Raw genomic sequence first — 71360 nt, forward strand, 5'->3', positions numbered from 1 at the left:
AAATGCCCTGGAGCTCAATCACCAACACCACAAAAAAAAAAAAAAAAGAAAAAAGAAAAAGAGAGAGAGAAGGAAGAAAAAATACTGCCCACAGTCCACCATGAAGAGAAAACCATTTCATTTCATTTGGAAGCATCCTTTATTAAGAAATAAATAATGGACTGGGCTTAGTGGGATAGCACTTGCCCGGCATGCACAAGGCCCTTGGTTCCACCCCTAGCACACATTCTTTGCCTGGTCCCTACCCTACAAAGGATAGCTACTATACAACTTCGACCACTACATTCCCTCCCTCGAGCACCAGCAGGGGCCAGGCTGCCATCACCCCTCTAGGAGCCCTCTTCTCCCGAGGATGCCTCAGGACACCACACGTGGCACAGGCGCTTCTGGAGCAGGCTGCTAGAACAGGGCAGGGTGAGCGGGGTGACCCCAGGGAGCAAGCTTCACCCCACCACACCCACCGGGGTCCCACGTACACCCCCATGCAGCCCTCACACACACACCACAGAAACTGGGCAAAGTTCCACAGAAGAGCCGCTTAGCACCCCACAGGCAGAGCCTCGATGGCAACTCTTCAGCGGGGTCTCCAGAGAGCCGAAACTCAGGGCAACTCTGCTCACGGGCTGGTGCGCTCTCGCCCCCCACGCACACACATGCTCACGGAGCAGGCTGCATCGTGAAATTAAGAAAAGCACTCTGCTGAGTGTAAGACAGGTTTCTTTTATTAGTTTGTCCTAAAATCCTGTTTACTGAATGTTTTCTTAGCGTAGAGCGTGACCTGGAGCTTTAACAAGCCAGTGGGGACAGAAACGCAGCCTGGGTGATCGCCTGTTTCCCACAAGGCACCAGTCCCCACCCTCCGGCCTGCCTTCGTATACACCCGACTGGCCTCAAGGCCAGTCTACACAGAGCAGGCAGACCCGACCACCTTACTTCTAGTTTTAACTTTAAACTTCAAATTGCCCCCGTCTCAATGCTCAAACCCTTCCCCGCACACACAGAATGGCTGGGCCGGCTGCCTAAGAGCTGGCCTCATCCCACAGCCAGCACAGCCAATGGCTACCGGCCTCACGGCGCCCAGCTACGACTTGGGCAGGACGGGAGAGTGCAGCCTCCGGGCATGGAGGGGCCGGCCGCACAAGCTCGCCCGGCTCTTCTCCAAGCCCACTGTCGACAGCATTTCAGAACGGCAACACTAAACCTTTTCTGTGGAGAGCGGAACAAAAACTTAGTTCAACTAGGCAAGGTATAGTCTTTAGTTCCAACAACACAGGCCAAAACTAACGAGCACTCTTACACAGAATTTCAGTGATTACAAAGATCCAAAAGGTAACCAGCAAAGTGACTAGCAGTTTCTAAGGCAGGTAGGTAGCAGGCCTGGCCTCTAACCACGTTCTCTCGACGTTTCCAAGCTGCCTCCCTCCTGCCCAAAGGCCCGGCGGCGGCGTGCTGGGCACAGTGGCTGCGGCTGAGCGGTACAGAGGGGGTCCTGGGTGCGGGCACCACATTAACACTAATTTTAGACTCGCCCAGGCCAGGCCAGGCCAGTCCAGTGTATCTTTGTTTTTCTATCATCTGTCAGCTGTTTATCACAAAGAAACTGGCAGATTCATGACAGATATGAACAGTTAACATACAAGTGATTGCGGATGAGCTAAAAAGATCTTTGAATCTTATCCTAAGACTTGAACTATACCTCAGCTTACACAGAGCACCTCCCACCTGAATAAACAGGCCAGGGTGGAAATCTTTATGCCACATTATGAGCAAGGATCCGTTTGCCAGGCCTATAGCCCACAACAGTAAATCTACCCGGTTCTAACCTGCAAATTGTTCTTAGACATTGATGCTTGGGGTATCAGTGAACTTAATAGGAAATATCTTCAAGCCTAAATTCTTGCTTTTAACTTGCTCCGAGGGAGGGGAGGGCGTATTCCAAAGCAGCACAAGGCATTTGCAGTGGGAGCGGCTCTTTCCTTGGCGAGAGGGGGGACCAGGGCTGGGGAAGAGGGAGGACGCACCGCTGCGCGCCTGTGTTAATCCAGCCCAGGCCCTGCGCAGAGGGAGCCCGTCCAGGCTGCGGCAGAGCCCCCTCTGCAACTCCAGCACACGCTCCTGAAGCAGACACATCCCAGAGAGCCTCTGGGAAGCTCCCTACAGCTCTTGCCACCTCTCAGCTTTCCAGAACAAACTCATTCTTGCAAAAGCATGATTAGACATAAATGAGTGAAGCCTGCGCTCAGGGAGAATCACTGGGCTCCTAAACAGTACCATTATGAGAAGGACACAACGCACTTAGCCCTGCGTCTAAAAGTCAAAATGCTCCATACATTACCTATCCCCACCCCACACCCTAACAACTGACTAAGAAATCTCCAGGACTCACTTGCTCTGGTGGTATGTACAACAAAGGTGACAACTTAAAGCTTTATAATAGTCTGTTTTAATATAAACAAGTGTTGGAATTCAATCAATGTCCATCTCCGGCAGCTTCCTGTCGGCCTCGGGGGGCGCAGCTGTGTCTGCAGCGGGCTCTGGCTCGGCAGCCTGGGGGCCGGCGCCGTCACCTTGCCCGTCCACGGGTCCATTCTGCTCCACATTCTTCTGCTCCTCTTTTGGAGGTTCCACTTTGGGTTTGGGCTTTGAAATTATGGGGCTACAAATACTCGTCAGCTCCTAAAACCATAAGAGAGAACTGGAGTTGCTTACAAACGAACAAATTTGACATGGCACTCGAAGGCCAAGCTCCCTGCTCCCACTCAGTCCCCAACCCCAAAGCCAAAGAGCACAGAAAGGTCCCTCCCGAGTGAGGTGCGGTGGCACGCGCCTGTGATCCCAGTGACAGGGAGGCTGAGACACAGGCTCGCAGGCTTGCGGCCGGGCTCAGCAACCAAGCGAGGCCCTGTTTCAAGATAAGAAGGGCCGGGGACAGGGCTCGGAGGTAGGACGCTACTGGGTTCAAGCCGAGCTCATGCCCGCGTAGCCGGGGTCACCTTGATCCGGGCCTCGATCTCCCGGGTCCTGACCACCGGGTCGGCAGCCAGGCTCTGCTTGTTCTGCAGGTTCAGCTTGCTGTTCATCCACTCCATGGCCGCGCTGGTGCTCTTCTCCACCTTCGCCACCTCAGCCGCATCCAGGTGCTCGTACTGCTCCTCCTGCAAGGCAAGGGGCAAGGCCTGCCGGTGAGAGGGACGCCCACTGCCAGCACCGGCCCACGGAGGCTCGGGGTTGGAGCAGTATGAAATACTCAAGAACAAAGAGAGAACCCCACTTTTTCAAACTTTTAGAAAAAATATTCAAAGGCCAAAACTATCCATAAAGTAGCAATGGAAAGGCCTCAGAATTATAGATATACATTTTACACAAAATCTTATAAAAATAATTTCATAACATAAAAATCACTGCATTTAGAGCCGGGCGTGGTGGTGCATACTTGTAATCCCAGCATTTGGGAGGCTGAGACTGGAGGATCGTGGTTCACAGACAGCCTCAGCTACTTAGTGCGGCCTTTGACAACTCAGTGAGACCCGGTTTCAAAATAATGAATAAAAAATAGGGCAGGGGATGTGGCTCAGAGGTCAAATGCCTCTAGGTTCCATCCCCAAACAAAAAAAATCACTGCATTTTATTAGATATGAGAGCTGAGGTCTAGTTATCCTAGTCTGGAACAAAAGTAATATTGAAGCCAGGAAGATGTGGTGGTGCACGCTTTTAATCCCAGCATTTGGGAGGCTGAGATAAGAGGACCCAGGTTCACGGCCAGCCTCAGCTACTTAGTGAGGCCCTCCACAATTTAGTGAGACCCTGTAGCTCAGAGGTAGAATGCCCCTGGGTTCCATCCCCAGTACCACACAAACAAAAAGATTAATAATAATAATAATAATAATAATAATAATAATAATAATAATTTCAGTAATACTGAATACAATTTTTTCTATAGGCCTTTCACATACAAAATTTAAAAAAAAAAAGCAAGCTCATTTAAAAAGTTTTCTGATGCACCAATAAAAGCACATTTTCAAAAGGTTTTCTACAGCCGGGCGTGGTAGCACACGCTTGTAATCCCCGTGCTTGGGAGGCAGAGACAGGAGGATCGCGCAGGTTCAAAGCCAGCCACACGCACTGGCTTAGGAGACCCTGTTTCCAAATAAAAAGATGTAAAAATAGGTCTGGGATGTAGCCTGGAGGTAGAAGGGCTTCCAGGAACCCCAGTACCACAAAAAAAAAAAAAAAAAAAAGTTTTCTACAGCCAGGCGTGGTGGCGCACGCTTGTAATCCCAGCGCTTGGGGGGGCGGGGGGGGGGGGGGGCGCGAGACAGGAGGATTGCACAGGTTCTAAGCCAGCCTCAGCTACTTAGGCTCTCAATAACTTAGTGAGACCCTGTTTCCAATGTATAAAAATAAAAAGTTTTCTATAAGCCGGGCATGGTGGCTTACGCTTGTAATCCCACTACTTGGAAGGCAGCCTCAGCTATTTATTGAGACCTTGTTTCCAAATAAAATATAAAATTGGTCTGGGAGTATAGCCCAGAGGTAGACTGCCCCTGGGTTCCATGCCCATTACCACCAAAAAAAAAAAAAAAAGTTTTCTACAGCAGGGCATGGTAGTATATGCCTATAATCTCAGTTCTTGGGAGACTGAGACAGGAGGACTGTGGGTTCAGGCAGCCTCAGCAACTCAGTGAGACCCATTTTCAAAAAATAAAATAGGACTGAGGGTTTAGCTCACAGATAGAATTCCCCTGGGTTTCATTCCCAGCACCATCAAAAAAAATAAAATAAAATAATAAAAAAGAGGGAGAGAAGGAGAGAAGCAACAAACCCTGCAATTTTTAATAAGATTCTACGAAGATCACAAAATATGTTAAGACTCAAAATGAAGGCCGTATTGCTAGACAGCTGGAACTGCCATGGAGAAGCCTCAGTAAGAGCAGCGCCCGGGAAGAAAGAGAAGCAGATACCTTGTTTTTGAAGGAGCTGATTACTTTCATGTATTGCTGGATTTGTTTCCCTAGTTCTTCAAATAATTTTGGTCTTTCTTCAGATTCCTGGAACCGTGTCTTAATAGGCTGCCCTAAATTCTTAAGAGAGAAACAAACTCTTCAGAGAGCCACTGAACCCGGAGCGCCACTGTTCCTACGACCTCTAAGACCGAAGGCGGTTTGAGAGCGCCTCGTCGCGCGGCACGACGCGAGGCTTTTCTAGACCGTGGCCACGAGCCTACAGAACTGCACGCTCAACAGCCATCACGTCAATGCCACCTGAGCCCTAATCCTAAAAACAGGGCAGAAAGCTGGGCGTGGTGGCACACGCTTGTAATCCCCTCCCCGCGCTTGGGAGGAGGAGACAGGAGGATTGCGCAGGTTCGAAGCCAGACACGCTGGCTTAAGAGACCCCGTTTCCAAATAAAAATAAAAAAAATAGGTGTCTGGGAGTGTAGCCTGGAGTGTAGAAGGGTTTCCAGGAACCCAGTACCACAAAAAAACAACAAAAAAAAAACAACAAAAAAAAAAAACAGGGCCGGAAGGGACAGAAAAGCACTCACTTCCTAGCAGACCCACCACACTAAATATGTAGCATGCTCGGCAAAAATGGTTTGGTGGTTGTTGTTGTTTTAATTAAAACCAAGCAACACCCAGATCTGAAGGAGCGCCTAGACATCAATTCATCCAAAACGTTAAAGACCATTGTGGAGCTGGAGCCAGCAAACCCTGGGTGGGGCCAATCTCCAGGCAAGAGGGCAGGGAGGGGCCAGGGCAGACCCGTAGTAAGAGCTGCCAGTCCTGACACTCATCAAAACCAGAACTTGAGAACTAACGCCCTGGCCACATGGGGCTGTCTTATGTGTGATCCTGGTATGGCATGAGGTTTCCTTTAAAATATACATGGAAACATTTTTAGATTAAACATAATGTAAAACATGAGGGACTTGCTTCAAACAAGTGGGAAAGGAAAGAACAGAGCCGAAACAACCGTGCAGTCACTGAGCCATCAGTCTCTACTCTCCTGTGCTGACAGTCAAATGTGCAAAGCTCCCAACGGGACAGACCTCACACGCAAGTGAGAGTCCTTGCCACAGCGACACTGAGCTCAGACACCACCCTTGGGCAAGGTCGCCGCAGAGGGCAGTCACATCGCCCGCTTCCCAGGAAGCCGAGGGATCCAGGGCTAAGACCAGCGATGGGGGCGCCTTCTCCAGTACAAGAACCCTCACAAACACAAAGTGCTTCAAAGGCTAGATAATTTTTTTTTTTTTTTTTTTTTTTTTGGTGGTACTGGGGTTCCTGGAAGCCCTTCTACCTCCAGGCTGCACTCCCAGACCTATTTTTACATGTTTATTTGGAAACAGGGTCTCCTAAGCCAGCGTGCGGCTGGCTTCGAACCTGCGCGATCCTCCTGTCTCTGCCTCCCAAGCGCGGGGATTACAAGCGTGCGCCACCATGCCCGGCTAGATAATTCTTTTTAAGACTAAAGATTTAAAAGAATCAAAACAAGACAGACGTGGTGGGGCACGCTCGTAATCCCAGCATTTGGGAGGCTGAGATAGGAGGATTGCAATTCACAGCCTCAGCTACTTATAGTGAGCCCCTCTGCAACTTAGTGAGACCCTGTTTCAAAATAAAGAATAAAAATAGGACATAGCTCATAGGCAGAATGCCCCTGGGTTCCATCCCTAGTACCACCAAAAAAACAAACAAACAAATACCAGGATCACACATAAGACAGCCCCATGTGGCCAGGGCGTTAGTTCTCAAGTTCTGGTTTTGATGAGTGTCAGGACTGGCAACTCTTACTACGGGTCTGCCCTGGCCCCTCCGCTGCCCTCTTGCCTGGAGATTGGCCCCACCCAGGATTTGCCACAGGCAGTGCAGGACCTTTGCAGGATCACATCTCACTGGCCTTTGTGTCTCCTGATGCCAAAAATGTACCCAGACATTATTCGTAAGACAACGGGAGGCAAAGCTCATTCTCAGAGGAGCTCTGTTACCATGAGGCTCTAACAGCGAGAATGAGCGGACCAAGCAGGTGTTCTCCAACTCCGAGCTACTCCCCTCGAGGCGCTAAGGGCTCAGGACACCTCTGCTCCAGAGAACTTACTTTCAATTCAGCCAATTTATCTACATAAACTTGTTTTGGCTGGTCTTCTCCATCTTCATACAACCAATTTTCAGTATCTTCTAGTTTCAAAGTAAAACTATTACGATCCTAAAGATAAAGAAGACAGTGTAATAAGGTCAATTGAAAACGAGCTGAATCACCAGGACAGTTGCAGACGCTTGCTTTAAAAGAAACTCATAAAAAGACAGGGAAGATAAAAACAAATGTTTTTACTTCACAGGTTCAGAGGGTTTTACTGTTACTCTCTCTGCTGTAAGGTATATTGGGTATGTTTTGAGAATATCAGGGGAAAAAGCCTTCATTTAAAAGTTATGTGAGAGCCGGACGTGGTGGTGCACACTTGTAATTCCCTCGCTTGGGAGGCTGAGACAGGAGGATCGCACGGGTTCGAAGCCAGCCTCAGCTGCTTAGTGAGGCTTTCAGCAACTTAGTGAGACCCTGTTTCCAAATAAAATAGAAAAAAGGTCTGGGATATAGCCCGGAGGTAGAAAGCCTCTAGGTTCCACCCCCAGTACCACCAAAAATTAAAATTAAAAATAAATAAATAAATAAATAAAAGTTATGTGAGAGCCAGGTGTGGTGATGCACATTTGTAATCCCAGTACTTGGGAGGCTGAGACAGGAGGATCGCATAGGTTCAAAGCCAGCCCCAGTTACTTAGTGAGGCTCTCAGCAACTTAGTGAGACCCTGTTTCCAAATAAAATAGGTCTGAGAGTGTAGCCCAGAGGTAGAAAGGCCTGGGTTCCGTTCCCAATACATCATCATCATCATGACAGAGCTAGCAGTGTAGTCAGAGGTGAAATGTCTGAGATCAATCCCCAATATCAAAAAGATAGAGAAATAAAAAATAAAGGTTATGTGAGAGCCAGGCATAGTGGTGCATACCTATAACTTCAGTACTTGGGAGGCTGAGACAGGAGGATCGCATAGGTTCAAAGCCAGCCCCAGTTACTTAGTGAGGCTCTCAGCAACTTAGTGAGACCTTGTTTCCAAATAAAATAGGTCTGAGAGTGTAGCCCAGAGGTAGAAAGGCCTGGGTTCCGTTCCCAATACATCATCATCATCATGACAGAGCTAGCAGTGTAGTCAGAGGTGAAATGTCTGAGATCAATCCCCAATATCAAAAAGATAGAGAAATAAAAAATAAAGGTTATGTGAGAGCCAGGCATAGTGGTGCATACCTATAACTTCAGTACTTGGGAGGCAGAGACAGGAGGATCACAGGTTTGAGGACAGCCTCAGCAAGTAGTTAGAGTCTGAGCAACCTACCAAGACCTTGTTTCAAAAACAAAAAGAAAAAACAAAAAAACAGAGAAGGGGCTGAGGGTGTAGCTCAGAGGTAGAATTTCAGTCCAGTGGCCAGTACCACAAAAACAAACAAACAAACAAGAAGACCTGATGCTTTGACTTGGAGGTAGAACACCCACGGGTTCAATCTCTAGTACCACCACCACCCCAAAGTCATGTGAATGCAACACAAGAGGCTAACCTGCGGGAGAGTTATGATAAGCACAAAATAAACAGCTGTGCCACAGGCCGGCAAAAGGTGCCGTTTAAGACTCTGCTGCACGCACGGAAGCAGAACAGCCTTCTCACAGGCTGGCGGCGGTGCACTTACGTCCTCGCTCACAAACTTCTCGTACTCCCCGCTGAGCTTGTCTCTCATCTCATACACGTACTCTTCCACGGCGTTCTTGGCGTCGTTCCGCTCCTTCTCCAGCTTGTCCTGCATGATCATCTTGCCCTGAGAGCGAAACGAGCGAATGAGAACCAGGGCGCGCTAAGACAGCTCCCTCCTCATAGGACCAGGCCATTTAAATGGTAGAGGGCCGCTGACCCCCAAGCTCCTTCTAGTTCTGCTAAGCATCCCAACAAAGAGAGTCAGAGACTGGGTAAATACCAAAAAATCAAGAAAGGATTTTGAAGCCAGGCATGGCAATTCATGCCTGTAATCCTAGTACTTGGGAGGCTGAGACAGGAAGATCACGGGTCCACAGCCAGTGTTAGCTACTTAGGGAAGCCCTCCACAGCTTAGTGAGATCCTGTTTGAAAAATAAAGGGGGAAAAAAAATGGCTTGGAGGCATGGGTCGGAGGTAGAATATCTCTGAATTCCCCAATACTGCAAAAAAATAAGGTAAAAAGGGCTAAAGCACATGAATTTAATCTCCAGTAACACCAAGAAGAAAAAAAAAACTATTCTGAGACCCAGTGAATACATAAGAGACTTGATAGTCAACAATCAACTCAATAAATGTGCTCTAGAATCCCAACAAGAGCTGTCTACACATGAACTGGTTCAAAGACAGAACTGGTGAGCAAAACAGCGCTACCATAACCAGGTGCCATAGCGTACACCTATAGTCCCGGTACTTGGGAGGCTGAGACAAGAGGACCACAGGTTTGTGGCCAGCCTCAGCTACCCAGTGAGGCCCTCCACAACTTAGTGAGATTTCAAAATAAAAAAATAAAATCAGGCTGGAGGTGTAGCTCAGAGGTGGAATGTCCCTGAGCTCAATCCCCAACACCAAAACACACCCATCACACCACGGGATCTAAGGCTTCCTTCCGCCTGCCTATCCCCGGAGCGCGGCCCCCACCCCCGGGCTGAGGAGGGCGCAGCAACCTCGTTCTCGATGTACAGGTCGAGCATGTCGCGGTCCAGCTGCCATAGCAGCTGGTTCTCGACGGGCAGGTCCACCGTGCTCGTCTTCACCTTCGCCTTCTTGGCCTGCGGGGGCTGGTCCACCTTTTTGTCTTTCGACCCAGCTTGAGAAGTCTAAGTAAAAACACAGAGACTAACTTAGGTTTCAAAATAAGAGGACCACAGGCTTGAGGACAGCTGTGACAACAAAGCAAGACTCAGCAACCTTGTGGAGCCCTATTTCAAAATTTAAGAAAAACAGGCTGAGAGTGTAGCTCAGGTCAAATATCTCTGGGTTTAATCCCCAGTACCTCACACACAAATACCAGGCATGGTGGTACACTCTTATAATCCCAGTACTTGGGATCCAAGAAGCCAGCCTTGGCAATTTAGTGAGACCCTATTTCAAAATAAAAAATATAATATATATAATACATAATATAATAAACATATATATCAGAATGTCACTTCAATTCCCAGAACCACAAAAAATTATATACAGAGGGAGAGGGAGCGCACGCCTGAGAGCTGGGCGTGGTGGCACACACTGATAACCCCAGTACTTAGGAAGCTGAGACAGGAGGATTGCAGATTTGAAGCCAGTTCAATCCCCAGTACAGCAAAAAATAAAATAAATAAAAATAAGAGTCTGGCTCAGTTGCTGAGGACGGCCCTGAACCCATGTCTCATCGCCCCAAGTACTGGGACTGGGGCATGCGTGCTGTGCCTGGAGAGGGATGGAATGTTAGCAGGCCGGCAACGCATCGCCAGTGGACCTCAGACCGTCCAGAGCTACTCCACACGATGGAGGACAGACACTGCTGCGCCACTCCACTGCCACAGCGCAGCCTCGCGGGGCTTCCTCTCGCACCTGTGCTGAGTTTCTCTGGACCAACGCTCGTTCTCCAGCGACCACAGGCCCCGACCACTTCCTCAAGCTGCCCGCTCACACGTGCCATGTTCCCTTAGGATTCTAGGAAGGTTCCCCCCAATAATTGGGTCTTCTAATTTTTTCTTATTATTTGCCAAATGTGTCCATCATTTCCTTTATAAATACTTTCTGCTTTGGCAGTTTTTACCCATCACATATTAGAAAAACCCTCCTAACTTCATCTGGAATTCACACTTTGCTCTATGACACAAGGCAAGACTTTGATGCCGTCGCCCTGTCTTCTACCAAGTCAGCTACTGAAACTGTCAATTTTATTTCACTTCATTTACAAACTATTATGAAAGAAAGGCTTCAGTTCCCGAGCCGCCCTGGGAGCTGAAGCAGCGGCCACAGCCTCCCGCAGCAGCGGGAGCTGGGGAAGGGCGCGCAGGCCGGCTCGCCCCAGCTCCTCCCGCTCGAATGTGCAGGAGACGCGGGTACTCTCTCCCCACTGCCCCCAACCCACCAACAAAAGAGGCTTCCATCTTGGAAAAGGCCTGAGAATCTGGGACTAGCACATCTTCTCTCATTTTGTGCTGTTATATTGTTCAGACAATACAGAATAACAACCCTCCAAGCCAAAGCCGCCTGGCGGGCATCAAGAGGCGGCCGTGCACCTACCTCCATCTCCTCTGACTCGGCCTTGCTCTCTGCCGGCGTCTGTGGCGGCTGCTGCTCTTCCCCCTGCGGCTCCTCCTGGTCCACCTGCATCTTCTGAAAGGCAGGGCAGAGGGAAGCTAAGGAGAACGCCAGCCCAAGACCAAGCAGCCCGGGCGCTGATGGACAAGGACGGACTCCCCGGCACCACCGCGACCCGCGGTCAGACGGCACACCTGCCCGACAACGCCCTGCCCGGCCTCTCCAAGAGTGGCTGCGTAACTGCTGGTTAAACCACGGGGTACCCTCAGACACCAAGCGCCGCGGTTTAACCGGCTGCACGACAGCCACCATAGAGCAGGAGTGCCTCCAAGCCTCCTAAGAACTTCTCTCCACAGTCCTCCCTCCCTAGGAGACCGGCTCTGCCTCCGCAGCACACGGCGGGAAGACACACCGACAAGGCACGTGTGAGCACGGGCAGGCTCCTGGCCGTGGAGCGGGGACTCAACGCCCACGTCACTAGCAGCGGCCCCAGCCTTGCACGCTGCTGACGCCGGCGCCCAGCCCACTCAAAGCGCTGCGCTGAGACCTCAGCGCTGCGGCATTATCAAGCTCTGAATCGAATGCCCATGGAGGGTGAGACCCAGCCGTGACTCTGGCAAGAGAGCAGAGGGCCTTTCTACCTGGGCTTTCTTCTACAAGCAGAAAGAATAAAATAATCCGTCTTGAGAGCCGCGTGGTCTGAGAGGGGGCAGCTCGTGCCCCAGCCCACCCGCAGGTTCCTGGACGTCACAGACAGCGGATTACCTCCTCCTCCTTTGCGTTCTGATCGGTCTCCATCGGCTCCTCGTTTTCCTCAGACTTGTGCACCTCCACTAGGGATGCACTGGACACGCTGAAGATGCCGTGGACATTGATGCGAACCTTGACCTTCACTTTTGAACTGGAGCCATCGGACTGGGGAGTTACTTTCTGAACTGAAAACTGAGCTGGAGACATGAGGGACAAGAAAGCCGCTTATAAGAGGCAGCAGCACCCAGGCGCCCGCCTGCCCCTTCGGCCGCCACGCCACGCCACGCCCCCTCCCCAGAGACGGCTCACCACCCCGTCCTGAGAAGAGCTCCTTTTCTGGCCCTCTAATCCATCTGCAGCACCAAGTTGCTGGGGCTGACCTCTGGCCTCGAACCTGTAGTTCTCCTGTCTCAGCCAAGGACTTCCCAGCACCTGGCTCCTACCCTGGGGCTGTGCTTGCCATCTTAATGCCACAAGCCCAAGGTACATGAGGTAAGTAAAGTGGTCTCCCTTCTCACGCGCAGGGCTCTCCTAACACTGTCCCAACAAGCTACATTTTAGTATGGCACTCTACTTTCTCTTTCTTTTCAACTGGCATGATTTCCAGTTGAGACAGTTCCCAGAACCTACACATAAAAAGACCCAGTCAGGGGCTGGGCATGGTGGCGCACACTTGAAATCCCAGCATTTTTGTAATCCAGCATTCGGGAGACAGAGACCAGGGAATCTCAGTTCGCAGACAGCCTCAGCTACTTAGCGAGAACCTTCATAAATCAGTGAGACCCCGTTTCAAAAAATAAACACTAAAAACTTGGACTAGGGGTGTAGCTCGGAGGTACAATGCCTCTGGGTTCCATCTCCAGTACAGCCAAAAAACAAAAAACAAACAAAAAAAAACCCACGCCAACACAGCTCTAAAACCTCACCCGGCGTGGTGGCGCACATTTGTAATCCCAGCGCTCGGGAGGCTGAGACAGGAGGATTGCACGGGTTCGAAGCCAGCCTCAGCTACTTAGTGAGGCTTCCAGCAACTTAGTGAGACCCTGTTTCCAAATATAAATATAAAAAAGGTCTGGGAGTATAGCCCGGAGGTAGAAAAGCCTCTGGGTTCCACCCCAGTACCACAAAAAAAAAGAAAGAAAAACAAAACTTAGGACATACTCCTTAGGAGATCTACCAATCTCCTAAGGGTTTCCTGAGTATATCTTATAACTCTGTGTAACTCCTTACGTGGGGGGAGGGGTTGCTGGGGACTGAACTCAGGGGAGTTGCGCTTCCAGGCTGTACCCCAGCCCTTTATTTACTTTAAAACAGGGTCTCACTAGGCTGTCCAGAGTCTTGCCAAGTCACTTAGGCTAGTCTTGAAACTATGCTCCTCCTGTTCGGTCTCCCAAGCACTGGATTCCGGGTACGCACCACCATGCCTGGGCACAGGGAATACCATCACCGTGTGTACTGATCCAGAAATACTGCCCACACAACGTGAAATCAAGCAAGTAAGCGCCTGGGAGGCTTTGACCCTCGAGTAAGGACAGGAAGAGATTTTCTTTGCTCAGCTAAATCACCTGACTACAGAACAGCGCATCTCTTCTTTCTGCTAGCCCAGTTCTCCAAGTAGATTCGAACTTTTCTCATTTTAATCCCCAAAGCCACTTACCTATAGCGGGATCTGGGTAGGGCAAATCCTGAGGAGAGCTGTAATAGGCCTCCAGAGTGAAGGGTTCTTTTCTATAAAATGTGAGGACTTTAGAGAAAGGAGCAGCATGGTTTTTTGGAAAGACTTCACAGTCACTGAGTGGAGAAAAAAGATGAACACACAACTCAGGATATTCCTACCATCTGGCCATGTGACCCAGGGTCATAATTATTGTTCAGCTCTAGCTTCACTCTCATTTTGGTCGCTATAATTTCCAGATTATAAATATTTCTAAGAATCTATAAAGTCAATTTTAAGGAAAGGAATATAGTCAATCATCAAATAAAAGACACCAATGACTTTGGGTTGTTTATTTTGGGCACTGGGGATGGAACCCAGGGGCATTTTATCCCCAAGCTAAACTCCCATCCCTATTTTTAATTTTTTATTTTGAAACAGGGTCTCACTGAGTTACAAAGGGCCTCACTAAGTAGCTGAGGCTGGCTTCGAACCCGTGCGATCCTCCTGTCTCAGCCTCCCGAGTGCTGGGATGACAAGCGAGCCTGGGCCACCAATGATTTCAAATGAATCAGATACAACAAACTTACTGAGGACACACATTTATTTCCTTAGACTCTAACTCACACATTATGACAAAACATTAAGAGAGCTGTTTAGGTGGAAATGGAAGGCAACATACCACTCAGACTAACAGCCACCCACCAAGCAGGAGCTCAAGGCACCCAGTTACCTTGACCCTTCTTCTGCCGGGGAATCCCACTTCAGAGAAATTGGATAGGGCACCACATCCGTGATAGAAAACTCTCGGACTTTGAAAGCAGGTGACAGGATTGCGCACTAGAATGGGAATTTTTAAAATGTTCATTTAGCAAATAGAGATCTTAGGATATTACCTACACAAGAGGCTGGCATCAGACGTAGTCCTTGTTTACATTAATGATTTAAGAGTGTAAAGGAACATTTTCATGAACTTCCAGCACCGTCGAGTGACCCACATAACCCACAGTCCTCAGCCCTTTCCATAACCGCCGTGCCCAGACTCCCCGTGCTGGCAATCAGGAAGGCGCTCTGGCAGCACTCCAAGGGGAGCCGTCTGTTTTCAGCGCGTTAGCCACGCCGCCGCGCGGCGCCACACCACACCGAGGGGAATGCTCCTTTCCTCCGCCCCGCGACCCGCCCCCCCGGGGTTCTAGCCACAGCCTTGCATTCACCCTGCCGCACGCACCACCGTATGTTACCATGACCGCGACGAGACCTCACCTGCAAAGCGCAGCCTCGCGTGACGGCTTCGTCGGCGTTTAGGGTTGTGCTGAGCTCTTTGCCAAAAAACTTGCTGATCTTCTCTTTCACAGCAGGAATTCGAGTAGCTCCACCAACTATCTCCACAGCATAAATATCTTCTTTCTTTAATTCTGTTAAAACAATGAAACACCTAGGTGAAAATGATCTTTAAGTTGATATAGAAAGAGCAGTAAGATCTTCTTTTCTCCTGGTGAAATTAATTCACAGATGTGTGACGGAACCCCTCCACTCCCTTACCGTCCCCCGACAACACCCAAACTCTCCTGCACACTCCCAGGCCTGCGGTATCTGCTTCTTAGAATGGGAGGAGGGGTGGCCAGGGTCACATGGTGTCCAGAAGCGTGCAGGTCCTGCCATCTCTGGCACGATCCCACACAACCATTAAAATGCAAACACTCAAGCCTTCACGCACACCACACGGGAGGGCCGAGACTCTGGATCACCCCTGACCTGCATGAAGGGGGAGCAGCAGCATGCACGGCCCCTCTGGTGTTTTATCCAGAGCATAGGTGTGGTCCAAATTAAAACACATGCACAATCTCCTCATCTCAGAAGACAGGAGGTGCTATCGTGGCTTTGCTGCTGCTCATAAAACAGTGGTTAACACCAGCTGGTATCCTGGCCACAGCTCCCTGGTGGCCCTGAGAATGTCTTGAGAAGGGCTAAAGAAACAGCTGGAGAGGTGGCATGTGCCTGTAGTCCCAGCTACCTGGGAGGGGTGGAGACAAGAAGCCCACAGAAGCCCAGGAGACAGCATTAGCAAGAAGCCCAACTACAGAAGCCCAACACAGGCAGCATTAGCAAGACTCCTTTCTCCAGAGAAGCTGGTGGGGGACCTGGTGGGGAAAGAGCCTGTCTGCCTTAACCACTGGCTGAGGTCTCAGCGTAGCCAAGGCGGCTGGGCATCTGGACGCTGGGACAGTGCGCTCTAGGGAAATATTCTGTCAAGGTTTTAGAAAAATTATTAGTACATTCTGAAATAAACCATCACCTTTTCGCCTGAGACAAAATGAAAGTATTTTTATGTTTTTAAGTAAGTATATTCTAGCCGGGCATGGTAGGGCACGCCCATAATCCGAGTACTTGGGAGGCTAAAACAGGAGGATCGCAGATTCACAGCCAGCCTCAGCTTCTTAGGGAGGCCCTTCACAACTTAGTGAGACCCTGTTTCAGAATAAATAATAAAAAATAGGGCTGGGAGTATAGCTCAGAGGTAGAAGGCTCCTGGGTTCAGTCCCTAGTACTGCAAAAATAAATAAATACATTCTTTTTTGTGTGTGTGGTACTGGGGATAGAACCCAGGGGCCTTCTACCCCGGGTTACACTCCCGACCCAATTTGTATTTTATTTGGAAACTGGGTCTAAGTTGCCGAGAGCCTAAGTAGCTGAGGTTGGCTTTGAACCTGCGCGCTCCTGCGGTCTCAGCCTCCCAAGCACTGGGCATACAAGCGTACGCCTGGCTCAAGTACATTCTTATAGCTTCCTTTTTAGTGCGTTCTTAAAGCTTTCCTTTGCCCTTTTAGCTAGCCAAAGACTCACTGACAGGAAACTGTCCAAAACAACCACATCAGTATTGCAAGACAATTGTTAATAAATAAATGGAGCAATTTAGATCCACCTTCAGGTCTAAATTATGTTTCTTAGAGAAATCTGAATCAGGTCTCCCTGCATACACCAAGATTGCTTTGGGAAGGAGGAACGCTACCAGGAGAGGAGAAAGAGGCTTAGTATATAAGCGAAGGAATTCAGAGTAAGTACCTGAGCAAACGCTTGGGGGAAAAAGATAAAAGATAATAAGCAGCCATTTCCAGAGAGTCTGGTGGGTGCGAACAATACTTACTGGCTTGCTCCAGAACACTGCGAAGCGGGGGCTCCACTCTGGCTAGGAGGTGGTCACACATCTCCAGAAACTTGCCCCTGTTAGAAAACCACAGGTCAAATCACACTGCACCCCGATGGGGAATACTGCTGCAGTAAGACAAGCCTAAGAACAAACGCCGGGCAGCACAGACCGGGACGCCTGGCTCACACGGCCCGCCTAGCACCGAGAGAGGCAGGGCAGTGCCAAGGGTCAACGTGGCTCAGCAATTCCACCCTAGGACAGACTCAACGGAGCTGCAGACAGATGCGCACACAAGACACGTGCAGGACCGCACACCACCATCAGCAGTGCGGGAACAGGCAGAGTGCAAACAACCCTCTCTCTTGCTGGAGAACATAATGGCACACAGCCAGCATGGATGGACCACACGCGTGCCAGGAGAAGCCAGTCAAAACAGAACATGAGCCAGGCATAGTGGCACACGCCCGTGATCCCAGTACTTGTGAGGCTAAGAACAAAGGACCGCAGGTTCAAGGACTGCCTCACCAAGTAATGAGACTCTCAGCTGAGCATGTAGTTTGGTGGAAGAATGCCCCTGGGGGCTCAATCCCCAGTAATACACACACACACACACACACACACACACACACACACACACCCCCTGTGTTACTCATTTATATGAAATCAAAATAGGCAAATGTAAAGACAGGAAACAGATGGTGGCTACTAGTGCCAGGCAAAGAAGCTGAGAAGTCCAGCACTGCAGCTTTTCTGGATCCGTTTTAGGTTTACAAAGAGACAACCCCCACAGACTCGCTCCCCACTACCAGCACAGCTCCTGCACGAGCACATCAAGCCTTAGTGTGTGGCGCATCCGTTACATTTAAGGAGCCAATGGTCACACTGAAGTCAGCCTCTACTGGGGCTCTGTGGGTGTGAGAAATGTTCCAGCGTCCACCGCTCTGGTGTCACCCACAAGAGCTTCTTTATTGTACCTGTTCCTCCCTCCTCCTCGGAACTGCTGGCAACCACTGCCCCAGGCACTGGGTCCCAGTTTTGCCCATTCGTTAGTCACATAGCTGTGACTGCAACATGCAGTCTAGACTGTTGAACCCAAGGACACCGTACCTCCAAGCTATGCCCCCAACCTTTTACTTCTTATTTTGAAAGAAGTTCTCACTAGGGAACTCAGAGTCTAAGTTGCTGAGGCTGGCCTCAAACCCATGATCTTCTGTCTTGAACTCCAAGTATGGGATTACAAGAGTGCACCACCATGCCCAGCTTCGTTCAGGGATTTTTTTTTTTTTTTTTTTTTTTTGGCGGTGCTGGGGATGGAACCCAGGGGCATTCTACCTCTGAGTTACACCCCCCCCAGGCCTATTTTATATTTTGAAACAGGGTCTCACTGAGTTGCAAAGGCCTAAGTAGCTTAGGCTGTCCGCCAACCATTATCCTCCTGTCTCAGCCTCCAAAAGCATGCGCCATAACGCTGAGCTGCAAATTTTCTATTTTTTGAGCATCACATAGATGTCTACAATTTACTTTGAGATATGTCAAAAATAAAAAACCACGAGCCAGGTGCAGTGGTGTATGCCTGTAGTCCCGTTACTTGGCAGGCTGAGAGAGGAGGAGGAGGGCCACAGGACCCAAGAGAGCACAGGGGCTTCGTAAGATCCTACTCCACAATTTAAACAGGACGGGTCGGGTGGGGTATCCCAGAGACAGAAGACCCTGGTTCAACCCGAACGACCACGAAGAAAAAGTCGACGGGTATTCAAAAGTAGAGATGAAACAAGTACACTAGATGCTATCAGCAGGCCCCACATGGTGGGTGGCGGGTGGCACGTGCCTGTGATCCAGCATCGGGGAGGCTGAGACAGGGGGGGTGCGGTTCCAGGACAGACTCAGCTAAGTGCGCCACCACGCCTGGCTATAACCTGATTTTACTTTCTTATTTATTATTTATTTATTTTTGGTGGTACTGGGGTTCCTGGAAGCCTTTCTACCTCTGGGCTACACTCCCAGACCTATTTTTATATTTTTATTTGGAAACAGGGTCTCTTAAGCCAGCGTGGCTGGCTTCGAACCAGTGTGATCCTCCTGTCTCCGCCTCCCAAGCATAGGGATTACAAGCATGCGCCACCATGCCCGGCTATAACCTGATTTTAAAAACCAGCAGAAGCCGGGCATGGTGGCGCACATGTGTAATCCCAGCATTGGGGAGGCTGAGACCAAAGGACCACAGTTCATGGATAGCCTCAGCTACTAAATGAGGCCCTCTGCAACTCAGTGAAACTTGGTATCAAAATAAAGAATAAAAACAGGGCAGGGGCTATAGCTTGGAAGTCGAATGCCCCTGGGTTCCATCCCCAGACCCACAAAAAAAAAAAAAAAAAAAAAAAAAAAAGCCAGCAGAAACCAGGTATGTTCACACACACTTGTAATCGCAATATTTGGGAGGCTGAGACAGGAGGACTGCGGTTCATGACTGGCCTCAGATACTTAAGTGAGGCCCTCCACAACTTAGTCTCTGTTTCAAAACAAAAAAGAAAGCCAGGCATGGTGGCGCATGTTTGTAATCCCAGTGCTTGGGAGGCTGAGACAGGAGGATCCCACAGGTTCAAAGCCAGTCTCAGCTGGCTTAAGAGACCCTGTTTCCAAATAAAATATAAAAGGTCTGGGAGTGTAGCCTAGAGGTAGAAGGCCCCTGGGTTCCATCCTCAGAACCACCAAAAAAAAAAAAAAAGAAGAAAAAATGGGGGCTGGAGGTGAAGCTCAGAGGCCGAATGCCCCTGGGTTCCATCCCTAGTACTGCATACAAACAAAACAAAAACAAAACCCCAGCAGACAGGGAGGCTGAGACAGGAGGATCAGAGGCTCAACACCAGATTCATCAAGTAAGGCTGTCAGCAACTTAGTGACCCTGTTTCGAAATAAAAATAAGGCTAGGCATGTACCTCAGAGGTAGAATATGCCCCTGGATTCAATCTCCATTACCACCCCCCCCAAAAAAGCAGACAAATCAATAAAACAGTTTCTAAAAAAAGTATCAATTACTTAACTAGTTATCAACTTAGTGTTTTGTGGAGGAGGCTGGGGATGAATGCCAGAGGCATTCGACCTCTGAGCTACACCCCATGCCCTATTTTGTAATTCTTTGTGTGTGTGTGTGTGGTACTGGGGATGTAACCCAGGGGCCTTCTACCTCCATGCTACACCTCCAGGCCTACTTTACATTTTATTTAGAAACAGGGTCTCACTAAGTTGCTGAAAGCCTCACTAAGCTACTAAGGCTGGCTTCAAAACTTCAATCTTCCTGTCTCAGCCTCCCAAGTACTGGGATTACCAAGCATGTTCCACCACACCCAGCTCTTTATTTTTTGTATGTGTGGTACTGGGGGTGGAACCCAGGGGCTTTTCTACCTCCGGGCTATACTCCAGACCTATTTTATACTAAGGAAACAGGGTCTCATTAAGTAGCTGAGTCTGACTTCGAACCTGTGCGATCTTCCTATCTCAGTCTCCCAAGCTCTGGGATTACACGCATGTACCACCATGCTTGGCTTTCAACTTGATTTTATAAACACATGTGGTTTCACTGACAATTTCTGAAACACATACTATTTCACCCCCAGTCTCCATCTACACACACACACACACACACACACACACACACACACACACACACACACTTGCTCAGTAAAAATGAAAGCTATCACTTAGAAGCAGGAGAAAGGGCAGTACAAACTTGGATTCCAGTCAGCGATAAAGGCCATCTCAGTATCTTAAGGCCTGCTCACTTACCTAAACAAGCCTCAGTCTGGCCTGAATTCTACTAGTGAAATTCATAACCAAGGAACAGATTGCTCCCATCACCCAAGCACCACCACCAGGCAACAACACTGTGCATCATTCTAGAACAGACCTACATGTTAAATACCCAGAATCCGTGCAATGCTGTACAAAAGGGGCTGTTTTCCTTAAATGACCCTAAACCACTCAAAGAGAACAATTTCTTAATCAGTGGCTATTCTTTTTTGTTTGTCTTTGCAGTCCTGGGAATAGAAAGCACAGGTATTCTACCTCTTAACTGCACCCCCAGCAGTATTTTTTTCTTCTTTATTTTGACATAGGGTAGCAATAAGTTTGAAGGGCCTCATTAAGTGGCTAAGGCTGGCCATGAACCTGTGATCCTCCTGTCTGAGAGTCCCAAGTACTGGGATTATAAGTGTGTGCCACCACGCCCAGCCATCAATGGCTAAACTTTCAGCTTAATTCTGCATTAAGGCATTTTCCCCAGTTTTAAGAAAACTGCTAATTCACATATAATATGTGCATATATAATATATGACTAACTTCTTCCAATATTCAATTATTAGACTAATAAATATTAGAACATCAAATAACCTTAATAGAATAATCAAACCCAAGCTTTACATAAACGGGTTCCAAATGGCCTTTAACTTTTACCCCTAGAAGTGGAGTTATAATAATAACAATCTGGACAATTTCAACAACCAGTTAAAGAGTTAGAAGGGAGCCGGGCGTGGTGGGCACACTTGTCATCCCCACGCTTGGGAGGCGGAGACAGGAGGATCGCGCTGGCTTAAGAGACCCTGTTTCCACATTAAAAAAAAAAAAAAAGTAAAAAAAAAAAAAAATAGGTCTGGGAGCGTAGCCCGTGGGAATGTATCCCGGAGGTAGAAGGGCTTCCAGGAACCCCAGTACCACAAAAAAAAAAAAAAAAAAAAGTTATAAGGGAAACTCCCACTGAGTCCCTCAAGATGTCACCATGGTCACCTGTTCATCATTCCAGACACATCGACATCATCCATGAAGCACTCGATGCTGAGAGGAAGGTCGGACGCGTTCGCACTCATCAACTTCTTGAGTTTCTCACACTCTTGAGACAGTCGTAACAACGCACGGATTTTAGACTTTATGTCTAGTTTATATTTCTTCCCAAATTCTTCACAAAAGTGATTTACTAACACCTCATCAAACTTCCTGCCGCCCAGCGTTGAATCAAATGCCGTGGCCAGAACCTTAAGGAGGAAACAGTAATATTACAACAGTTACCTCATCAGTTTTAAAATTTATTATTAGGGTGTTTATTAAAAAAGAAAAGCAAGCCAGGCTTGATGGCACACACTTATAATTTCAGTACTTGGAAGGCTGAGACAGGAGGATCACAGGTTCGCGGCCACCTCAGTTAGTGAGACCTTGTTTCAAAATAAAATATAAAAATAGTGGTGGCGCACGCTTGTAATCCCAGCATTTGGGAGGCTGAGACTGGAGGATCGCAGTTTGCGGACAGTCTCAGCTACTTAGTGAGGCCCTCTGCAACTCAGTGAGACCCAGTTTCAAAATAAAGAACAAAAAATACAGCCGGGCGTGGTGGCGCAAGCTTGTAATCCCCGCACTTGGGAGGCTGAGACAGGAGGATCACGTAGGTTCGAAGCCAGCCTCAGCTACTTAGTGAGGCTCTCAGCAACTTAAGTGAGACCCTGTTTCCAAATAAAATAGAAAATGGGTCTGGGAGTATGGCCTCTGGGTTCCACCTCCAGTACCACCAAAAAAAAAGAACAAAAAATACAGCAGGGGGTGGAGCTCGGAGGTAGAATGTCCCTGGGTTCCACCCCCAGACCTGCAAAAAAAATAAAAATAAAAATAAAACTTAAAAAATAGGTAGGCCTATGGGTATAGCTTGGAGGTAGAATGTCCCTGGGTTCAATCCCTAGTTCCACAAGAAAAAAAGAAAGAAAGAAAGAAAGAAACAAACAAACAAACAAACACATATTACAGATGAGACACTGTGCTTGATCATTTTATCCTTATTAAAACTACTATTTTAGCCGGGCGTGGTGGCCACGCTTGTGACCCCTATGCTTGGGAGGCGGAGAAGGGAGGATTGTGCAGGTTCAAAGTCAGCCTTGCTGGCTTAAGAGACCCTGTTTTCAAATAAAAATATAAAATAGGTCTGGGAGTGTAGCCCAGAGGTAAAAGGGCTTCCAGGAACCCCAGTACCACCAAAAAACAAAACAAAACAAAAAAAACTACTATTTTAGCTGGGCGTGGTGGCGCACGCTTATAATCTCTATGCTTGGGAGGCTGAAACAGGAAAATCGCACAGGTTTGAAGCCAGCCTCAGCTGGCTTAAGAGATGCTGTTTCCAAATAAAATATAAAAAATAGGTCTGGGAGTGTAGCCCAGAGGTAGAAGGTTCCTGGGTTCCATCCCCAGTACCATCAAAAAATAAATAAAAATAAAAATAATAAAACTACTATTTTGAGCCGGGCGTGGTGGCACAGACTTATAATCCCAGCATTTGGGAGGCTGAGACAGGAGGATCATGGTTGGAGGACAGCCTCAGCTACTTAGTGAGGCCCTTTGCAACTCAGTGAGAACCTGTTACCAAATAAAGAATAAAAAATAGGACTGGGGATATAGCTCAGAGGTACAATGCCCCTGGGTTCCCTCCCTAGTACCACAAAAAACAAACAAACAAAAAAAAACACTATTTTGGGAGAAGGGCTAAATGAGCGCTGTGTGCTGTGTGCCTGTACTATCTCATACCCCATTAGGATGTATGACTACAGTGCACCAATAAAAATATGTACTAGTGATAAGAAACTTTAATTCCTATTAAAACTATAAAAACAAACAATCAACCCTAATTTGTAGATTGCGCTACACATGGAGACAGCTGAAATAGTCTCCACGTCACTAGGTTGCAGAAATGACAGAAGTGGACTTCCTCGCCGAGCCCGATCAAACCCAAGTCCTCCGCACCTGAGCAAGCTGCCACCGTAGAACTCACGTGTCCAAAGTCAAGCGCGCTCGTTTGCCACGCACATACTTCTAGTCTTAACACTAGCACAAACCTGAGAACTCCAAAGGCCTAACTAAGCAACTGGCCACCAGAAAGATGCTTGGCCGTAACTACACTTTGGCTAAAGTGCTGAGTTTCCAAATCTGTAGCAGATTAGAAGCAAACCAGCTATAATTAGATTCAACAAAAAAACTGAATAACATGCTTATAAAAGAAAAAAAACAAAATTAATTTCTTCAAAGAATGCTAAATAGCCAAGCACACACACGCCTGTAATCCTAGTACTTGGGAGGCTGAGATAGGCTGACCACAGATTAGAGGACCACTTCAGCAATATAGACAAGACTCTCAAGAAATCTAGCAAGACCTTATTTATTAAAAAAAAAAAAAGCCGGGCATGGTGGCGCACGCTTGTAATCCCAGCTTTCAGGAGACTGAGACTGGAGGATCACGGTTTGCAGCCAGCCTCAGCTACTTAGGTCCTCCACAACTTAGTGAGACCTTGTTTCAAAAAAAGAATAAAAAATAGGGCAGGGGTTGTAGCTCGGAGGTCAAATGCCCATGGGTCATGATAAAATTTTCTTAATGTTAACTAAAGGAAAAAAAAAAAAAAAAAGGAGCCAAAATTATATGCAAGCTGTTATCAGTAGCAAGCTGGCATGCTGGCAAACACTTGCCGCCTGTTGTCCCAAAACTTGGAAGGCTATGATAAGAGAATCAGGTCCAAGGACAGCCGCAGCAACTAGGTAAGACTTTCAGTAACCTAGCAAGACACTGTTTCAAAACAAAAAATAAGCCAGGTATGGTGTACATGATTGTAATCCGAATACTTGGTAGGCTGATACAGGAGGATTACAGGTTTGCTGCCAGCCTCAGCAATTCAGCAGTTCCTTTTTTTTTTCCCCCATGGTACTGGGGATTGAACCCAGGGGCATCCTACCTCTGAGCTATACCCCCAGCCCTAATTTTCATTCTTTATTTTGAAAAAGGGTCTTACTAAGTTGCAGAAGGCTCCACTAAGTACCAAGTGTCAGGCCCAGCTCAGCCTTAGCAATTCAGCTAAGCCCTCTGCAATTTAGTGAGACTGTTTCAAATTTTTTAAAAATAATAATAAGCAGGGCATGATGGCACACATTTATAATCCCAGTACTTAGGAAGCTGAGATAGGAAGATCACAGATTCAAGGACAGCCTTAGCAAGTAGAGAGCTCATTAATCTAGAAGGACCGTTTTCAAATAAAAATAAAATAGGGTTAGGGGTGTAGCTCAGAGCTGGTTCAACTCCCAGCTCCACCACAAAAAATAATAATAGTTGTTATTATTAAAAAACAGGGCTAAGGGTGTAGCTCCAAGGTAGAATATCCCTGGGTTCAATCTCCAATAAAAAAAAGAATTGAGAAAAATAAAACTAGGGGATCTTAAAGCATCTTCCTTGGAAGTGTGTGTACTTTATACCATGCCAACTCTTATTTTGGTTATAAGATTATAGAATCATAGTTTCCAGGTCAAATGCTTCCATTGCTGAAAGGAAACTCTACCACTCACTTAGAGTGTCTCTCAAAACCATACAAAAACGTGCTTGGGATGCAATCTTCTTGGACAAATGCACTCACCTTAAGCTTCCCTCTGTTGAATGCACACAGAGAAACTTGGTAAGAAGAATGCCCCATGTCTACAAAAACCACGTTTCTCGGCTTCTCTTCTAAGGCAGGGAGATCTTGCTTATAGATTCCATATGCAAGTGCAACTGCACAAGAAAAAAAGCAAGTGTTACTGATTAATACCGCCATAGCAGACGGCACCAAGGTCATCCTCGAAACACACCGCACGGTAGCGCCGTTTTACGAGTGAGAATGAACGTGTCAGTACTGACATCAGGTTTCCTCTGCAGTTTCCCATGGACTGGCAATGTCGACCAAATGAATCCCCCAGTCTCCAAACATGTTTTCCTCAGTCTCTTCTATTCTGGAGCCACATTAATGTAGACACCCAAGTGCTAGTCAATGAAGTAATATTTCACACCTCATTTCAGACTCCACAGTCCACAAGTCAGAGAAAAAAAGGAAAACTTTCAAACCAAAGCACCATCACACCCATAGCAAGTATGTATGTTCCTTCCCAACAAGTATGCTTTAAACACCAAAGTATCTTCTACAAGACACAAAATGTACTGATTAATTCTTCACATACAACGTTGTGTCAAAAACACTAAGACAACAGGTGGAAAACAAGGATGCCAGCCCAGCAAGTAGAGAGCTTGAGGTTTCACAATCTTCAAGATTCAACAAGTCAGCTGGCACAGCGATGCACGCTTGTAACCCCAGCACAAGGAGGCTGAGACACAAGGATCCAGGTTCACAGACAGCCTCAGCTGTAAGACCCTCAACAGTAAGACCCTCTTTCAAAATAAACAATAAAGCTGGGCGTGGTGGCGCACGCTGGTAATCCCAGCATTTGGGAACCTGAAAGAGGAGGATACAGGTTCCCAGCCAGCCTCAGCTACTACTTAGTGAGGCCCTCAGCAACTCAATGAGACCCCGTTTCAAAATAAAGAATAAAAAATAGGACTGGGGGTGTAGCTCAGAGGTAGAATGCCCCTGGGCTCCCAGGTACAAAAAAAAAAAAAAAAAAAGGCAGCAGCAGCACTAGGCACGGCTTGGCAGAAGCCCCGGGTGCCCGTCACCCCCAGCCCTCCCCTCACCTGCAGTGGTTTCGTTCATCAACCGCAGGCAGTTGAGACCAGCAATCTGCGTGGCGTCCATCACTGATCGTCTTTCTGCATCGGTATAGAAACAGGGGACCTACAACCAAATGTGAGACATCCCTTATGAAACCCCATTTTTCAGTTAGTAAAACCCAGGAGCAACCTCAAATACCCACAGAAATTTGTTCTGTATATGATCAAGGAAGTATTTCAACCCAGTAGGAAAAAGAACGCTAAGTACTGGGGAAAATGGAAGCCCTGTGTGACATGCCCAACAAAACGCATGTTACACAGCAGACCACAGCAACAAGAGCATGAGCTTTTATTTGTTGTTTTTTGAACTGGAGTTGAACCCAGGAGCTTTCTACCTCGGGACTACACCTCCAGCCATTCTTATTTATTTTGAAGCCGATCTCACTAAATTGTGGAGGCTGGCCTCAAATTTGTGGTCTTTGCCTGGGCCTCCCAAGTACTGGGCTTCCAGGCATGGTACCACACATCAAGCAAAAGCGTTTTTATAAAAAGGCCAGAGACTGTTCTCCTTGTATACAGAGGCCTACGTACAAAGCCGGCCCTTGCCTGGCACCTAGGAACATGATTAAGAAAGCTTCACCGCCGGCATGGTAGCACATGCCTACAATCCCAGTACTTAGGAGGCTGGGAGAAGATTGCAGGTTTGAGCACAGCCTTAGTAGGTAGTAAGACTATCAATGTAGCCAAGACCATGTTTCAAAAAAAATTTTAAAAATAGGACCGATGTTGACTGAGCGTGGTGGTGCACACTTGTAATCCCAGCATTCGGGAGGCTGAGACAGGAAGATAGAGGTTCACGGCCAGCCTCAACTACTTAGTGAGACCCTTTGCAACTCAGTGAGACCCTGTTTCAAAATAAAAGAATAAAATGTAGGGCTGGGGGTGTAGCTCAGAGATAGAATCCCCCTGCTTGGAAGTGGAATGTCCCTGGGTTCAACCCCCAATATCACTACTATACACACAAACACACACACACACACACACACACACACACACACAAATATATATATATTTCTATTTTATTTTTGCTGCATGTGGTGGTGCACGCTTGTAATCCCAGCATTTGGAAGGCTGAGTCAGGAGGATCATGGTTCACAGACAGCCTCATCTACTTAGTGAGGCCCTTTGCAACTCAGTGAAACCCTGTTTTAAAATAAAGAATAAGCCGGGCGTGGTGGCACATGCTTGTAATATCCACCCTTGGGAGGCTGAGACAGGAGAATCGCACAGGATCGCCTCAGCTACTTAGTGAGGCTGGCTTCCAAATAAAATATAAAAAAGGTCTGGGAGTATAGCCTGAAGCCTCTGGATTCCACCCCACTACCAGCAAATAAAAAGAAAGAATAAAAAATAGGGCTGAGAGTGTATTTTGGATATAGAATGCCCCTGAGTTCTATTTCCAGTACCGCAAAAAAAAAAAAAAAAAAAACTTCCCTGAACTGGGTGTGGTGGTGCACCCATTTAATTCTAGTACTTGGGAGGCCAAGACAAAAGGATTAGAGGTTCATAGACAGCCTCAGCAAGTAGTAACACTGTCATCAACCTAGTAAGACCTTGTTTCAAAAAAATAAAAATAAAAAAATCCAGAGCTGAGGGCTAGCATGCCCCTGGGTTCAATCCCCAGTACCACCAAAAAAAAAAAAAAAAAAACACTTCCCTGATAGAAAATTTTCTATAATTGATTAAAAATGGTCACTATGCTTGAATTATCAAGGAAGGCTGGGAAAACACAGATACACAGCCGGGCGTGGTGGTATACGCTTGTAATCCCTGCACTTGGGAGGCAGAAACAAGAGGATCGCGCAGGTTCGAAGCCAGCCGCGCTGGCTCAAGAGACCGTTTCCAAATAAAAATATAAAAACATAGGTGTCTGGGAATGTAGCCTGGAGGTAGAAGGGTTTCCAGGAACCCCAGTACCACAAAAAAAAAAAAAACCAGATAAACAAATGAATGCAAATGTGTCATATCCTTCTGTTTATTTGCTTTATACAGGTAGGTTGCAGCCAGGCATGGAGGCACTCACTTGTAATCTCAGTACTTGGAGGCTCAAACGGGAGGATCACAGGTGCCACTGGCTTCAGCAACATAGTGAGATCATCTGCAACTTAGTGAGACAATAAAAAAGGGCTGGAGGCGTAGCTCAGAAGTAGACTGCCCCAGGTTCAATTCCCAGCACCACAAAAATAGAGAAAACCCCTGGACTTGGGGGCTCGGGCGGGCCTTCCCGGTGGAGCTTCTGCTGCTACGCCTCGCTGCAGAAGGAACCGCGCATCCTGCCCGCTCCTCACAGCGCGCCTCGGGCCCCTCGGGGCCTCCTATGTGTTTCCCTTTTGTGATTTTGCGCCGTGCTCTTTCACTAGGACAAACCCTGCCAGGAGCCCAGCTCCATGCTCAACTGTGAATCCTCGAGCAAATCATGTAAACCCTGTGAGCTTGAAGACCTGACACTGTCTCTCAACCTGACCCTAAACTGGAAAAAGCCGCTCAGGCATTCCATGGTTTTACGTGAAGTGTTACTTGAGCATAACTCAGAACCAACGCCTGAGGCCCTAGATGGGGAAAGGGGCCCAGGTGAGGGGTGAATCGAAGTGTGAAGGACAGGACGCGCTGACAAGCCAGCAGCGGCTACGCCAGCCCCTGGGAGCAAGGCCGCGCCCTCCGCGCCCCTCTCATCCCCTCTGAGAGTGGGGCACGGGTGAAGTGCAGTTACTCCCAAGGGCCTCGGCACCCACCGGACAACGGCCCAGCCAGTCCTTGCTTTACCAATCAATCACCAGCCTTGAAACAGAAGGAACAGAGATCTACAGTACTAAACAACAATGGCGGAATGAGGAGACTCGGTGGCAAAGGCAACAGGGCGCTCACGAAGCTACAAGTAGCCAGGCACCCACTTGACCAGGGCGTGAAGGGATGAGAAGTCTGCTGGCCCTGGCTTTGGTGCAGGCACAGCACAGAGGAGCCACTTATATTTCAGGCACTCAACTGATTCCAACAGGGCTCACTGTGTCAGACAGACACCATGCTAGGTGCTGGGAAACCTAGGAAAAGTGGGATTCGAGAGCTGCCTTCAGTAAGCAAGAGAGTAGGCAACATAAGCTGGGCGTGATGGGCACGCTAGAACCCCAGCACTCGGGAGGCTGAGACCGGAGGATCCTGGTTCGCAGCCAGCCTCAACTACTTAGTGAGGCCCTCTGCAACTCAGTGAGACTGTTTCAAAATGAGAAATATAAAAAAGAAAATAGGGTAGGGTGTAGCTTGGAGGTAGAAAGCCCTGGGCTCCATCCTCCGCACCAAAAAAAAAAAAAAAGAACATGACGGAGCATTAGCAAAAGAGAAAATGGCCGGGCACACCAGCCAGGTACACCAGCACACGCCCGAGACCCAGGATTTGGGAGGCTGGGCAGGAGAACCACAGATCAAGGTAAGCCTCAGCAACTTAGCAAGACTCTGTTTCAAAACCAAAAAGAAAAAAGCCAGGCATCGTGGTGCACACTTAAAACCCCAGTACTTGGGAGGCTGAGACATGAGGATGGCAGGTTTGAAAGCAGCCTCAGCAACCTAGCGAGGCTCTCAGCAACTGAGCGAGACCCTGTTTCCAGGTAAAAGATGAAACCGGTCTGGAGGGTGTAGCCCGAGGCCCCCTGGGTTCCATCTTCAGTAGCACAAAAATAAATAAGTAAATAAAACAAAAGGGCTGAGGTACCCCCAGGCAGAATGCCCTTCGGTTCAATCCCCAGTATCAGTGAAAATGAAAATGACTTTGGTAAGCTGGGAACCATTGCAACTTGAGGGGAAGACAATTTTCCTCACAACCGACAGCTTTCTTCTGTCCTGCTTAAGCCCTAAACCAGAGGAGCCACTCACCGAGACGACACAGTCTACGACAGGCTTCTTGAGGACGCTCTCTGCGGTCTCCTTGAGCTTGGACAGAAGCATGGCGGTCACCTGCTCGGTGGTAAAGCTCCTCTCCTCTTCCATGTACGTCACCTGCAGGTAACAACCACAGGACCCGGTTCCAGTCTAACTAGAATGACCGACACGCATCATCCGTGGAACACCGCCTTAGAGAACTCAGGAAAGCTGCACCTGCCACCAACAGCTTGGCAATAGCTTGAAGGCTGCTTTCAGCTTCACTGTGCTTTCCAAATGTAATACTAAGACACCTGAGACGATTGCGCATGCAGGAGCAAGCAGGGATCATGCCTGTGACCCCTGCGCTGCCCCCGGGGAAGGCTGGCTGTGCAGCCGACTTGGTCGTCGGGCGTGCTGTGTGTTTCACTTGGTCCAGTTTTATTTTATTACCCCTCTCTCCAATTAGGATCGAACCTAATCTGAGAACATGTATTTTGTCTAATTTGTCCCAACAACTAAACAGCCACAATATAAATAATGGTTGAATTATAAAATAAATAATCAGTTGGGTGTTGTGGTGACGCACGCTTACAGGTTCTCGGCCAGCCTCGGCCACTTAGTGAGGCCCCCCACAATTTAGTGAGACCCTGTTTCAAAATAAAGAATAAAAACTAGGGCTGGGGGTGTAGCTCGGAGGTAGAATGTCCCTGGGTCCCATCCCCGGTACCACAAAAATAAAATAAATGTTCAAAAAAAGTTTCAAAAGGCCCAATAAAACAAGTTTCGAGATAAAGCCCCAGCCTGGATAAACGTCTGTGACTTTGATAAGAATTGCAAACTTTACTTATTTTTACAGTACCAGGGATGGAACCCAGGAGCATTCTACCTATTTTATTTTGAAGTGGTCTCCCTGAATTGCTGACACTAGCTGAAAACCTGCAATCTTCCCGTCTCAGACTCCCAAGTACTGGGGTCACAGGCACAGACCTCTAATTACGGGCCTCACGCCACAAGCTCACCTTGATGCCCGTTAGCCCAGAGGGCAGCTGCACAACGTCATACGCGAGGCTCGACTTTTCTGCTTCCACAAATGGATCAGAGAAGGCTCGCCCGTGGAATCTCTTAAACCCTTGCACTGTGTTCTTCGCATTGGAAATCACCTAAAAAAAGAATATAGAAATGGAAACACCATCCTCAATTTTCCTTTTAATTGTCCACAGCCTAATCGGGATCATTTTAACCTCAGAGTTCCTTTTTGGGTGTCAGTTTTCCTCAGTCACGCCCCCCACAGTAGTGGGGATGGAGCCCAGGGCGTTCTACCTCCAAGCTACACCCCCAGCCCTGTGTGTGTGTGTGTGTGGTTGGGGTGGACCCCAGGGCTCTCTACCTCCGGGCCACACTCCCAGACCTGTTTTATACTTCTTTTGGAAACAGGGTCTCACTGAGTTGCTGAGAGCCTCACTCAGTAGCTGAGGCTGGCTCCGAACCTGCGCGATCCTCCTGTCTCAGCCTCCCAAGCGTGGGGATTACAAGCGTGCGCCACCACGCCCGGCTTATTCTTTATTCTGAAACAGCATCTCAGTAAGTAGCTGAGGCTTTCCTCTAAGCACGATCCTCCTGACTCAGCCTCCTGTGCTGGGATTACAAGCGTGCACCACCACACCTGGCTCCTCAGACAATCTTTCTGAACTATACCCACTAGCAGGTGGAGTGAGAAACTTACATGGGTCTCTCCAGTACTTGGAAAGCTGAGACAGGAGGATCGCAGGTTCAAAGCCAGCCTTGGCAATTTAGCAAGGCTCTTAGCAACCCAGTGAGACCCTGTTTGCAAATAACAAATAAAACCAGGCTGTAGCTTGGAAGTAGAATGCCTCTGGGTTCAATTCCCAGTACCACACAAAAAATTGGGGGTTGTACTAGAAAGTGAAGCCAGGGGCATTTTACCTCTGAGCTACCCCAGCCCTTTTCATTTTTTATTCTGAAACAGGGTCTTGCTAAGTTGCTGGGGCTGGTCTTGAATATGCGATCCTCCTGTCTCAGCCTCCCAAGTCCTGGGATTATAGTGACGTGGCATCGCGCCCAACTTGCTCTTATACTGAGCGTAATGCCGAGGGAAGACTCGTATGCGAAGACTAGCATGGACTCTACAGCACCCTCTCACACCACAGACACAAAGCAGGCAAAGGCCACCCACTCAGAAGCAGCTCGCCACGCCTCAGGCGTTGCTCACTGCCAGAGTACTTGCCCGGCATGAGCGCCCGGGGCTCAACCCGCAACGGGGGCTGAGGGGAGTCTGCTGGAAAAGTCAGAGCAGGGCTGGGGATGTGGCTCAGGGGTGAAGCACAGAGCACACAGGGGGCCTGGGGTCAGTCCCCAGGACAGACGAAAAGACATGAGCAGTGTTCTCCAAAAAAGAAATGGCCGATCAGGAGATTTCCAAATTTCTTACACTTATAGATCTATATTGTCTAATTCCTCTAGAAAAAACGGTACTTAGGCTCAGACAGGGAGATCACAGGTTCAAGTACAGCCTCAGCAACGCAGCAAGACCCTCAGTGACTTAGTGAGACCCTGTTACAAAATAAAAAGTCAAACAGGGTGGGGGTGTGGCCTGAGGTAGAATGCCTCCGGGTTCAACCCCCATTACCCAAAAATTAATTGATAATTTAATTAAACTAGAAAGATTTAGCCTCTCTTCCTGGGTCCCACCCCAAGACTGGGAGTGAAGGACACCCTCCCAGGACACTGCAGAGCTTGGGAACCGCTGTGGCAGAGGCCCCGGGAGCAGGGCAGCTGCGCCAGCAGGCACCAGGAGCTGTCCGGGAAGACCTGCCACCCAGAGCCAGCCCGCCCGCCAGCCAGCACAACCCTGTTCTCGGGAAGACACACAGATTCCAAACAGGAAGCACTCACTGAATTTTATTTATTTATTTTTGAAGGTCTGGGGATGGAACCCAGAGGCATTCCACCTCCAAGCTACAACCCCTTGCCCTATTTTTTATTCTTTATTTTGAAACAGGGTCTTCACTAAGTTGGGGAGGGCCTCACTAAGTTGCTGCGGCTGGCTGCGAACCGCGATCCTTCGGTCTCAGCCTCCCGAATGCTGGGATTACAAGTGTGCACCACCACGCCCGGCTCTCACTGAAATCTTAAAAGGGTGAAAATGGCTCTAAATTTGCTATGTACTACCTCCTGAATACTTGAACATTCAACAAATAAGACAATAAAAACACCCAGATTTTTTTTATTTTTTTGCGGTATTGTGGATAGAACCCAGGGGCATTCTACCTCCAAGCTACACCCCCAGCCCGATTTTTTATTCTTTATTTTAAAACAGGATCTCACTGAGTTGCAAAGGGCCTCATTAAGTAGCTTAGGTTGTCCACAAACTGCGATCCTTGTGTCTCAGCCTCCTGAATGCTGGGATTACAAGCGTGCGCCACCACGTCCAGCCAAACTCCCCAGTTTAATTAAAAATCGAATGGCTAAGCACCGTTCTCTTGAGCTCATTAATTTTAGGTCCTTACTAATCCAAAAGAGCTCTGCACTCTACATGCTGCCCTGAGCAGAGTCAAATGTTCAGCCTTCATTTTATAGATATCCAGGTTCGGGGACAGTCTCAGGAAGTAGTGACTCTCATCAACCGACAAGACCTATAAATAAAAATAAAATAGGGCCAGGGGTATAGCTCAAAGGCATAATGTACACGGGTTTAACCCCCAGGACCACAAAAATAAGCAAATGTAAGACGAAAGGCCCAGCAAGATAGACGTTAAGGAGCACTTAATATATCAAGAATTGAGCTGGGCATGGTGGCACACTTTTAATCCCAGGATGGAGGCTGAGACCGGAGGATCACGGTTCCCAGACAGCCTCAGCTATGTAGCAAGGGCCTTCACAACTCAGTGAGATCATTTCAAAATAAAAAAAACTAAAAGAATCAGGCTACGGATATAGTTCGAAGGTAGAATGCCCCTGGGCTCCATCCCCAGTACCGCAAAAATAAAAAATAAAATATCAAGAATCACCAGGTAGCGGTGCACGTCTGTAATCCCAGTGCTCGGGAGCCTGAGACAGGAGGATCCCAGGTTCCAGCCTTGGCGACTCAGAGAGGCTCGCAACCTAGTGAGATCTTGTGTCCAAATAAGATCAGCCTGGGGTATAGCTTGGAGGTAGAACATTTGCCCCTGGGCTCAATTCCCAGTACCACAAAAATAAATAAAATTTTAATAATCGAGCAAGCTTAAGTGAAATCTGGGCAGAAACACATTCTACAGTTTGCATTAAACATACTACCATTGCTGTTTGAAGGCTCTGCTTCCCGCTCACGTACCCGAGAAGAGGGCAGGTCTGCCTGCTAGCTGTACCCCTCAGGATGCTAGCTGGAGGAATAGACCAACCAGGGAAGTAAGTCATTTTAGGAAAAGACAAAATTATACCTGGCTTTTAGCTGCTGCTCCAATCGAACGATTCTTAGGACCAAAAGAAATACAAGCCCTGGAAGATAAAACAGAGTCTAAGAATAAAACATCGCGACCCCACACTCAAGACGCAGCAGGCCAGGCTCCTGACTCTGCTGTAAGAGCCACATGTTGCAACAGTGCGCTTTGCGTCTGATCTTGGACGTCCATGGAACAGGCGGCCCCCCTGGAGCCCACCTCTGCTGTGATACCACCTGCAGAGAACATGGAGGGAAGTGGTAAGACAGCCTCTGCCTCCCGATTCAAGTCTTGTGCTCAAAATCTTTTGTTTTTCCTTTTGGTGGTACTGGGGATGGAACCAGGGGCATTCCACCACCTCCAAGCTACCCAACCTCTATTTCTTTTTTTTTTGTTAATTTGAAAACAGGGTCTGAGTTGCAAAGGGCCTTACTAAGTAGCTGAGGCTGTCCATGAACCACAATCCTCCCATCTCAGCCTCCCAAATGCTGGAATTATAAGCATGTGCCACCACGCCTGGCCTCAAAATCTCTTAAAATGTACTCTCACGCCAATATATCACTTAAACTGACTATTGTAGTACACACCTGTATTCCCAGTGCTTGGGAGGCTAGGGCAGGAGGATCACAGGTTTGAGGCCAGCCTCAGCAACTTAGCAAGATCCTGTTTCAAAATAAAATATAAAATAGGGTTGGGGTAGCCAGGCGTGGTGGCGCACGCTTGTAATCCCCGCGCTTGGGAGGCTGAGACAGGAGGATCACGCAGGTTCGAAGCCGGCCTCAGCTACTTAGTGAGGCTCTCAGCAACTTAGTGAGACCCTGTTTCCAAATAAAATATAAAATGGGTCTGGGAGTATAGCCCGGAAGTAAAAAGCCTCTGGGTTCCACCCCCAGTACCACCATTAAAAAAAAAAAATAGGGTTGGGGTATAAACGCAGAGGTACACCACCTCTGGGTTCAATCCCCAGTACACAAAAAAAGAAAACAACTAATATTTAATTGAGAAGAAGGCTGGGTGCAGTGGCGCACACTTATAATCTCAGTACTTGGGAGGCTGAGACTGGAGGATCTCAGGTTTGCGGCCAGCCTCAGTGATTTAGTGAGGCCCTCCCCAACTTAGTGAGACTCTGTTTCAAAATAAAGAATAAAAACTAGAGCTGGCAGTATAGCCTAGAGGTTGTTAATGGTCAAGCTGATGTACCCAGAAACATCGTGAGTAGACGTTAAACTCCAGGATTAAAATTCAGGAGCCACAGACCCCAAGCCCAGGGCATGTGCCCACCTACCTCCTCCTGGGGGCCTCCAGAGCCCACCTTTCCTCCCAGGGTTTAATCCTGCTTGTTGAGGCCCACTCCCATGTCCTCTGCACCCCGCCCTGCCCCGGCCTCCCTTGAACAGGGCCTCAACTCCACAGCCATGTCCGCAGCTGCACCTCCTGTTGTAAGCGCTGCTGCCCTCTGTACTTCCTCCTAGGCCAACGGGAATCTTCCCTCCCACGTGCTCTCCACTCCACACACCACGTCAGAGAGGCACTCACACAACTGCTATCTACATCACAGCACTTTCCCTCCATGTCAAGCTACAGGTTGACAGCACAGGAATCGAACTCGGATTTAAGCTCCACATCGCTCTGTTCTGAACTCTGTCCTAGAAGCAATATCCTTTTTCTGCCAGAAAGCAGTGCTGCTCTCCCTCGGCTGGGAAGATGCTCTTGACCAAATATTCAAGCACACTCTGATGGGCTGTCATGAACTGCTGCGGGCACAAGCTCCTTACAAGGCTTGGCTTCAGGTTTGGGTGTGCACAAAACTACTCTCAGGACGGTAAGGCAAATGTTGCTCTAATTGACCTTAAGAAACAGGAGAAAATGAGCTGTGCAGAGAATACACAAGAAGCTATCAAATAAGAGCCGTGGGCCAAGTTGGCTCGGAAATGGATGCTGCCCTAATCATTCTCTCGTTCCTGCCCGGCCAGAAACTAAAGAGCACCAAAAAGCACCACACACGCCAAACAACTCAAACTTTTGAGATCTTCAGTTCCTAAAATACAGTAAACTCTTGGTCAAAAGCTTTGCACAAAGCCAGACATGGTGGCGCACGCTTGTTATCCCAGTACTTGGGAGGCTGAGACAGGAGGATCAGTTTGCAGACAGACTCAGTTACTTAGCGTGACCCTCTGCAACTTAGTAAGACCCCCGTCTCAAAGTAAAGAATAAAAATACCAGAGCAGGGGGTATAGCTCGGAGGTCAATTGTCCCAAGGCTCCATCCCCAGACCCACAAAAAAAAAAAAAAAAAAGTAATAGCAATATTAGCAAATACTCCGACAATATGCACTACCAGGCACTACTCTAAACACTAAGAAAAAGGCATGAGTTACAATTTTAACTCAGAATCCTCATAAGCTCCAATAAGATAAGGACAACACTTATGTCCCTTAAACAAAATTAAAAACATTAACAGGCAAACAAAAGATGGATGTGGGGTACAAGCGTGTAATCCCAGAACTTGAGAGGCTAATAAAACTCATCACTAGGTTCTAGTTTGAATTTCCATTTATTTTTTTCTGACTTAACAAAATACGTGTCTGCTGTTAATAAAAACTATAAAGTACTAAAATAACATTATGTTTCTATTCCTGATTACTTGCTGACTGCTGCGATCCTGCCTGATGGCAGAGTCAAGGATAGCCTCAGCAAGTAGTAAGAATCTCATCAAAAGTAAATAGGGCCGGGTGTGGTGGCACTCATGCTTGGGAGGCGGAGAAAGGAGGTTCGCGCAGGTTGGCTTAAGAGACCCTGTTTCCAAAAAAAAAAAAAGTATAAAACTAGGTCTGGGAGTGTTGCCCGGAGGTAGAAGGGTTTCCAGGAACCCCAGTACCACCAAAAAAAATAATAAAATAAAATAAGTAAATAGGAAGCCAGGCATGGTGGTGCACGCTTGTAATCCCAGCATTCGGGAGGGTGAGACCAGAGGATCGCGGTTCGCGGACAGCCTCAGCTACTTAGTGAGGCCCTCTGCAACTCAGTGAGACCCGGTACCAAAATAAAGAATAAAAAATAGGGCAGAGGGTGTAGCTCGGAGGTAGAATGCCCCTGGGTTCCATCCCCAGACCCGCAAATAAAATAAAATAAAGAATAAAAATTAGGGCAGGGGTGTAGCTCTGAGGTTGAATGCCCCTGGATTCCATCCCCAGACCCGCAAAAAAAAAAAAAGTATATAGGAGCCAGGTATGGTGGTGCACACTTGTAATCTCAGTACTTGAGAGGCTAAGACAGGAGGATCCCAGTACTTGGGAGGCTGAGACAGGAGGACCGCAGTTTAACAGCCAGCCTCAGCAACCTGTTTTCAAAAAAAGAATAAAAAATAGGGATGGGGTAAACTGGGCATGGTGGCACACGCTTGTAATCCCTGCGTTTGGGAGGTGAAGACAGGAAGATCACGCAGGTTCGAAGCCAGCCTCGCGCCTTAAGAGACTGTTTCCAAATAAAATATAAAAAAATAGGTCTGGGAGTATAGCCCGGAGGTAGAAGGGTTCCATCCCCAGTACCACCCCCCCCCAAAAAAAATAGGGATGGGGTACAACTCAGAGTTAGAATACCCCCAGGTTTAATCCCCAGTACCGCAAAAATAAATGAATAAAAATAGCCAGGCGTGGTGGCACATACTTGTAATCCCAGTACTTGGGAAGCTGAGACAAGATGCTTGAGAAGGTTCAAAGCCAGCCTCAGCTACTTAGTGAGGCTCTCAGCAACATAGTGAGACATTGTTTCCAAATAAAATATAAAATAGGTCTGGTAGTGTAGCCCAGAGGTAGAAGGCCTCTAGGTTCCATTCCAAGTACCACTAAATAAAATAAAATATAAAAAATAGGGCAGATGGTATAGCTTAGAGGTAAAATGCCCCTAGGCTCAATCCCTAGTACCCCCCCACACACACACAATAACAGGCAAACTAATATACAAAACTACCTGAAGAAATATTTTTGTGGCAAAAAAATAATTAGAAATTAACTGTTTGAGCCGGGCGTGGTGGCGCACACTTGTAATCCCCGCACTTGGGAGGCGGAGACAGGAGGATCTTGCTGGTTCGGAGCCAGCCTTGCTGGCTTAAGAGGCTCTGTTTCCACATAAAAATGTTAAAAAAAAATAGGTCTGGGAGTGTAGCCCGTGGGAGTGTATACCGGAGGTAGAAGGGCTTCCAGGAACCCCAGTACCACCAAAAAAAAAAAAAAAAAGGAAAGAAATTAACTGTTTGAACAAAGTGTATTATAGCCATTCTATGGAATACTACATATTTCAGAAGGCAAAATCATAATTATTGACTTTGAAAATATCTAAACTGTAAGTGAAAGAAACCAACTCTGAACTGGGCATTGTAGTGAATGCCTATAATCTCAGTACCTGGGAGGCTGAGAAGGGAGGATTCCACGTTCAAAGCCAGCCTTAGCAACTTAAGACTCCACAAGAAAAAACAAAAAGGGCTGGGGGTATAGCTTACAGGTAGACCATCTCTGGGTTCAATCCCCAGAGCCCCCCACACACACCAAAATATAGTGTGTCTATGTAGGGTTTTTTTTTTTTTTTTTTTTTTGGTACTGGGATTAGAGATTGAAGTACATCCCCAGCCCTACCAGCCTTATTTCATTTTTATTCCGAAAAGCATCTCACCAAGTTGCTGAGGCGGCTTTGAACCTGGGATCCTCCTGTCTCCGCTTCACAAGTTCTGGGATTACAGGCACCACCATGTCCAGCTCTAACTCTTATGTTCTGTGGAGGGTGGGGTTTTACTGGGGATAGAACCCAGAGGCATTCTACCTCCCAGCTACACCCCAAGCCCTTTTTATTCTTTTTATTTTTAATATCTGCAGAGGGCCTCATTAAATTGCTGAGGCTGGCTTCGAACCTGCGATCCTCCTATGTCCTATGTGTGTATTTGAAGAAGTCGAGAAATGTATGGAAAGATCACAGCAATCAGTAAGTAATCAGGAAAAGAAACAATTTTATTTTAGTTCTTTATAGTTCTTATTGTTACAGCAAACAAGTATTTTGTTAAGTCAGAAAGAACTAATACTGGAAACTCAAGCTAGCAGTGGGTGAAGTCCCTGCAGATTACCCCACTGACTGCACGCGGCATCGGCTCTTAAAGGACCCCGAGAGGCTACTTCCACAACCTCTGAAACCATGCAAAGGAGGAGTGCACTGTGAGGCTGCTTAGACTTGACCTTTTGCTCTGAATGTGAAGGATCGAAATCATCCTGCTGCTTCACCTAGAGCTGCACAATACACAAACACATTCACTTCAAAGACCATTTTTGCCCGAATGAGGAACCAGGCGTTAACCCACCCAGGCTGCTTTCAGCTTCTGGCCGACCACTGTCTCTGAGACCCACAGAATAAACAGGTCAATAACCCCTCCTGACCTACCAAACTGTTCGTGATCTGGGCAGGATGTGGTGGCACATGCCATAATCCCAGCGCTTGGGAGGCTGAGACAGGAGGATTGCAGATTCGAAGCCAGCCTCAGCAGTTTAACAAGGCTCTCAGCAACTTAGTGAGACCCTGTTTCTAAATAAAATATAAACTAGATCTGGGGGTATAACCCGGATGGAGAAGGACCCTGGGTTTCATCCCCAGTACCACAAAAAATAAAAACGTAAAATAAAAAAAATGGGGCTGGGCATTCAGGTCGGCAGTAGGCTGTCCCTGATTTTAATCTCCAGCCACAAAAAAGGATAACATCACTCAGCACACAGCTCCCCCGCTCCCGGCCGCCATCACACCAGTGGACAGGACGCCTCCCACAGTTACAACTTAGGTCGTAAGTACTACAACCTAAGCAGCAGTCTACTTACTTCTGCTCTCCTCCAGTAACCGCCCTCACAAAACCAACCACATTGTAAAGCCTAAGGCCACTCCCCGCAGGGCGTGTAGGGAGACTAGGGGATTCTACCTGAGCCACGCACTCCAAATCCAACGTGTGTGTGTGTGTGTGTGTGTGTGTGTGTGCTGTGATGGAACCCAGGGGCATTTTATCTCAGAACTATTCCCCCAGGCCTAGTTTTAATTCTTTATTTTGAAATGGTCTGAGCTGCAGAGGGCCTCACTAAGTAGCTGAGGCTGGCCACAAACCACAATCGTCCTGTCTCAACTTCCCAATGCTGGGATTGCAAGCGTGTGCCACCACACCTGGCCTCTATCTCTATTTGAAACTAGGCCTTGCTAGGTTGAGGAGTCCCACTGCTTGCTTAGGCTGTCTTGAACCTCCGATCCTGGCTCAGCCTCTCAAGTGCTGGGCCTCAGACTTGTGCCACGACACCGGGCTTCAACCCCTATCATTTTATCTTTGCGGGGCTGACCCAGGGCCATTCGACCTCTGAGATGCACCCCAACCCTTTTTTGTTGTTGAAGCTGGGTCATTCAGGCATGATGGTGCACGCCTGTAATCCCAGTGTTTGGGACGCTGAGACAGGAGCATCTTAGGTTAGAAGCCAGTCTCGGCAATTTAGAAAGACCCTGTTTCCAAATAAAAAAACTAAAAAGGGGCTAGGGGCTTAACTTGGAGGTAGAATGCCCCTGGGCTTAACCCCAGTAAATCACACACACAGAAACAGGGTCTCACTAAGCTGGCAGAGGCTGGCCTCGATCGAACCTGCGATCTTCCCATCTCAGCCTCCCAGGTAGGAGGCAGGCTGCCGGCTTCAGAGCACCTTTCAACTCCACTCAACTTAAACCCGGCCTCCCTCCCTCCCTCTCCTCGTAGTCTGTACTTTTCCACCTTCTCACCAGCAGTAATTACATCCTTTTGTTTAGTGCCTGGCTTTTTCCAGGCCACAGCTGAGGCACTGGCCTGTTCACCACGCACAGGTCACGATGGCGGCAGCCAGCAGCTGCTCAGGTGAAGGCTGCCTGAACCTGGGGGAAAGGCCTGCTGGGGGGAAAGGCCTGCTGGGGGGTCGCCCCTGACTCCTCAAAACCTGAATCCAGGTTCTGGCCACACTTTGAGATGAGGCACATCCACCCATATCGCCTTTCCACTCACGTTAAAACAAACCCACATCCCCTCAGTCTGCACATAAGGGATCCAAATCTGTTCTTTCAAAAACAGCACAAACATCAAGTGTTCTGCTCCCATTTCCTACCTAGCCAAGACTCCCAACACAGAAACCTAACCACAACCATAGTTCAGAAGTCGTTTGAATGTATGACATTTCTACATAAGGAAAATTACGTGATGCATCTGGGTACCTGTCAAGTCTTGTTTGCAGTACTGGTGATTAAACCCAAGAGCATCCAACCTCTAGGCTACACCTCCAGCCTCTCTTTCTTTCTTTCTTTCTTTCTTTCTTTCTTTCTTTCTTTCTATGTGTGTGTGTGTGTGTGTGTGTGTGTGTGTGTAACAGAGTCTTGCTAAATTGCAAAGAGCCTAAATTGCTAAGGCTGGCTGTGAACCCATGACTTCTGTCTCAGGCTCCCAAGTACGGGGCTTACAAGCATGAGCCACCACAGGAGCTTATTTTTGTTTTTGGTTTGTGGGTTTTTGTGTGTGTGTGGGGGGGGGGGTACTGGGGGTTCCCCCAGGGGCTTTCTACCTCCAGGCTACACTCCTAGATCTATTTTATATTATTTGGAAACAGTCTCACTAAGTTGCTGAGAGCCTAAGTAGCTGAGGCTGGTTTTAAACCTGTGATACCCCTGTTTTAGCCTCCCAAGCACAGGGATTACAAGCATGGGCCACCACACCCAGCCATTTTGTGTATGTGTGTGTTCTTTGGGGGGGGGGGGTTCTGTGTGTGTGTGTGGTACTGGGAATAGAACCCAGAGGCCTTCTACCTCCGGGCTACAATCCCAGAACTGTTTTATATTTTATTTGGAAAGAGGGTCTCACTAAACTGCTAAGAGCCTAAATAGCTGAGGCTGGCTTTGAACCTGAGAGCGCCTCCTGTCTAAGCCTCCCAATCCCACTGGGATTACAAATGTGCACTACCACGCCTGGCTTTTTTTTTTTTTTTTTTTTTTTAGCAGAACTGGGGATGGACCTCCAAACTACACACCCAGGCCTATTTTTTATTATTTGTTTTGAAACAGGGTCTCACTAAGTTGCAGAAGGCCTCAGTAAGCAGCTGAGGCTGGCCTTGAACTTGCCAGCCTCCCAGATACTGACATTTTTTGGTTTGGTTGGGTTTTGTTTTGTTTTGTTTTTTTGGTGGTACTGGGGATGGAACCCTGGGGCCTTCTACCTTTGGGCTACACTCCCAGACCTATTTTTATATATTTATTTTAATTTGGAAACAGGGTCTCTTTTTTTTTTTTTTGGTGATACTGGGGATGGAACCCAGGGGCCTTCTACCTCCAGGCTACACTCCCAGACCTATTTTATATTTTATTTGGAAAGAGGGTCTCTTAAGCCAGCAGAGGCTGGCTTCAAACCTGCGTGATCCTCCTGTCTCATCCTCCCAAACGCTGGGATTACGAGCGTGCGCCACCACATCCAGCGGAAACAGGGTCTCTTAAGCCAGCAAAGGCTGACTTCGAAACTGCACAATCCTCCTGTCTCAGCCTCCAAGAGCAGGGATTACAAGCATGCACCATCATGCCTGGCTGGGTTGTTTTTTGTTTTTGTTTTTTTTTTGTGTGTGTGGGGGGGGGGGGGTAGAACCCAGGGGCATTCTGCCTCTGAGCTACACCCCCAGGTGTATTTTTTATTCTTTATTTTGAAATAGGGTCTCACTGAGTTGCAAAGGGCCTAAGTAGTAGCTGAAGCTGTCCCAGAATCGCAATCCTCCTGTCTCGGCCTCCTGAATGCTGGGATTACAAGTGTGCACCACCAAGCCCGGCCTACTAAGTGAGTTTAAAAGCATGACCCATCAGGCCTGGCTCCCTTTTATTTATTCCGCAGTACTGGGGATGGAACCCAGGGGTACTGTGCTCTGAGCTACACCCCCAGCCCTATTTTTTATTCTTTTCTTTTTTCTTTTTTTTCTTTTTTTGGTGGTATGGGGGGTGGAACCCAGGGGCTTTCTACTTTCAGGCTATTTTGTATTTTATTTGGAAAATATAAGATATTTTTCAGACCCATTTTATATTTTATTTGGAAACTGAGTCTCACTACTTTGCTGAGAGCCTCACTAAGTAGCTGAGGCTGGCTTCGAACCTGCGTGATCCTCCTGTCTCAGCCTCCCAAGCGCTGGGATTACAAACGTGCGCCACCACGCCTGGCTTTTATTATTTATTTAGAAACAGGGTCTCACTAGTAGCTGAGTCTGTCCACAAACTGCAGTCCTCCTGGCTCAGCCTCCAAATGCTGGGATTACAAACATGTGCCACCACGCCTGGCTTCCTTCTTTTTTTTTAATGTAGAAACAGGGTCTCCCTCAATTGCTGAGGCTATCCTCAAAACTATGATCCTACTTGTTTTGCTTGGTAGTAACGGAGGCTGAACCCGGGGCAGTCAACCACCAAGCTATCCCCCAAGCACTTTCAGTCTGAAACAGGGAGGAAGATAAAGCATGCTGTCTTTAGACCCGAAATCCTCCTGTCTCAGCCTCCCAAGTGCTGGGATGACAAACAGCCACCATACGCAGCTTAGTTTTTTAAGGCAAATTTAACTGCCCTCTGACTTTTTTCATCTGAAGACATCTCCCTTGGTTTCAAATAATGGAATTCATGGTAAAACTACTCTTACGGTTACTATCTAAAAGAAAAACAGAAAGATATGACAATCTAAAAGAAATAATAGAGTGTGGTAGCCCACACCAGCAATCCCAATACTCCAAAATTAAGTATGACAGAGCTGGGGATGTAGCTTGGAGCTTGAACACAGAAGGAAAATAAGTTCAGAAGAAAGGATACTACCCAATAGTTGGGACTCTCTTCATGTGTCCCCTTTGAGGTCAAGGTATGTCCAATTCTAGGCAGTAAAGACCAGAAACTACATGTTAAAAAAAAAAAAACTACGTCTAATTCAGTTCAGAGACTATCTTTACAGATAAAGAAAACTCCAAAGGAGTCGATATTAACTAGAAAATTAATACTAACATGCTTAAGATGAAACTTTTTTTTTTTTTTGGTAATAGGAATTGAACCCAGGGGAGCTATACCTAGCCCTTTGTTTTGAAAGTCTCTCAAGCCAGGTGTGGTGGTGCACACTTGTAATTCCAGTACTTGGGAGGCTGAAAGAGGAGGATCACAGGTTCAAGGCCAGCCTCAGCTTACTTGGTGAGGCCCTCTGCAACTCAGTGATACCTCATTTCAAAATAAATAATAAAAAATAGGGCTAGGAGTGTCGCTTGGAGGTAGAATGCCCCTGGGTTCCATCCCCAGTATTGCAAAAAGTAAAAAATCCTACCAAGCCAGTCAGGCATGGTGGCACATGCTTGTAATCCCAGCATTCAGGAGGCTGAGACAGGAGAATTGCTCCCAAGCACAAACAGCCTCGGCTACTTTGCAAGACACTGTTTCTAAAATATAGAACAAAAACTAGGGCTGGAGGTATAGCTTGGAAGTAGAAGGCCCCTGGGCTCAATCCCCAGTTCCAAAAAAAAGCCAGGCTGGGTGGGACACACCTGTAATCCCAGTGCTTGAGAGGCTTAAACAAGGCTAGCAACTTTCAGGTAAAATACCTGAGTTAGGTCTAGGGAAGGCAGAAATTTGACAAATGGAAGACCTGTGAGCTTTGTTAGTAATAAAACTGCATGTACTTGGGAGGCTGAGACACACAGACAGCCTCAGCTACTCAGTGAAACCATGTTTCAAAACAAAGAATAAGATATAGCCGGGTGTGGTGGACATGCTTGTAATCCCAGCATTTGGGAGGCTGAAACCTGAGGAACATGGTTCATGGATAGTCTCAGCTACTTAGTGAGGCCCTCCGCAACTTAATGAGACTCTGTTTCAAAATAAATAATAAAAATCAGGGTAGGGGTGTAGCTCAGAGGTCAAATTCCCCTGGGTCCCATCCCCAGACCCCGAAGAAGAAGAAAGAAAAAAAAGAAAAGAAAAAAAAGGATATAAAACAGGGCTGTAAGCCAGCGGTGGTGACACACACTTATAATCCCAGCATTTTGGGAGGCTGAGACAGGAAGATCACGGTTCTCGGACACCCTCAATTATTACTTAGGCTCTCTGCAACTCAGTGAGACCCTGTTTCAAAAAAAAAAAAAAAAAGAATAAAAAAGAATAAAAAATAGGGCTGGGGTTGTAGCTCAAGAGTTGGAATGCCCCTGGTTTCCATCCTCACTACTGCAAAAATAAAAATAAAACATTCGGGAGGCTGAGACCGAAGGATCACTGTTTGTGGACAGCCTCAGCTACTTAGTAACGCCCTCTGCAACTCAGTGAGACCCAGTATCAAAATGAAGAATGAAAAAAAAATAGGGCAGGGGTGTACCTCGGAGGTCGAATGTCCCTGGGTTCCATCCCCAGACCTGCAAAAATAATAATAAAATAAAAATAAAATAGGGATGTGGATGGAGGTTGGAGGTAAAATGCCTCCGGGTTCAAAGCCCAGTACCACAAAAAAAAAAAAAAAAAATGTAGTATATAGAGCAATCTAGTATGGCTAGAAACCTGCCGCCGAACTGTGATAAAACTCAGCGTGAACCGGGGGCCATGTTTGTAATCCCAGTACTTGGGAGGCAGAGACAGCAGGATCGCAGGTTCACAGCCAGCCTCAGTTACTTAGTGAGGCCCTCCACAACTCAGTGAGACCCTGTTTCAAAATAAAGAATAAAGAATAGGGCAGGGGGTGTAGCTCAGAGGCAGAATGCTCCTGGGTTCATCCCCAGACCCGAGAAAAAGAAAACCTCGAGGTGGGTGAGCCAGGTTTGGTGGCATTTCTTGTAATCCCAGTACTTGGAAGGCTGAGACAGAAGGACTGCAGGTTCCAGGACAGCCTCAGCAACCTAGCAAGCCCCTCCTTCAAAACAACAACAAAAAGGCTAGGGTATATCGCCAAAGTAGAATGCTCCTGGGCTCAGTGCTCAAATCCCAGAACCACAAAAAGGGGAAACAATAAAACTCGGTGAAAATGATGCCCCCCCCCCCAAAATTGAGAAGCCGGATAATAATACAGAGCTTCTCCCGAGGCTTTGTCTAAATGGAAACAATGAACTTCAAGTTACTTCCATGTATTCAAGAGAGTCCACTACAGAGGCCAAGGAGGCCTGGCTGAGTCATCTTTTTCGGAGCTTTGTCCGTACTGGTCCTTTCACTTAGTGTAGGTCCTAAAAGTCCGAGCGAGTCCTTGAGTCATTCATTAACGACCGTGGCCAACACCCGGCGGCCAAGTACTATCGTCCCGCGGCCACGCCAGGAAGGGGAGGTGTGCACCGATTAGGCAAAGAACGGCCCCAAGGGCTCAAGGGCCCTCAAGAGGTGCGGAGAGCGAACTCAGGATGCCAAGACGGCACTGATTTCGCTCAAGCCCTTCCTGTGATCGACCCGCGCCACCCCAGATCAGGATGCCGGGTCCATCCGGAGCCCGGCCTCGGGGCTCGCTCCCGGGCGCCGCCCCGCCCCCACTCGCGTGGGGCTCGGCCCGCCGGGCGGTCTGGGGCGGAGCACGGCCGGGCCCGCTCAAGTGGACGAACTTATGGAAGGCCCAGCTCTGCCCGGGCTCGGAGGGCGCGCGCCTCTCCCGGCCCGCGTCTTCACCGTCCGCACTGCTGGCCGGGCCCCTGCGGCCTGCGTCCCCGGCCCTCGTGCCCCGCGGCCCGGGCGCGCTCGGCGGCGGGAGGCCACGCGGGCCCGGGGCGGGGCGGAGGGGCCGCGCTCCCGCCCGGCCGCACTTACGGCGTGCAGCGGTCGCTGTACTCGTTGGCGATGGTCTCGATGCCGCCGGCGCGGGCCACGGCGACGTAGCAGCTCTGGAAGCCCAGGTCTATGCCGACCACCGACATGGCGCCGGCTCTGCTCGGGCCGGGCCGGCCGCCGACTGGGGACGGGGACCCGGCGGGGCGGCGGGGCGGCGGGGCGGCGGGGCGGCGGAGCGGCGGGCGAGGCCGGCGAGGCTCGGCTCCGCGGCCGCAGAGGGGGCGCCGCTGGCGGGGGCGGGGAAGATCTCGAAAGATCTCGTTGCGGCGGAGCGCGCTGCGGCCGAGGTCTGCGCACGCACGCGACGTTCTCGCGAGAGCGCGGGCGCGGACGCCTTTCCTCCCGAGGCCCCGCCCCGTGACGCAGGCGACGTCACGTCCTGCAAGGGACGCTGGGAACGGGGTGGGCGGCTGGCCGGGGCCCGGAAGGCCCGCGGGCCGGCGGCGCCTCCGCTCCGAGCCCGCCGCGGGGCGCTCGCGGCCGAGCACACGGCACCTCCCCTTCCAGAAGAAAGGCACGGAGCCGGCCTGCGGCCTGGACCTCCGCGGCGCCCCGGGCCCACGGCCGGCTCTCTTTATCCTAAAGACACTTCTCAGCCGGACGTGGTGGCGCACACTTGTAATCCCAGTACTTAGGAGGCTGAGACAGGACGATTGCATGTTCGAGGACAGCCTCAGCAAGTGAGAGTCATCAATGTAGTGATACCCTGTTTCAAAAATAAAAAATAGGGCTGGGGGGAGGTAGCTCGGAGGTAGAATGCTCCTGGGTTCAATCCCCAGTACAGGTGGAGGGGGGGGGGGACTGGGAGTGTAGTTCAGGGTAAATAGAGCAACCTGGGTTCAATCCCCAGTACTAATAAATATGTCCCACGCAATGAGGTCACCATTTCAGAAGGCTTAACCATGTACACAGTACATGCTAAGTGGAAATTGTCCCCAAGCAGACAATCCTTGGACCAGATGGAACAAAGGGTGAGCCTTGATGACTTCCCTTCTCCCAAAGATGTGCCCCTTGCCACTCCCTACGCTTAGCTTGGGATTGCTTTCCCTAAACTTAACCTGTAACCCTAAAGCTAACTTATGACTACTTTGCCCTTTAAATTTTTTATGATGCTTTTTAATTTATTTTATTTTATTTATTTATTTTGGTAATACTGGGGTTCCTGGAAGCCCTTCTACCTCCGGGCTACACTCCCAGACCTATTTTATATTTTTTATTTGAAAACAAGGTCTCAAGCCAGCATCGCTGGCTTCGAACTTGCGTGATCCTCTTGTCTCCGCCTCCCAAACGCGGGGAGTACAAGCGTGCGCCACCACGCCCGGCTATGATGCTTTTTTAAACATTTAATAAAAGAATGGTGCTGGCTGCAGGAGGACTGGAGAATTGCCTGGTTCCTCCTCTGCCGATTCCGATATTAAAAAATAATGTTGGGCCGGCATGGTGGTGCACACTTGTAATCCCTGCGCTTGGGAGGCGGAGACAGGAGGATCGGGCAGGTTCGAAGCCAGCCGTGCTGGTTTAAGAGACCCTGTTTACACACACACACACACACACACACACACACACACACACACACGCGTCTGGGAGTGTAGCCCAGAGGTAGAAGGGCTTCCAGCAACCCCAGTATCACCAAATAAAATAATAATAATGTTGGACCCAGAGTCGTTCATGCAAGGGACTTCAGCATGCGCAAACGCAGTACTAAGACCAGTACACACATGAATGTTTATTTTGTGGCTCTTTAGGAGTTCCCGACAGAGATTTAACTCTAAAATCTGGATCTTTCTGATCAGGAAAGTATAGCAGGTGCTATAATCACAGTCTGATGGAGAATTAGGATGACTTCCCAGGAAAAGAAGGCAGTGTTCAGTTGGAAAACCCAACACCCTGGAACTGATGGGGTTCGAAGACTACAGTAAGATTTGTACTGCAGGAAAATGGACCGTGAGTTGAAAATCTCAAGTCTGCAAAAATGGCCCTGGGACCATTCAGAAAACTGAATGAGCCTCATGGTGGTGCAGGCCTGTAATTACAGCTTCTAGGGAGGCTGAGGCAGGAGCATCACAGGTTGGAACTAGCCTCCAGAATTTAGAGAGACCCAGGCCCTTTAAAGAAGGGCTGGGAGCCGGGCGTAGTGGCGCACACTTGTAATCCCAGCATTTGGGAGGCTGAGACTGGAGGATCAGGATTCGTGGACAGCCTCAGCTACTTAGTGAGGCTCTCTGCAACTTAGTGAGACCCTGTTTCAAAATAAAGAATAAAAAATAGGACAGAAAAATAGGGCAGTGAGTGTGGCTCAGAGGTCCAATGCCTCTGGGTTCCATCCCCAGACCCGCAAAAAAAGGAGGAGGAGGAGGAGGAGGAGGAGAAGGGCTGGTGCTGGAGCTGGGGAGGGGAGCACCCCTGGCTTTGAGCCCTAATACTGCAGGTGGGAGAGAAGAAGCAAAGAAGAAAGTGCCCGACCCTGGCACCTGCTCTTATTTTTACTTACTCATGCTGGGGGTGGAACCCAGGAGCATTCTACCTCCAAACTCCAAGCCCAGCCCTTTTTTGTTTTCAAATGGAGTCTAAATTGCTGAGGCTGGCCTTGAACCTGCAATCCTTCTGTGTCAGCCTCCCAGGTACTGGGATTATAATCATATACCACTGCTCCTGGTACCCCTCCGTGTGTGTGTGTGTGTTACTGGGGACTGAATTCAGTTGTTTCTGGTTTTGCGGTACTGGGGATGGAACCCAGGGGCATTCTTCCTCTGAGCTACACCCCCAGTCCTATTTTTTATTCTTTATTTTGAAACAGGGTCTCACTGAGTTGCAGAGGGTCTCACTCAATCTTCCGGTTGCAAAGCTGAACCTCGATCCTCAGGTCTCAGCGTGCTCCACCACACCAGGCGCCCCAGCCGGGTAAGGTGACATACACTCGTAATCCCAGCACTCAGGAGGCTGAGACCTGAGGATCGCGGTTTGCGGCCAGCCTCAGCTACTTAGTGAGGCCCTTGGCAATTCAGTTTGAGACCCTGTTTCAAAATAAAGAATAAAAAATAGGGCAAGGGGTGTAGCTCAGAGGTCGAACGCTCCTGGGTTCCAGGCCCAGATCCAAAAAAAAAAAACTTTCGCACAGGTGGTGTATGCTTGTAATCCCAGTACTTGAGAGGCTGAGATAGGAGGATTACAGGTTTGAGGACAGCCTTGGCTACTACTTAGTGAAGCCCTTTGCAGCTCAGTGAGACCCTGTTTCAAAAAATAAATAAAAAATAGGGCTGGGGTTGTAGCTTGGAGGTAGAATGCCCTTGGGTTCAATCTTCAGTTAAAAAAAAAAAAAAACTTTGACACAGTGGCATACATCTATAACTTGACGAAGTCATATACACCTATAGTTCCAGCTATTTGAGGGGTTAAGACAAGAAGATCCCTGAGTTCAGGGCTAGTGTGAGAAATATGGCAAGACCCCATCTTAAGATAAAAAGTAAAAAGTAGTTAATCATGTTAAGGTTGACCTTGACTTTCCCCTACTTCCTATTTTTATCCTAACTGGCGGGGTAGTGTTAACACCAAGGACAGTATTGACCTTAACTCTGACAGTCCTGTCTCTGTCTTATTAAGCACTTGGCAAACACAGCCCGGGCTGCCTCTCCTGGTGTCCTGTCTCCCACAATGCTCACGCTGGCAGGGTTGCTGATCCTCGTCTCTGCCTTCATTCTCTTGGACAGCGTCCCCAACCTTAGCTACACTAGCCAAAAGAACGTCCCTGTCTTTTTATACTCCGGCTTCATACCTTACCTGTTCTGTCGGCCTTGACACCATTTGAGTATCTAAAACATGCCCAGCCCTATCAGTCTCAATGATTTGTCCTTCTCAAAATAAAATATAAGTAACATCAGTCACCGAGAGTACTCACCCTGCTATAAATAGTTTCCTGGATCATCAAACTTATAGCTCAAGAGGCTATTCTGGGATTTTTAAATAAATGAAGTCAGAAAAAGTTATGTGAGAACTCTGAAGACTCTGAGGTGGCAAGGCTCCAAGAGTCACAAATGTGAAGCAATAAATCTTCCAGAGTATTTAATGCCGGAGACATCAAGACTGGAGCACAAGTTCTTTTCATCCCGCTGAGCATCTTGGGTATTTTAAGAAATGAATGAATGCATTTCTCGGGTACATTGATTAAATTTAGTTCTAAGGAATAGCCAAAGGTATGTGCCTTTAAATAAACGCTCCACCAGCTGCCTACCAAGAGATAATAGGTTCTCGGGCAGTTGGGAACTGATCTTCCCTGACACGTGTCCATCAGGATCTCCTGTGCCCCAGACCAGCTTCTGCAACAGTTTGCTTCACAGGGCAGCTGCTTCCTCAGGTAATGGCGCCTTCCTGGGCTCCCGGACTTCACGGTGAATAGATTCTTAGCCAAGCATCACCTCTAAACTCTGGAACTCTAACAACTCAGCACGGTAGTTACCACAGCCCTAGTTCCTAACGTATGTGCCAGAACTGTGCCCAGTACTTTGGGTGTTATGATGACTCTGCATAGAAAACCCATCAGATAGGCGTTAACTTCTTCCCCTCCCTGCCCAGTCCCTGCGTGAGGGTGTGTATGTGTGTGGGCGCGCATGCAGGCAACTTAGGGTTCGACCGCTGAGCCGTACTCCTAACCTAAATAAAGTATATATTTACTTATTTATTTGTTCTAGAGATTGAACCCCGAGGCCTTCTACCTCTGAGCTACACCCAGCCTTTTTATTTTTTTATTTTTTATTTTTTCCAGTACTGGGAACTGAATGCAGGGGCATTCTATCTCTGACCTACTTCCTAAACCCTATTTTTTATTCTTTTTATTTTGAAACAGAGTCTCACTAAGTTGCAAAGGACCTCACTAAGTAGCTGAGGCTAGGTGCAAACCTGCAATCCTCCTGTCTCGGCCTCCCAAATACTGGGATTACAAGTGTGGGCCACCACACCGGCTAGACTCCCATTTTATAAACGAGAAAACCAGGTCCTGACCAAGTAGAGGAGCTTATTCAGGGTCACACAGCTTTTCAACTGCAACGCGAACACTGGCTTTTGGCAGCCACACAACTGCTTCCTTTAAGCACACGCTCCTCGTCCAGGCTCCTTAAATATGAGAAACAAGGGGGAAACATCACTGGAATCACTGCCTGTGGACATTCTCCTTCTTTTCAGTATTTTTGTGGTGTATGTGTTCAATTTTGTATACATTTTATTCCGTTTTTATTTTTTATTGTTAATTTCTTTTGTGTGTGTAGTACTGGGGATTGGACCTAGGGGCATCCTATCTCTGAGCTACACTCCCAGCCCTGTTTTGTTTTGTTTGTTTGTTTGTTTGTGGTACTGGGACTGAGCCCAGGGCATTCTACCTCCAAGCAATACCACCAGCCCTATTTTTTTTTTTTTTAAGAAACAGGGTCTTGCTAAATTGGTGAGAGTGTCACTACTTGTTGAGGCTGTCCTCAGATCTGCACTTCTCCTGTCTCGACCTTCTAAGTACTGGGATTACAAGCATGTGCCACCATTCCAAGCCTATTTTTACTTTTTTTTTTTTGTACTGCATCCAACTGCCAAGCTACACCCTCAGCATATATTTTATTCTGTAATTTGAAAGAGGTTCTCACTAAGTTGCAGAGGGCCTCACTAAGTAGCTGAAGCTAGCTATGAACCTACGATCCTCCCATCTCAGCCTTCCAAGTCTATTTTGACTTTGAAACATGGTCTCACTAGGTTAAGAGTCTCACTACTTAATGAAGCTTTCCTAGAACCTGTGATTCTCCTATCTCAGTCTCCCAAGTTCAGGAATTACAGGTGTGCCCACCATGACCAGCTTTTCCTTTAGAAATGTTCGATTAAACCAGGTTTGAGCCAGGCGTGGTAGCACACACTTGTAATCCCACACTTGGGAGGCTGAGACAGGAGGATCGCACAGGTTCGAAGCCAGCCTCAGCTACTTAGTGAGGCTCTCAGCAACTTAGTGACACCCTGTTTCCAATAAAATATAAAATAGGTCTGGGAGTGTAGCCTGGGGATAGAATGCCCCTGGGTTCCATCCCCAGCCTGCCTCTCTCTCTCTCTCTCTCTCTCTCTCTCTCTCTCTCTCACTCACACACACACACACTCACACACACACACACACTCACACACACACACACACACAAAGGTTTGTAGTTAGTTACTTTGTTTTTTGCGCTACTAGGAATGGAACCCAGGGGCATTCTACTTTCAAGCTACACTCCCAGCCCTATATTTTATTTGTTATTTTGAAACAGGGTCTCACTGAGTTGTAAAGGGCCTCACTAAGTAGCTGAGGCTGTCTGCAAGCTGAGAGCCTCCTGTCTCAGCCTCCTGAATGCTGGGATTTTAAACATGAGCCACACCCGGCAAAATCAGATTTTTGCAAACCGTGGTTCCATAGGAAAGTGCTCTAGAAGATATAATAAATTAATATTACTCCCTTTAAAGGTTCCTACAAGACCTGAGGAAAACCTGTTTAACTTTGTGTGATTCTAAGTATAAATACAAATAACAATATAAGAAATACTAGGCTGAGAGGTGGTAAAGTAGCCAGGCACAGTGGCATATGCCTATAACCTCAATACTTGGGAGGGTGAGACAGGAGGATTGCAGGTTTGAGACCAGCCTCAGAAGCTTAGAGAGACCCCCCAGCAATTTAGTGAGACCCTGTTTCAAAATAAAGAATAAAAAATAAGGATGGGGGTGTAGCTCGGAGGCAGAATGCCCCTGGATTCTATCCCCAGTACTGCCAAATACATACACACACACACACACACACACACACACACACACACACACACACATGCCAGACATGGTAGCCCATGCTTGTAATCCCAGCATTTGGGAGGCTGAGACAGGAGAATCATGGTTTGTGGACAGCCTTAGCTACTTAGTGAGGCCCTTTGCAACTCAGTGACACCCTGTTTCAAAATAAAGAATAAAAAACGGGGCTGGGGGCTGGGGGCTGGGCGTGGTGGCACATGCTTGTAATCCCCGCACTTGGGAGGCTGACACAGGAGGATCAGGCAGGTTTGAAGCCAGCCTCCACTGGCTTAAGAGACTCTGTTTCCAAATAAAAAAATATAAAATAGGTCTGGAAGTGTAGCCTGGAGATAGAAGGTCCCTGGGGTTCCATCCCCAGGACCACCAAAAAAAAAAAAAAAAAAAATGGGGCTGGGGATGTAGCTTAAGGTAGAATGCCCCTGGGCTCCACCCCCAGTACAATAATAATAATAATAATAATAATAATAATAAGGCTGAGGTATAGCTCTGAGGTATAGCTCAGTGATAGAATGCCCTTGGGCTTAGTCCCCGTAACCAAAAAATAAAAGAGCTGAGCATGGCACACTCTTGTAATCCCAGTACGTGAGAGGCTGAAACAGGAAGGTCACAGGTTCAGGGACAGCCTCAGCAGCATAGTAAGACTCCCTATAACCTAGCAAAACCTGTTTCAAAATAAAATAAAAGCCGGGCATGGTGGCCCATGCTTGTAATCCTAATACTCGGTAGACTGAGACAGAAGGATTACAGGTTCACGGACAGCCTCAGCAATCTGTGAGGCCCTCCACACTGAGTAAGACCCTATTTCAAAATACTAAAGAGTAAAAAGTAGATCTAGGGAAGTAGCTTGGAGGTAGAATGTCCCTAGATTCCATCCCCAGTACCACAATAAAATAAAATATAAATTAAAATAAATATATAAATAGAGCTGGGCATCGTGGCACACCATGCTTTTATTCCCAGCATTTGGGAGGCTGAGACAGGAGGATCAAGGTTCTCAGCAAGCCGCAGCTACTTAGGGAGGTTCTTTGCAACTGAGACCCTGTTTCAAAAATAAATAATAAAAAAAATAGGACTGGGGGTGTAGCTCGGAGGTAGAATGACCCTGGGTTCAATCCCTAGTACCAAATAAATAAAATTAAAAAAAAATTTTTTTTTTGGTGGTACTGGGGTTCCTGGAAGCCCTTCTACCTCTGGGCTACACTCCCAGACCTATTTTTCCATTTTTATTTGGAAACAGGGTCTCCTAAGCCAGCGAGGCTGGCTTCGAACCTGCGCCGATCCTCCTGTCTCTGCCTCCCAAGCGCGGGGATTACAAGTGTGCGCCACCACACCCGGCTCTAAAATAAAAAAATTTTAAAGCTGGGGGTATAACTTAGAAAAGGATGTCCCTAGGTTCAATCCCCAGTATCACACAAAAATTAGAAGAGGAGGAGGAGGAGGAGGAGCAGCAGCAGCAGCAGCAGCAGAAGGAGGGAGGGAGGGAGGGGATGAGGACGCATCCATCTCCGGCTTTTTCACTCAAGGTTCCTCTAGACATGGTGCCCTCTGTCATTTGCAGATCGCAAACCCCTGTGGCGGCCCTTGGAAGGTCTCAAAGCCCGTGGCTCGCGGGGCAGCGCTGTGTTGTCCTGCGAGTCTGTGTCCAGCGCTCGGCCCTCACACCCGCAGCCTGGTTAGCGCCGCCTCCTTCCCCTCGTCCTAGTCCCGCAGCGCTGGGTGAACTGTGCGCCACTTCTCCAGGCCCCAGAGGCTGACAGATCAGGCAACTCCTTCACTAAGCCGGCACCACAGTCATTCCCCGGGCAGGACTCAGCTCCACCCTCCACCCTCCCGGCTTCCACGGAGCTGCGGACATTCCTACTCCACCCGAGGCCCGCCTGTGGGTCGCTCAGTGGACAGCTAAACGTGACTCCCTGCTCAGGCCAGCTCGGGCTCTGCCCGCTTCCTGAGTACGCCCCCAGGGAGCCGTCCTGCCTGGCAGCAGCTGTCAGCCTCCTCTAGGGCTGAGCCAACCTTTCTCCACCGTTTCTTATTTTAACTCAGATCATCCGGCTGGGGTATCCTGAGCTGGAGTCCTCGCAGCCCCATGGTCTCCGTGCACAATACTAGCTTCTGCTCTAAGATGGAGAGGATGATTTAAAGGTCCCCGGTCTCTAGTTCTTTTTTTGCGGGTCTGCGGATGGAACCCAGGGGCATTCAACTTCTGAGCTACACCCCCTGCCCTATTTTTTATTCTTTTTTTTTGTTGAAGATTTAAAGAAGTTTATTAGAAAGATAGAAATACAGAAAATAGAAATACAGCCCCATGCCAAAATGGCATGGGGGGGGTGACCCGAAATAAATACACCCTTTTTTATTTTTTATTTTGAAACGGGGTCTCACTGAGTTGCAGAGGGCCTCACTAAGTAGCTGAGGCTGTCCACGAACCCTGATCCTCCAGTCTCAGCCTCCCGGATGCTGGGATGACAAGCGTGCCCACCACGCCCGGCTCTTTTCTTTCAATGGCACTGCAGATTGAACCCAGGGGCATTCAGCCTCAGAGCTAGAACCCAGCCCGGTTTTATTTTTATTTTATTTTATTTATTTTTGTTAGATCTGGGGCTGGAACCCAGGGGCATTCGACCTCCCTGCCCTATTTTTTATTCTTTATTTTGAAATATATATATATATATATATATATATATATATATATATATATATATTTGGTGGTACTGGAGGTGGAACCCAGGGGCTTTCTACCTCCAGGCTATATTCCCAGATCTATTTTATATTTTATTTGGAAACAGGTTCTCACTAAGTTGCAGAGGGCATCACTAAGTAGCTGAGGCTGTCCAAGAACCATGATCCTCTGGTCTCAGCCTCCCAAATGCTAGGATTGCAAGTGTGCGCCACCATGCCCAGATTATATATATATTATATGTATGTATTTGGTGGTACTGGGGGTGGGCTTCAGGGGCTTTTTCTACTTCCGGGCTATATCCCAGACCTATTTTCTAATTTATTTGGAAACAGGGTCTCACTGAGTTGCTGAGAGCCTCACTCAGTAGCTGAGGCTGGCTTCGAACCTGTGCGATCCTCCTGTCTCAGCCTCCCAAGCGCGGGGACTGCAAGCGTGCCCCCCACGCCCCGCTTTATTGTTACTGTTATTCCAGTAGCATTTAGCGTACACTGAACAGCCACGAGGGGGCAGTACATTTGTCTTTAGCATATTTATCTTGCTCCTAAAAGGAATGAGGTCCAGAGGCCCACGAAGGATCCCACCTGGACTAAAAGATCTCTAACAGTAATTCAGAATGGCACCTGAAAAGCTGGGCATTTTCATAAGCTGTTTTCCCAGTTCTGGAGGTAGAGCTGTGGGAGCGTGGCTGTAGCGTCAGTGTGTCTTCTCCTTGTGATCTCCTAGCTGCCTCATAACACAGCGGAGGATGTCACGGGGCAAGAACAGGCGGAGAGGAGAGATAGCAGAGAACACGCCTGCCCTATTTTTTATCCTTTATTTTGAAACAGGGTCTCACTGAGTTGCAGAGGGCCTCACTAAGTCGCTGAGGCTGGCTGTGAATCTGTGATCCTCCTGTCTCAGCCTCCCAACTATTGGGATTACAAGTGTGCGCCAATTTGCCCCGCTCCTATTTTATTTTGAAAGAGTGTCTCATTAAGTTGCAGATAGTCTCCCTAAAAGTTGTGGAGCCTGGCCATAAACCTGTGGTCCTCCTGTCTCAGCCTCCCAAGTACTAGGATTCCTGGAGGGTGCCACCACTCACAGCTGGAGAATGCACTTTTATAACTAAGCCCCAAGCTGGGCTGGGCATGGAGGTGTACTCCTATAACCTTTTTTTTTTTTTTTTTTTTTTGGTGGTACTGGGGATGGAACCCAGGGGCCTTCTACTTCTGGGCTACACTCCCAGACCTATTTTATATTTTTTATTTGGAAACAGGGTCTCTTAAGCCAGCGAAGGTTGGCTTTGAACCTGCGCGATCCTCCTGTCTCTGCCTCCCAAGCGTGGGGATTACAAGCGTGGGCCACCACGCCCGGCTCCTGTAATCTTATTACTTGGGAGGGTGAGATAGGAGGATTGCAGGTTCTATACCAGTCTCAGCAATTTTTTTTCCCTGTGGTACTGGGGATGGAACCCAGGGGCAGTCTACCTCCAAGCTACACCCCCAGCCCTATTTTTTATTCTTTATTTTGAAACAGGGTCTCACAGAGTTGCAAAGGGCCTCACTACATAGGAGGCTGTCTGCCAACCCAGATCCTCCTGTCTCCGCCTCCCAGATGCTGGGATGACAAGCGCGCACCACCACGCCCGGCTTCAGTCTCAGCAATTTAGTGAGAAATTCAGCAACCTAGCAAGACCCCATTTCAAAGCAAGAACTATGAATTGAGCCGGGTGTGGTGGCACATTTGTAATTCCAGTACTGGGGGGCTGAGACAGGAGGATCACAGGCCAGCCTTGGCAACTAAGTGAGACCTGTTCCAAAATAAAGCCTAAAACACAGGGTTGGAGGTATGTAATTTGGAGGTAGAATGCCCCTGGTTTCAATACCCAATAACTGCAAAAAAAAAAAAAAAAAAAAAGAAAGAAAGAAAGAAAGAAGAAGAAGAGAAGAAGAAGAAGAAGAAGAAGAAGAAGAACAACAACAACAACAACAACAACAGGCTGAGGGTGTCAACAACAACAACAACAGGCTGAGGGTGTAGCTTAAAGACTGAATTCAATCTTCATTACCCAATACAAAAACCAAAACTACATATATTGCATATGGTTTTATACATATGCACATGGTTTATATGGCTACACACGCACACTCAAATCCACTGCCTCAGCCGGGCATGGTGGCGCACGCTTGTAATCCCCGCGCTTGGGAGGCTGAGACAGGAGGATCACATGGGTTCGAAGCCAGCCTCAGCTACTGAGTGAGGCTCTCAGCAACTCAGTGAGACCCTGTTTCCAAATAAAATATAAAAAAGGTCTGGGAGTATAGCCCAGAGGTAGAAAGCCTCTGGGTTCCACCCCCAGTACCACCAAAAACAAACAAACAAACAAAAGAAATAAAAGCCGGGCATGGTGGCACATGCTTGTAATCTCCCGCCACCCCCCACCACCCACCCCTGCTTGGGAGGCTGAGACAGGAGGATCGCACAGGTTTGAAACCAGCCTCAGCTACTTAGGCTCTCAGCAACTTAGTGAGACCCTCTTTCCAAATAAAATATAAAATAGGTCTGGGAGTATAGCCTGGAGGTAGGAAGCCTCTGGGTTCCACCCTCAGTATCATAAATAAATAAATAAATATTAAAAATAAAAAATAAGCCAGGTGTGGTGGTGCATGCTTGTAGTCCCAGCATTTGGGAGTCTGAGACAGGAGGATAGTGGTTCGCGGCCAGCCACAGATACTTAGTGAGGGCCTCTGAAACTCAGTGAGACTCTGTTACAAAATAAAGAACAAAAAATAGGGTTGGGGGTGTTGTTTGGAAGTAGAATGCCCCAGGGTTCCATCTCCAGTACCACAAAAAAAAAATAAAAAATATTTAATAAATGAATTGAGAACAGCCTCAACAACTTAGTAAGACCTTGTTTCCAAATAAAAAAATAAAATAGGACTGGGGTTATAGCCTGGAGGTAGAAGGCCCCTGGATTATACTTCCAGTACCATAAAAAAAAGTATTGGGAATGTAGTTCAGAAGTGGAATCCCCCTGGGTTCAATCCTCACTACCACAAGATTAAAAAAAAGCAGCCAGTAATCCCAGTGAAACGGGGTTTCTTGAGAAGAAACACGGCATTTCCTTAAGATGAAACAGAGTGTTTCCTTACCGGATTCTTGTCTGCGGTGAGCGAAGAATGACACCCGCAGACCGCAGGAAAGGAAGTAAAAGGTTTATTGGAAGCAGCAGGGAATAGAAAAGTGACCGAACACCCCTAAGGGGCTGTCGGAACTCTGAAGTCCAGCAGCTGCCTTCAGGTCACTACCCAAGTGTACCCCAGGCCAAGTGCCTTCAGTTGCAAGCTGTTTTCTCTCAAAGTCCACGCAATCTGCCAGAAAGGAATAGGGAAAGTGGCAGAACACCTCTAAGGGCTATCGGGGCTCTGGGGTCCAGCAGAGGCCTTCAGGTCACTACCCGAGTGTAGCCCAAGCCAAATGCCTTCAGTTGCAAGCTGCTTTCTCCCAAAGTCCACGTGATCTGCCAGAAAAGAAGTGCAGGTCACCCCTAGGGGCCTTGGTCGGCCTTGATGTCCAGCAGAGGCCTTCAGGTCACTACCCGAGTGTAGCCCAGGTCAAGTGCCTTCAATTGCACCCCACCTTCTCTCAAAGCTAACGCGACCTGCAAGAGAGAGAGAAAAGCTCCCCAACGGGGAGGGGTTCCCAGAGTGGGTAACCGTCCTGGTGACTGCGCTAGGGGTTTACATATCTCTGCATGTCCTCTGTTGGTTGGAGTTTGGGAGGCAGTTCTTAAAATTTGCATAGGGTATTTGCATGTCCTTTGAGGGGTCTCCTTTCAGTAGGAGTGTCAGACTTGCTCCAGTGATGTCTCCTGGGTTTGTTGATTAATAAACAGATGGTTTTGTGAAGCTTTGGTCATTCTTATCTCTGAACCTTGGAAGAGCTGGTCTCTTTTAGGAGCCTTGGAAGTTAATTAGTATTTGTCGCCCCTCAGGAAATTAAGTTTTTTTCTACCGAGGCCTCTTCCCTATCTGCCTACTTTCCTTTCTACCTCCTCACCAGCACTTGGGAGGCTGACAGGATCACACAGGTTCAAAGCCAGCCTCAGCTACTTAGGCTGTCAGCAACTTAGTGAGACCCTGTTTCCAAATAAAGTATAAAATAGGTCTGGGAGTATAGCCAGGAGGTAGAAAAGCCCCTGGGTTCCACCCCGGGTACCCCCCCCCACACACACACACACGCAGCCAGGGCTTGTAATTTGAGCATTTGGGAGGCTGAGACAGGCAGACAGCCTCAGCTACTTAGTGAGGCCCTTTGCAACTCAGTGAAACCCTGTTTCGAAATAAAGAATAAAAAATAGGGCTGGGGGTGTAGCTCGGATGTCGAATGCCCCTGGGTTCCATCCCCAGACGCGCAAAAAAAAGCATAAAAAATAAAAATTATTAACATACTCTTGCACTTTATAGTTTTCCAATGCAATTCTTTCAACTGAGGGTCTAAATCCTGTTCATTTTCATTTTTTTACACTACCTGGGGTGTCCTGTACCCTGTATGATTTAGGCTCACTCTGTGTATTCATATATTCATATATTTCTTTCCCTTTTTGAGAACATTCTTCCCAATCACTATAGACACTGTTCCTCCGCGTTCTAAAGTCTATGGCGCCAGCCCACGCGACTCACAGCAGAGACCGTACACAGCCTCCTCCGCTTGCTCAGCCTCCACCCAGACGCGGCTGGGACCCTCGCGGCCTCCGGCCCCGCCCACCCCTGGAGTTTCCCACAAGCCTGCGCGGCACGCCGCCGGCCCAAGATGGCGACTCCCATGCACCGGCTCATAGCCCGGAGACGCGCGTAAGCCAGGGGCTCGCCGGGGCCCAGGGGCGGCGGGGGACGCGCGGCGGCGGGCCGGGCGCGGGCGGGGGCCGGCCTCGTCCTCCCGGGGGCGCTCTGGGCGTGACAGCTCCCCAGGCCCCCTGCTTGCTCCTGTGGGACTCGGCCCGGCCATAAGTTTGGTGACCCCTGGCTAGTGATTTCGCGGAATACGGCCTGAGCGGGGTCTGCAGAGAGCCGGTGCGTCGGGGCTTCCCCAAAGAGGACTCCCGGGGATGGCTACCTAGAGGTTGATGCCCCTCTGCCCACCCCTGGCGTGGCCAGGAGACGCCCAGGTCCCTGGTCGGACACCTCCTCTCCAGCCGACGTGAACTTCGGCTCCCTTCATATCCCCGTCAGCCCCGCCGACTCTTCTGTTGCCTTTCCTAACACAGCGCGCCGGCGCCCCGCCGTCCTTCCCCAAGATCCTCTCACCTTCTGCAGTTCCTTCTCTCCCCCAGTAAAGAGTAATTTGTTTTAGCTCGAGTGTAAAGGGGAAGACGTTCCAGACAAGAGTTTGAGTGTAAAGAAAAAGAGAAGCTCCCGACAGTCCCCGCTTTCAGGGAGCTTACATTCTAGTGGTGGAATCAGTTGAAAAACCTAACAAGTGGTTTCAGCCGGTGCTAAAGCTTTGCGGGGACTGTGAGGGCGGAACACGGAAGCCCCTCCCGAAAGCTTGGCATTTGACGAGAGGTTGAACGGGGCGGAAAGGAGCCAGTCACTAGGAGAAGTTGAAGAAAGAGCAGACAGTGGCATGATTGCTTTGAGGCTGAAAGGAAGATGTCATGAACTGAAAAATGGCCTTAGAGCAAGAGAGAGTGGCACAGCAGGTTTGAAAAGGACAGACCACGTGGTACCAGTACCAGCCGTACCCCTAAACGTCTGCAGCTTTTGTACTCCCATCCCTTCACGCCTCACTAATTGCACATCTGTAATACATAGCTCACAGTCTGCTGTGCATATATGTATGTAATTGTGTTTGTATTTCATTTTATTTTGTATTTGAAGAGCACTGTTCTATTAAGCCAGGCATGGTGGTGCACACTTGTAATCCCAGTACCTGGGAGGCTGAGACAGGAGGATCAGGGTTCAAGGACAGCCTCAGCTACTTAGTGAGGCCCTCTGTAATTAGACCCTGTTTCAAAATAAAGAATAAAAAATAGGCTTAGGATGTAGCTCAGAGATAGAATGCCCCTAGATTCAATCCTACTACTGCAAAATAAAAATTAAAAAAATAAAAAGACATAACAAAGAGCACCTTTCCTTTTCTGTTTATTTATTTGGGCACTAGAGAGTAAACCCAGGGGCATTTTACCTCAGCAGTACTGGGGAATGAATTTAGGGCATTCTGCTGCCAAGCTACACCCTTAGCGCCCCCCCCCCCCTTTATTTTTTATTTTGAAACAGGGTCTCACTAAGTTGCAAAGGGCTTCATTAAGTAGCTGAGGCTGGCCCCAAATTGTGATTCTCCTGTCTCAGCCTCCCAAATGTTGGGATTACAAGTCCAGCTTTTTTTTTTTCCTTCTTGAAACACAGTCTCTGAGTTGCTGAGGTTAGGCTGGCCTGGAACTTGTGATCCTCCCGTCTCAGTCTTTTGAGTACTGGGATTACAGACGTGCACCACTCTGCCCAACTCATTTATTTATTTGGTCCTGGTCATTGAACCCAGGGACATTCTACCTCTTGAGTGATGCCCCCAGCCATTTTTTATTTTTTGAAACAGAGTATTGCTAATTTGCTGATCGTCTCCCTAAGCTTCTGCAGCTGTCCTTGAACCTGGCATTCTCCCATCTCAGCCTACCAGGTACTGGGATTACGGGTATGCGACACCACCATGCCTCGCTGCCCATTCCTTTTCTTCTCTCCACATACTCTTATCTTCGTAGGCCTAAGGAGAAGATTTTCTTAAATGCAAGGATAAAGACATAGGGAGTCAGAACAGTGAATCTGAGGCTGGCCTCGAACCTGTGCCTGTGCTGCTCCTGTCTCAGCCTCCCAAGTGCTGAGATTGCAAGTTTGCACCGCCACTCCTGGCAGTTGTTTTGAGATGAGGTCTTCCTATGTTGCCCAGGTTAGTCTCAAACTCTTCAGCTCAAGGGATCCTTCTGCCTCAGCCTTCTAAGAAGACTTTGAAATCAAGACTGGGATGATAACTGGGCATGGTGGTGTGGGCCAGTAATCCCAGTACTTGGGAGGATGAGACAAGAGGATCACAGGTTTGAGGACAGCCTCAGCAACATATTGAGACTCTCAGCAACCTAGCAAGACCCTATTTCAAAACAAAAGGGCTGGGAGTATAGCTCAGAGGTAAAGTGTCCCTGGGTTCAATCCCTATTACCACACATACACAATATTGTAATTGCAAGCTGAGTATGGTTGTGTACCCCTCTCGTCTCAAGTCCTTGGGAGGGTGAGATAGGAGGATTGTGGGTTCAAAAGCAGCCTCAGTAATTTAGCAAGACTGTCAGGAACCTAGCAAGATCCTCTTTCTTTCTTTCTCTTGTTTTTTTCTTTCTTTTTTTTTTTTTTTTGGTGGTACTGGGGATTGGACCCAGTGGCATTCTACCTCTGAGCTACACCCCCAGCCCTGTTTTTTATTCTTTATTTTGAAACAGGATCCCACTAAGTTGCAGAGGGCCTCACTAAATAGTTGAGGCTGGCTGCATACCTGTGATCCTCCTGTCTCAGCCTCCCAAGCGCTGGGATTACAAGAGTGCGCCACCACGCCCAGCTGTTAAATTTCTTCTTGGTAGAATCAACGGAGTTCTAGAGCGTCAAGACCTTTTGGTTCCTGTGTCAGTCATGCGCACAGTAGCCGTCCTGCTGGGTTTGTGGGGACTGCAGCTTTGATAAATAGGCTCATTTGTGTCCTCGTCCAAATAGCGTGTGAGGTACTGAACAGGGCTAAACTCAGGGCCAAAGCGTGCAGGCGCTCACTGCGTCTCTCCGCGTGGCTCCCCATCAACAGCACTCTGTCCATGGTGTCCAGCTGCTCCACCTGCCTGTGTCCTTCACGGCAATGCCAGAAGCTGTCTAAGCTGCTCAAAGATGGATACCCGAAAGGCCACGGATCGTCCAGTTCCTTGATAACTCATGATCACGGCTTTTCTGCGTGGATTTATTAAATCCAACTGCAATATTGTACAAAGTGGAGATTAATCAAGTTCACTGGTCTAGTTTGTGGAATCTGCTTGTTTGAAAAGTAATCCCTGCACTTGGGAGGCGGAGAGAGGATCATGTAGGTTCGAAGCCAGCCTCGCTGGATTAAGAGACCCTGTTTCCAAATATAAAATAGGCCTGGGAGTGTAGCCCAGAGGTAGAAGGGTTCCATCCTCAGTACCACCAAAAAAAAAAAAAAAAAAAAAGGCGAGGCTTTTCATGGCACACACTTGTAATCCTAGCATTCAGGAGGCTGAGACAGGATTGCGGTTCACGGACAGCCTCAGCTTCTTAGTGAGGCCCTCTACAACTCAGTGAGACCCTGTTTCAAAATAAAGAATAAAAAATAGGGCTAGGAATGTAGCTCGGAGGTAGAATGCCACTGGGTTCCATCCCCAATACCACAAAATAAATAATTAATTAAAAATAGGGCAGAGGGTGTAGCTCGGAGGTAGAATGCCTCTGGATTCCATCTCCAGTACCACAAAATAAATAAATAATTAACCAAAAATAGGGCTGGGGATGTAGCTCAGAGGTATAATGCCCCTGGGTTCCATCCCCAGCACCACAAAAATAAATAAATAAATAATAAAACATAAGTGACTTTCCTCTTTGGACTTGGTCTTCTCCCTAAAATATCTCATTGTGCATATGCAAATATTCCAAAATTTAAAAAAATCCCAATTCGAAAACACCTCTAGTCACAAGCGTTTCAGATAAGGGACACTGAATCTATACTACCAGCTTTCTACAACTTACAGATTGATGAAACAGCTGAGAGACCAGACGGGGGCAGGCCCTTAGCAAGGGTGGGCTGGGCAAGACGCCCGTAACCTTTCCCTCTCCAGCACTGTCACACGCAGAATGAGAGGAGGAGCCGAGCTCAGGATGCTCAGAGCTGGGGCAGTGGAGCCTTTACTTGGTCCCTAAGTATATAGGCCTCGTGGCTAGGCGACTGCTGTCTGGTCGTCGCAGTGGCTGCTGAGAGCCCTGGGGTACAGGAGAGGTGCTGGGCCTGGAGGTGGTCAAGTAGGCAAGCGCCGTCTGTCTTTTTTTTTTTTTTGGTACTGGAGATGGAACCCAGGGCCATTCTACCTCCACCGATACAACCCTGGCCCCATTTGTTTGTTTGTTTGTTTGTTTTTTGTAGGTCTGGGGATGAAACCCAGGGGCATTCGACCTCTGAGCTACACCCCTAGCCCTATTTTTTATTCTATATTTTGAAACAGGGTCTCACTGAGTTGCAGAGGGCCTCACTAAGTAGCTGAGGCTGGCCATGAGCCTCGATCCTCCTGTCTCAGCCTCTGGAATGCTGAGATTACAAGTGTGCGCCACGACCTGTAATCCCAGTAGTTGGGAGTTTGCGACAGTATCCCAGGTTGAGGACAGCCTCAGTAACACAGACCCTGTTTCAAACTAAAGTTTTAGCCAGGCATGGTGGTATACACTTGTAACTCCAGTACTAGGGAGGCTGTGACAGGAGAATCGCTAAGTTCAAGGACAGTCTCAGCAAAGTAGCAAGACTGTCAGCAACCTAGTGAGACCCTATTTCAAAACAAAAAATCAAGAGCCAGACATCGTGGCAAGAAAGTGTCACAGGAAGAATTTTAAGGCTTGTCTTTGTGTGTGTGTTACTGTGGATGGAACACGTCGGAGCTACACCCCCTCAGCCTGATTTTTATTCTTTATTTTGAAACAGGGTCTCACTGAGTTGCAGAGGGCCTCACTCAGTAGCTGAGGCTGGCTGCGTGCCGCGATCCTCCGGTCCCAGCCTCCCGAGTGCGGGGATTGCAAGCGTGGCCCCATGCCTGGCTCTGAGACTTGTCTTCTATTTCACTCTGTAGTGAGGCAAATAAGCAACATGTCAGATGTCAGAAATGCTTGGAATTTGGACATTGGACTTATGAATGCACAGGAAAAAGAAAATACCTCCATCGGCCTTCAAGAACGGCAGAGCTGAAGAAAGCCTTGAAAGAGAAAGAAAACAGATTATTACTACAGCAAAGGTAGGTCTGCGCATGCATGTCACGGAACCTTCTGCGTGCTCCTATGTATTTCATTAAGGAGGGAGTGGTCGGGCCCTCCAGAGCTCGGCTGTGTGTGAACCAGCGTTTGCCGAGTGCCCCGGCACTGCACGGAGCTCTTGACAGGTGTTACCTCCTGCAGGCCTCAGATCTGCCCAGGTCCACGGTGAAGGTGAGTACTAGTATTGCCCTCATTTCACATAGGAAGAAGCGCGAGGCACAGAGAGGTTAGGAACTTGTTCAGTGCCACACAGCTAGCAAGTGTCCCTGGAGTTCATTCTTTTAGTCTCTTTGCTTTATTGCCTCAACTATTGATGGAATGACAACAGAAAACCGGGAGATAATAGGGACATATAGGACAGCTATCCAGACGTGGTAAGTCTGAGCAGGCTAGCAAATGGTATATATAATGTGCCATGATTTATGTTCAGAAAAGGAAAAGAGCCGGGCGTGGTGGGCACGCTTGTAATCCCAGCACTTGGGAGCCTGAGACAGGAGATCGCACAGGTTCAAAGCCAGCCTCAGCTACTGAGTGAGGCTCTCAGCAACGTAGTGAGACCCTGTTTTCAAATAAAATATAAAATAGGTCTAGGAGTGTAGGCTGGAGGTAGAAAGCCCCTGCTTCCACCCCCAGTACCACATATAAAAAATAAAGAAAGGAAGAATAAAGCCGGGCATGGTGGCGCACGCTTGAATCCCAGCATTTGAAAGGCTGAGACAGGAAGATCCAGGTTCACAGACAGTCTCAGCTACTTAGTGAGGTCCTTTGCAAACTCAGTGAGACCCTGTTTCAAAATAAAGAATAAAAAGCTGGGCGTGGTGGCGCACGCTTGTAATCCTCATGCTTGGGAGGCGGAGACAGGAGGATCGCGCAGGTTCGAAGCCAGCCACGCTGGCTTAAGAGACCCTGTTTCAAAAATATAAAAATAGGTCTGGGAGTGTAGCCCGGAGATAGAAGGGCTACCAGGAACCTCAGTACCACCACCACAAAAAAAAAAAAAAAAAAAAAATGAATAAAAAATAGGGATAAGGATGCAACTTGGAGGTAGAATGGCCTTGGGTTCCATCCCGGGCTTGGGGTGTAGCTCAGAGGTAGACTGCCCCTGGGTTACAGCTCCAGTATTGCAAAAGAAAAAAGAAAGGAAAAAGAAAAAGAAGAGAGAAAATATTGGGACTTGTACTAGAAGGTGGATGTCCAGAATTGCTGGGAGCAAATTATTTTCTTAGATTTTTTCCCCCCCCAACAAAGTTGAAGGTGGTACTCTAGTCATGGTGGCCCACACATGCAATCCCAGTGCTTGTGAAGCTAAGGTGACAGGTTTAAAATTAGCTCAGCAGCTTAGGCTCTCAGCAACTTAGCAAGACCCTGTTTCTAAATAAAATACGTCAAGCCAGGCATGGTGGCACATGATTGTAATCCCAAGACTTGGGAGGCTGAGACAGGAAGATCACCAGTTCAAGGACAGCCTTGACAACCTAGTAAGGCCCTCTGCAACTTAGTGAGACCCTGTTTCCAAATAAGAAATTAAATCAGGCTGGGGATTTAGCTCAGAGGTAGAATGCCCTTGGGTTCAATCCTTAGTGCCACAAAAAATAAAATAAAAAAGGAAAGAAAAATAAATGAATAAATAAATAAATAAATAAATAAATAAATAAATAGGTCTGGGAGTGTAGCCTAGAGGTAGAATGCCCCTGGGTCATTTCCAGTACCACACACAAAAAAAGAAAAGAGTAAATTGAAGGTGGTGGTTCCATTCGAGTTGCCAATTTGTTTTGTTTGTTTGTTTGTTTGTTTGTTTTGGTGGTACTGGGAGTGGAACCTAGGGGTTTTCTACCTCTGGGCTATACTCCCAGACCTATTTTATACTTTTATTTTGAAACGGGGTCTTACTAAGTTGCTGAGACCCTCACTAAGTAGCCGAGACTGGCTTCAAACCTGTGTGATCCTCCTGTCTCAGCCTCCCAAGTGTGGGTATTATAAGCATGCGCCCCCACACCTGGCTGCCAGGTTTTTTTTTTTTTTTTTTTGCAGGTCTGGGGATGGAACCCAGGGGCATTAGACCTCTGAGCTACACCCCCAGCCCTATTTTTACATTTTTATTTGGAAACAGGGTCTCCTAAGCCAGCGCGCGCAGCTAGCTTCGAACCTGCGCGATCCTCCTGTCTCTGCCTCCCAAGCGCGGGGATTACAAGCGTGCGCCACCACGCCCGGCTCTATTTTTTATTCTTTATTTTGAAACAGGGTCTCACTGAGTTGCAAAGGGCCTCACTAAGTAGCTGAGGCTGTCCGGGAACCTCGATCCTCCAGTCTCAGCCTCCCGAATGCTGGGATTTATAAGCATGCGCCATCATGCCTGGCTTCGGCTGTCAGTTTTTTAAATAATTATTTTATTTTTCGTAGTACTGGGGTTGTAGCCCAGGTGCCTTCTACCTCCAGGCTACACCCGCAGACCTGTTTTTATTTCTTATTTGGAAACAGGGTCTTACTAAGTTGCTGCAAGCCTCATTAAGTTGCTGAGGCTGGCTTCAAACCTGTGATCCTCTTGTCTCCCATGTACTGGGATTACAAGTGTGCGCCACCACACCTAGCTTATTTATTTATTTATTTATTTATTTATTTATTTATTTCGTGTGTGTGTGGTACTAGGGATTGAACTAAGGGTCATTCTACCTCCTGAGTTATACTCTCAACCCTATTTTATTTTATTTATTGATTTGTGGCATTACGGATTGAACCCAAAGGCATTTTACCTCTAAGCTAAACCCCACCCTGATTTTCTTATTTGGAAACAGAGTCTCACTAAGTTGTGGAGGGTCTTGCTAAGTTGTCGAGGCTGGTTTTGAACCTGCGATCCTCCAAACTCAGCCTCCCAAGTACTAGAATTACAAGCGTGCGCCACCATGCCTGGCTTTTATTTATTTTATTTTTATTTTATTTTATTTTTTGTAGTTCTGGGGATGGAACCCAGGGGCATTTGACCTTCGAGCTACACCCCAACCCTATTTTTATTCTTTATTTTGAAACCGGGTCTCACTGAGTTGCAGAGGGCCTCACTAAGTAGCTGAGGCTGTCCGCGAACTAGGATCCTCCGGTCTCAGCCTCCCGAATGCTGGTGGCTCTTTATTTTTATTTTGAAATAAGGTCTCACTAAGTTGCGGATGGCCTCACTAGTATCTGAGGCTATTGGTGAACTGTGATCCTCCTGTCTCAGCCTCCCATGTACTGGGATTAAAAGCGTGCACCACCATACCCGGCTTATTTATTCCTTGTGTAGTACCGGGTTTGAACTCCAAGGCATTCTAGCTCCAAGCATTGAAACTGCACGATCCTACTGTCTCAGCCTCCCAAGCGCTGGGATTACAAGTGTACGCTACCATGCCCAGCTCATTTTAGGTTTTTAAACAATAAGTGAATTCCATTTGGAGAATATAGAGAAAAAGTTAAAGTTGATTTTTTTTTTTTTCTGGTACAAGGGACTGAACCCAGTGTAATTTTAGCTCTGAGCTATCGCGCTATCCCTTTGTATTTTGAAATAGGGTCTCACTAAATTGAGGCTGGCCTCGGACATGCAATTCTCCTGTCTCAGCTTCCCAACTACTGGTTTTACAGGCATGTGCCACGCCTGCCGCCTCCAGTACTTTTTTTTTTTTAAATGTGTGTATGTGGGTACTAGGCATTGATTCCAGGGACGTTCTACTTCTTAGGTATACTCCTAGCCCTGTTTTATGTTTTACTTTGAAACAAGGTCTCACTGAGTTGCCAAGGGCTTAAGCTGCTGAGACTGACAGCAAACCTGCAATCCTCCTGCCTCCCAAGTCTTGCAATTTTAGGCTTGTGCTGCCATGCCCAGTTCTTTGATTTTTTAAAATTTTATTATCAGTATTATATTGTTGTTGTGGTACTGAAGATTAAACTAAGGGGCGTTTTATTATATGGTACCTGGGATGGAGCCCAGGGGCATTCGACCTCTGAACTATACTCCCTGCCCTGTCTATCTGGAAACAGCATCTCACTAAGTTGATAAGAGCCTCACTAGGTGGCTAGGCTGGTGTCAAACCTGCAATCCTTCTGTCTCAGCCTCCTGAGCTAATTGGGCTTAAAAGCATGTGCCCCCACACCTGGCTCGGCATTATTTTTGTTGTGCTGGGGATTGAACCTAGAGGCATTCTACCATTGAGCTATCCACCAGACCAGTTTTATTTCTTATTTGGGAACAGAGTCTTCCTAGGTTGATGAGAGTCTCACTGCTTGCTGAGGCTGGCCTTGAACTCGCAATCATTCCATCTCAGCTTCCTACGAACTGAGATTACACGC

At 48.0% G+C, this 71360-nt stretch overlaps 2 protein-coding genes across 6 annotated transcripts in view; one reads left to right on the top strand and one right to left on the bottom strand.

Moving 5' to 3' along the window:
* Positions 1–2466: 2466 nt before the first annotated feature.
* HSPA4 (heat shock protein family A (Hsp70) member 4) lies at positions 2467–47629 on the bottom strand (the record flags this gene model as incomplete). Its single annotated transcript, XM_080698176.1, has 19 exons — positions 47511–47629; positions 34723–34780; positions 31303–31443; positions 30296–30418; positions 26396–26495; positions 25308–25441; positions 21664–21908; positions 16882–16958; positions 15000–15151; positions 14470–14576; positions 13740–13873; positions 12098–12279; positions 11315–11407; positions 9745–9897; positions 8739–8864; positions 7099–7206; positions 4962–5081; positions 2994–3155; positions 2467–2676 (listed from the first exon to the last, which is right to left on the bottom strand). The coding sequence occupies exons 1-19, from the start codon at positions 47615–47617 to the stop codon at positions 2467–2469; spliced, it is 2532 nt and encodes an 843-aa protein (XP_080554302.1). The 5' UTR covers positions 47618–47629.
* Positions 47630–61803: 14174 nt separating this feature from the next.
* ZCCHC10 (zinc finger CCHC-type containing 10) overlaps positions 61804–71360 on the top strand; it is a gene marked incomplete at both ends in the record, with an annotated part of 11704 nt that continues 2147 nt past the window's right edge. For 3 of the 5 annotated variants that reach the window (XM_080698180.1, XM_080698181.1, XM_080698184.1), the window contains 2 exons: positions 61804–61844; positions 66866–67027. In XM_080698180.1, the coding sequence (XP_080554306.1) occupies positions 61804–61844; positions 66866–67027 (203 nt within the window). The remainder of the gene's footprint in view (positions 61845–66865; positions 67028–71360) is intronic. The other 2 variants (XM_080698182.1, XM_080698183.1) reach the window with 1 other exon arrangement.

This window comes from Muscardinus avellanarius (assembly GCF_963383645.1).
Source record: "Muscardinus avellanarius genome assembly, chromosome: 7".
In the NCBI taxonomy this organism is placed as follows: domain Eukaryota; kingdom Metazoa; phylum Chordata; class Mammalia; order Rodentia; family Gliridae; genus Muscardinus; species Muscardinus avellanarius.